Source organism: Cyprinodon tularosa, unplaced genomic scaffold (assembly GCF_016077235.1).
Source record: "Cyprinodon tularosa strain WSP-4 unplaced genomic scaffold, ASM1607723v1 ctg357, whole genome shotgun sequence".
Classification (NCBI taxonomy): Eukaryota; Metazoa; Chordata; class Actinopteri; order Cyprinodontiformes; family Cyprinodontidae; genus Cyprinodon; species Cyprinodon tularosa.
The window spans coordinates 634,566-706,654 of record NW_024039071.1 but is presented as its reverse complement, the minus strand read 5'-3'; the positions used below and the strand labels follow the sequence as shown (position 1 = coordinate 706,654).

At 39.0% G+C, this 72,089-nt stretch overlaps 2 protein-coding genes across 2 annotated transcripts; both read right to left on the bottom strand.

Moving 5' to 3' along the window:
- Window positions 1-26,598: 26,598 nt before the first annotated feature.
- sucla2 (succinate-CoA ligase ADP-forming subunit beta) lies at window positions 26,599-54,038 on the bottom strand. The gene is made up of 11 exons (XM_038295608.1): window positions 53,927-54,038; window positions 50,493-50,688; window positions 48,208-48,307; window positions 42,807-42,969; window positions 41,433-41,561; window positions 38,995-39,133; window positions 36,461-36,622; window positions 35,065-35,207; window positions 34,830-34,950; window positions 29,336-29,424; window positions 26,599-28,886 (listed from the first exon to the last, which is right to left on the bottom strand). Exons 1-11 carry the CDS (start codon window positions 54,008-54,010, stop codon window positions 28,812-28,814), a joined length of 1,401 nt encoding a protein of 466 aa, XP_038151536.1. The 5' UTR covers window positions 54,011-54,038; the 3' UTR covers window positions 26,599-28,811.
- A 4,076-nt stretch (window positions 54,039-58,114) lies between these two features.
- On the bottom strand, window positions 58,115-68,652 carry med4 (mediator complex subunit 4). Its single transcript, XM_038295607.1, has 7 exons — window positions 68,514-68,652; window positions 68,105-68,171; window positions 63,155-63,325; window positions 61,750-61,807; window positions 61,584-61,670; window positions 61,381-61,512; window positions 58,115-60,436 (listed from the first exon to the last, which is right to left on the bottom strand). Exons 1-7 carry the CDS (start codon window positions 68,585-68,587, stop codon window positions 60,264-60,266), a joined length of 762 nt encoding a protein of 253 aa, XP_038151535.1. The 5' UTR covers window positions 68,588-68,652; the 3' UTR covers window positions 58,115-60,263.
- Between the last annotated feature and the right edge of the window lie 3,437 nt (window positions 68,653-72,089).

Sequence of the window (72,089 nt, the reverse complement as noted above, 5' to 3'; positions counted from 1 at the left end):
GTTACGCCTTTGAGGGTTTTCCCGAGGGGGGGGAAAAGGGGGGGCCTAGGCCCAAGGGGCAAAAAAGAGCTTGGTTTGCCACTTGTGCTGAAAATCGGGGAAAAAATAGAGGGTGCCAGCAATTTTGATGCAAAAAGGGGTTTAATATTGGTTTTCCCATATTGAACCGCAGGGGGGTAAAAGGGCGGGTTGACGGGCTTTTGGCCCCGGGGCCACTGCTAAGACCCCAATTGCAGTAAATGAAATCCCCATTGGCGGGCTTCCCCCCCTTTTTTAAAGACCCCAAATTTAGGTGTTTGAAAATTAAACCTTTTGGGCGGGTTTCGCCCCCTGCTAAAAGCCATTGCAGTGTTTAAATCCCCCATTGGCGGGTTTTCGCCCCCCCTTCTAAGAGGCCTTTGCAGTTTTAAACCCACCTTGGGGGGGTTTCCCCCCCCGCTTGCTCAGAGCCATTGCGGGTGATGAAATTTACAAATGGTTTATGAGCAATTTTCCCCAAAAATGAAATGAGGGGTTTTTATAAGGAAGAGGGCTTTTATTCTGTAGATTTTCCCTTTTGTGTTATTTTGAAAGTCTATCATGGTGGGGGAAAAATTAAAAAGATGGGCACCCCAAAGCAGGGGGGTTATAAAATCCCCAATTTCCAAAATTTTAAAACCCACTGGTTTTTCCTTTTGTTATTAGGTAAATTTTAGGGTTTTGATTTAAAAAGGGGGAGGACTTTTATTGGGGAAATTTGCTTTTTGGGGTGTGTTTTGAAAAGGTCACTAGATTTCAATAAAAAAAACCGGGAAGGGTTTTGGGGTCATAAGGGTTGGGGCCCCCATTTGCATAAATTTTAATGAAATTGTATAATTAGAGGCTTTTTATTTTGTGGGGTCCCGGGGTTCTTTTTTTTTGGGAAAAATCCCAAACCAAGTTTGGTTTTTAGGAGGAAAATTTGTTAAAAGTTTCCCGGGAATTTATAGTTGATGATTTAAAAATCGTTAAATCACTTTTTCCCATTTATTAGGGCAGTAGATGAAGAAAGAAATGGGAGGCTTTTTTTTTAAAAATTTCCCATAGGGTGTTTTTTTAAACGGTCTCCTAGAGTTTTATTCCCCCAAAAAGGGGGGTTAAAGTTTGGGTCATAATGTTGAGCCTTTTATGGGGAAATAAATATATGTAAAAAATATAGGGTTTTTATTTTGTAGGGCCCCCTGGAGTCTTTTTTTTAAAAAGTCTATCAGGGGGTTGAGTGGAAAGGGGAAAAAAGTTTTCATGGCCCGCTGTCATATATGCCCCATTTTCCAATGTTAAATCAGGGCTTTCTTTCACCCCCCCATTTTATTAATATGTGCGGGTTTAAAAAAAGCAGATTTTAAAAACCCCTTTGAAGCAGGGGTTTACCTTGACAACGCCTTAAACGAGCCTGTCGTGACAGAGAAAAAAAGCCCCGCACTACGCCCTTCGTTTGTCAGGCTTTTTTGAAGGGGAGGAACAGCCCCCGAAAAAAACCGCCTGTTTGACAAAAACCGTAAAAAGGTTTAAAAAAAATTTCTACAGTGAAAGCAACATTATCCTTTTGTTTTCGGGACGGGGGAAACCTTCATGTTTTGTAGGTCTTTCACAAACCCAAAACGAAGCACAAAAAAAAATGGCTGATCCCCCCCTGCTCCCCCCCCTTTGTTTAAACTGCAGCACCACATTTCTGTCACCTTTAAGCTGAAAAGCACCCCCCCGAACAAAACGACAGCTGAGGTGAAAAACCGTGAAAATATTGAAAAAATTTTTTTTTATCTAAGCTAAAGCAATTTTTTTGTTTAAATTTTGGAGTAACTTTCTGGCGGTAGGTCACTAAAAACCCCTGAAGGGGAAAAGGGAAAGAATAAAAAAAAAAACGGGCCCCAAAGTCCTTACTTCAAAAATGAGCTAGCTCCCAAGCAACCCTTTTCATCACCTTTAAGCTGATAAAGCCCCCCCCCCCGAAAAAAGGGACTGCTGAGTAAAAAACCTAAATGATTATCTGAAAAATTATTTTTATCAAAAGCAAACAGCAATTTCTTTACTTCATTAGAGAAACCCCTTCTGTTGTAGGTTTTTTCACAACCCAAAAACGAAGCACAAAAAAAATGGCTGATCCCACCTGTCCCCCCCTTTTGTTTAAACGGCAGCACCACACTCTGTCACCTTTAAGTTTGCTTTTGAACCCCCCGAAAAAAACGACTGCTGAGCAAAAACCCTTTTTAAAAGGTATTGAAAAATTTTCTTTCGGGTGAAAAAACCATCTATCCTTTTTTCCAGACGGGGTAACCTTATGTCTTTAGTCTTCAAAACCCCCAAAACGAAGCACAAACAAAATGGCTGATCCCACCTCCCTCCCCCCTTTGTTTAAAAACCTGCACACCACACCTGTCACCTTTAAGCTGCTATACCCCCTGCCCCGAACAAAAGACTGCTGAGAAAAAAAACCTTTAAAAGGTTCTGAAAATTTTTTTTTATCTAAGCTAAAGTAATTTGTCTTAAATTTGGATTTAATTTTCATGGCGGGTAGGCCCCATCTAAACCTGAAGGGAAAAAGAGAAAAAATAAAAAAAACGGGGTCCCCCAGTCCTTAGCTTCTAACGGAGCTAGCGGGAGCAACACATTTTCCCACTCCCCTTTTTAAGCTGCTAAAGCCCCCCTTTCCGAACTCAAAATTGACTGCTGTAGTAAAAAAAAAAAATGTTATCTGAAAAAATTTTTTTTATTAAGACCCCGGCTATATCTTTATTAAATTTAAGTAAATTTCATGGCTGTGGGTCTCTACAACCTAAAGGGGGAAAGGGAGAAGGAAAAAAAAAACGTTTCCTCAACCTGGCTTCTAATTGAGCTAGTGCAGCAGGAAAATGTCACCCAGTTTTCTGGGGGTTTTAAAATGTCCTCCGAAAAAACCGATGCTGAGCAAAAACCCGTTTGAGTTTTTTCAAAAAATTCTTTCCCGGGGGAGCCCCCACCCATCCTTTCCCCCTTAAACTATCCCCAATTTTGGTGTATGTGTGCCCTTTTCCCAAAAAAATATTTATGGACGATTTTTAAAACACTTTACTGTCAATCGTTTTTCCCCCCCTTCTGTGCCCCCAAAAAAAAATGGAAAAATGCTTGATTTTCATCGACTTTGGGTGGGGTCTGGGGGGTTTTTTAAAGGGAAAAATTTTTTTAATCCTCCCGAAATTTCCCCAAAGACATTGTGTGGGTCCGAGATTTCATCTAAAAAACTGCCCAAAAAAAATGGTGGACTCAATTTTTAAAAAATATGTGGCCGTGAGGGCAAATTTTAAAAAAGGTTTTTTGGTTTTAAAAAAAAAAACGGCTCCTCCCCCCCCTCTACTTTTCAGTTTGCTCCACTCTAGGGGCAGGATTTTGCTAAAATTTGTGGCGTTTTTGGGGTTTTCTAAATTATACAAAAACCGTAGCAGTTATCAACTTCCCGTCTTCAGTTTTAAATAACGAAGGATTTATCTACAAACTAGTTTTTAAACGGTTTTTTAGGTGAATGGTTTTGGTGACACAGTGAAAGGCTGTTTTTATGTTTTTTTTTTTCCTTTTCCCCCATTTTTTTTCCCCTATGGGATTTTTTTGCGAGGGTTTTCGCTAATAATTCGCAAACCTTGGGGACTAATGAAAAAATTTTTTTATACAAGCACGCATCGCCCCATTGGCCCCCTACGCTTTGTCCCAAAACCTTGGGGCCTGATCCAAACAAAATTGGTGCTTTGATAGTTACGCCCCAAAATTTTTTGGGGGGAACGAGGAGAACAAATAAGCTATAACTAGAAAATTTCTAAGAAAAAAATTTTGAGGGGGGCCACCTACTGCCCGTCTGGGTAACTGGGAAAATACGGCCCTGGCAAGTGACATTGGGGGCTCCCCAGACCAATTTTCTTACGCCTTTGGGGGCTGCTGGGGGAAGGAAAGGGGGGAAAGGTCATGGGCAAAGAGGGCTTGTGCCATTTTGGTGCTGAAATCTGGGAAATGGGACGGGCACAGCGTTTTGGGCAAAAGGGGAATATGGTTTTTTCCATATTGAACCGCAGTGGGAAAAAGCGAAATTTTGGCGGGCCCGGGCCCGCCTGCTGGGGGCCCCCTTCCCGGGAATAAAAAAAAAAAAAATCACCAATGGGGGGTTTTGCCCGCCCTGCTAAGAGCCATTTCCCAGTGATGAAATCACCTTTTGGCGGGCTTCCCCGCCCCCGGCCTTTTTAGGGGCCATTGCAGTAAATTAAAAAACCCCCAAGGGGGCTCCGCCCCCGCATGTTTAAAGACCCATTGCAGGGGAAGAAATTACAAATGGCTATGAGCAAAAATGCCAGAATGAATGAGGTGTTATAAGGGAAAAAGGGGGGTTTTTTCTGTAGGTCCCGGGTAGTCTTTTTTTTTAAAAAGTCTATTGGATGTGCATCAAAAAAGGGGTTCAGGGCCCAGCAGAATTTTGGGATCCTTTTCCCAAATTTTAAATAAACGGGTTTTCCATGTTATTGGGGGCAGTAGTTTGAAGAGGGGAAATGGGGGGGTTTTTAAATTTTAAAATTTTGGGCCTTAGGGTGTGTTTTAAAAAAGTCCCCTGGGAGTCTATTCTCTAAAAGGGGGTTGTGTTTGGGTCAAAATTTTTGAGCCATATAGGGCAATAAATATATGAAAAAAATTTAGAGGTTTTATTTTGTAGGGTCCCTGGAGTCTTATTTTAAAGCCCTATCGTTTTTGAGGGGCCCAAGGGGGAAGTGTCATGGACATCAGTCATATAGTAATCCTTTTCCCCCAAGTTAAACCCGTGTTTTAAAAAACCCTCCATTAGATTAATTTGGGCTTTTTTTAAAAACGGGCAGAGGTAAAATCTGTTTAAAACCCAGGGTTTTACCTTGACAACGTTTTAAAAACCCGGCCTGTCGGGGACAGAGAAAAAAAGGCAGCACTATGTTCCTTACTCTCAGGCTTTTTAAAGGGGGAAGGGGGAACCGCTCCAAAAACAAACGATTTGCTGAGCAAAAACCTTAATGAGTTTTTCAAAAGAATTTCTTCACCGTGACATCAGCAATCCTTCGACCCCAAACCCTAGGGCCAACTTTGGTTTTTGGGTGTGTCATTCAAAAAAAATATTTATGACGGTTGAAAACACATAGTGGTGTTCGTTTTTTCCCCCCTTTTCTTCTGCCCCAAAAACCCAATAAAAAAAATGGCTCTGTTTTTTCATCGACTTTGGGGTCGGCCCGGGAGCTTTTTTAAAGGGAAAAAAGTTTTTAACCCAAAACCCGGAAATTTCCCTGAAAAACACTGTGTGATCCAAGATTTCAGTCAAACAAACTGCCAAAATGGTGCCCTGTGCCCCAAAAATATGGGGGGCCGTAAAAAAAGGGAACAAAATCTTTTTTTTCTTAAAAAAAACGGCCTCCTAAACTTTTAAGATGTCAGCAGTTTCCCTCAGGAAAGGCTGATGCGAAGAATTTTTTTTAGTACTTCCGGGGTTTCCCCCCCCAAAAAAACCCGACTGCTGAGCAAAAACCTTTAAAAGGTATTAAAAAAATTTCTTTCAGTGAAAGAAAAAATCTATCCTTTGCTCGGACGGGGGTTTTAACCTTAAATGTTTTGTAGGTCTTTAACAACCCAAAAACAAAAAGCACAAAAAAAAATGGCTATCCCACCGGGCTCCTCCCTTTTTTTAAACTGCGCAGCACCACACTCTGTCCCCTTTTAAAAGCTCCCTATAGACCCCCCCTTTCCCAAACAAACACTCCTGAGTAAAAAACCGAAAAAGGGTTATCTAAAAAATTTCTTTTTATTAAGCAAAGCATATTTTTGGTCTTAAAATTTGAGTAACTTTAAGGGGTATAGGTCCATCAAAAACCCTGAAGGGGAAAGAGAAAGAATAAAAAAACGGGTCCTCAGTCCTTAGCTTCTAACGAGCAAGCTGCACCCAACCCCAACTTCACTCCCCTTTTAAAAGCTGCTAAAGCCCCCCTCCGAACAAAGGACTGCTGATTTAAAAAACCCAATAAAATATCTGAAAAAAAAAATTTTTTTTATCTAAGAAAAACAGCTATATTTTGGGTTTCAATTGGAGAAACTTTCAGGGGCTGTAGGTCATCTAAAACCTGAAGGGGAAAGAAAGAAAAAGAAAAAAACTTTTTTTCTCCCCCTTTGATCTTTTAATTGGGCTAGTTTTAGCAGGCCCCTCCCCCCCCACTTTCTGGTGCTTTAAAATGTCCCGAAAAAAGGGCCCCCTGCTGACCCAAAAACCGAAATATTTTATTAAAAAAATGTCTTCCCCGTGGCGTCAGCCTTCCTTCGACCCCAAAACTTTTGCCCAATTTGGTTTTTATGTGTGTCTTTTCAGAAAAAATATTTAGACGAGTTTAAAAAAAATTACTGTCAATCGTTTTTCTCCCCACTTTTTGCTGCCCCAAAAACCAATGAAAAAGGCTCGGGTTTTTTCTTCGACTTTTAGGTCGGTCTGGGGGGTTTTTTAAGGAAAAGTTTTAATCCAAACCGAATTAAAAAAGAAAAATTGTTTTGGGTCCAAGATTTCGGGGGGTCTAAAAACGACCAAAAATGGGGGGCCCTTTTTCTAGCTATAAATATTGTGGCCTTGGGGGCAATTTTAAAAATTTGTTTTTTGGTCTTAAAAAAAGGGTCCCTCACACTCTTTAAATTTTCCGTTGCTCCACCCCTAAAGGGCGGATTTTCCCTAAAACTTTGGGGCCCCTTGGGGTTTGATTATAAAAAAACCTGAAGCAGTTATCAACATACCGTCTTCATTTTTAAAATTAGACAAAGGGGATTTATCTACAAACTGGCTTTAAACTTTTTTTCTACATGAATTATGCACCCCAGTAAAGTGTTTGTTCTTTTTTTTTTTTTTTCCCCCTCCCCATTTTTTCCCTTTGGGGTTTTTTGTTCCCGACGTTTTCGCTAAAAATTTTCCAAACCTTTCGGACTAATGAGAAAGTTTTTATAAAAGCACAATTCCCCCCCTTTGGGTTTCCCCGGACGCGGGGGGCCAATTTTTGGCCCGATCCGGACGAATGGTGCGTGCTATTTACCCCGAAGTTTTTGGTGGCGAGGAGAACTAAAAACCCTATAAAAAAAATTTAATTACGCGGAAAAAAATATGTAAAAGATAGAGTAGGTGGGCCATCCCTTTTGGGGGAAATGGGGCCCCCCCTAATAATAATACGAAAAATAAATTGTGAAATGGGTTAATAGGGGGGCCAGGGCCTTGGGCATGGGGCCCCCCCAATAAAATATGGGGAATAGTAATAAGGGGGGCCATGCCTTGGCATGGGGCCCCCCCCAAAATAATAATAATAGGGCGGAATAAAATGTGCAATAGTAATGGGGGGGGCCCATGTTTTTTGGCATGTGGCCCCCCAAAATTAAATATGTGCAAAAAGTAATAGGTGGGCCATGCCTTGGGATGTGGCCCCCCAATAATACGGGGAAAAAAAATATTTTCAATATTTTAATAGGGGGGGGGCCATCCCTTGGGCATGGGGCCCCCCTAAAAAAATACGCGGAAAAAATTATGTAAAGTTTAGTAAGGGGGGGCCATGCCTTCGGCTTTGTGGCCCCCTAAAAATACGGGGGAACTAGAAAAATTTCAAAAAAATTTTTTGGGGGGCCCCCTACTGCCCGTCTGGGAAACTGGGCCAAACCCGGCCCGGCAAGGTGCCATTGGGGTCCCCGGCCCAACTGCTTACGCCTTTGAGGGCTGTTTGGGGGAAGGGAAAGGGGGGTTTAGGGTAAAGGGGCCAAAGAAGCTGTGTCCCATTTGTGCTGAAATCTGGGAAATGGGAGTTGGCACGCTTTTGTTTTGCCCAAGGGGAAATAGGGGGTTGCCCTTTTAAACCCCGCAGGGGGTTTTAAAGCGCGGGTTGGCGGGTCCGCCCCTGTTTAGGGGCCCCTTGCAGGATGAAAAAAAAAATCACCAATGGGGGGGCTCCGCCCGGGCCTGCTAAAACCCCATTTGCAGTGATGAAAATTTTCCCTTTGGGGCGGGTTTTCGCCCCCTTTAAAAAGGGGCCCCATTTCCCAGTGAGAAAATCACCAATGGCGGGCCCCCGCCCCGCATGGCTCAGAGCCATTCCCAATGGAATAAATTCCCAAATTTTGGCCCCTAGGGGGCCAATATCCCCAAAAATTATGATTTTTTGTAAAAGGGGAAAGGGCTTTTTATCTGGTAGGTCCCTTAGTTTTTATTTTGGAAAAGTCTTCTTTTGGATGTGTTTAAAAAAGGGGGGATGGTCATGCCCAGAAATTGATGTAGAATTTTCCATTTCCAAATTTTTAAATCAATTTTTTTTTCCCCCATGTTTTTAGGTAAATTTAGCTGTTTGTTTTTTACGATAAAATGGAGACTTTTATGGTAAATTTGCTCTGGGGGTGTTTTAAAAAGGGAAAAACAAGTCTAATTTAAAAAAAAAAACCGGGGAAAGTTTTTTGGGCTAATTTTGGGCCCCAAAATTTGCTTTTAATTTGGGGAATTGTAAAAACCTAGGGGCTTTTTTTTTTGTGGGGCCCTGGGTTTTTATTTTTGAAATTCCAACAGGGGTTGTTTTTAGAAAAAATTTGTTCAGGACCCAGCTTTTGGATGGGTTGATGATTTCCCAAATTTGTTTAATAAACCCCCCGGTTTTTCCCAGGGTTTTGGGCGTAATGAAGGGGAAATGGGAGGTTTTAAATTTTAAAATTTTTGGGCCGGGGGGGGGGTTTTTTTTAAAATGTCCCAGGTCATTCTCAAAATGGGGTTGGGGTTTTGGGTTTCATAATGTTGACCCTTTATGGGGCCCAAAAAAATTAGTAAAAAAATTTAAGGGGCCTTTTATTTTTGTGGGGTCCCGGGGAGTCTTATTTTGAAAGTCAAATTCAGTTTTGGGATGGCAAGGAAAGGGGTTTTTGGACACAGTCATATAGTTTTCAATTTCCCAATGTTAAATCAGTGTTTCACCCCCCAAATTTAGTTTTTTTTATGTCTTTTTTAAAAACCAGAGGAAAAAACCCTCTTTGAAGCAGGGTTTCCCCTTGCCCAAACCCCTTAACGAGCCTGACAGTGACAAGGAGAAAAAGCCCCGGGAAAACTATCGCCCCTTCGCTTTTCAGGCTTTTTTTGAAGGGGAGGGGGAACAAACCTCCGAAAAAACGACTGTTTTATAAAAAAACCGTAATGGTTATTCAAAAAATTTTCCCTTAACCAGGGGAGATCAGAAAACCCTTCGACCCAACTATCCCCCAATTTTTGGGGTGTATGTGTGTCTTTCAAAAACAATTTTATGCCCGGATTTTGAAAACCATGGGTGATGTTCTTTTTTTTCTCCCCCACTTCTGTCCCAAAAAAATTGAAAAAACGGCCAAAATTTTTAAACCAACAATGGGTTCGGTTTTGGAAAGGCGGTTTTTTTAAGGGGAAAAAGGGGAATTAACCCTACCTTTTAATTTCCCAAGGCCCCTTGTGTGATTCCAGGGGTTTTCCAAGTTTACAAAGGGCCCAAAAAAAAGGGTTTGACTTAGCCCCAAATTATGGGGCCCCTGGGGGCGAGTTAAAAAAGGTTTTTAAATCTTTAAAAAAAATGGCTGCCCTCACACAAAGGGAGTTCAGAAAGCTGCACTGTAGAGGTTTGCGAGAAGCAAAAACTTAAAGCTAGCCCCAAAGGTGTTTAAACCCCCCAAAACAAAAAAATGCTGAGCAAAAACCTTTTAACAGGTTTTGAAAAAAATTCTTTCGGGTGAAAGCAACATCTATCCTTTTTCTAAACGGGGTTTAACCTTCATGTTGTAGGTCTTTCAAAAACCCAAAAACAAAAGCACAAGAAAAATTGGCTGATCCCACCTGCTCCCCCCTTTGGGTTTTAACTGCAGAAAGCTCCTTCACTCATCTTTTTGCTGCTAAAAGCACCCCCCCGGGAACAAACGACTGCTGATTTAAAAAACCATAAATGTTATTGAAAAATTCTTTTTCAAAGGGGACGCTATATCTTGTTTTTAAATTTGGGAAGTAATTTTCCCTTGGCTGGGGTCATTAAAACCCTGAATGGGAAGAGAAAGAAAAAAAAAAAAAAACCTTTTTTATCCACTGACCCTTTTAAATTTGGGAGCTAGCTGCAGAAAATTTTCACTCCCCCCGGCTTTAAAGGTTTAAAAAACACCCTTCCAAACCCCAAAAACGACTGTGAGCAAAAAAACCGTAGATTTATTCAAAAAAAATTTTCACCAGACCCGCACCCAATCCTTCAAACCTCCAACTACCCCCAAACTTTGGTTTTTATGTGTGTTTTTCAGAAAAAAATATTTTGACATTTGGGAAAAAACACATGTTTTTTGTTCTTTTTTGCTCCCCTCTTCTGCCCCAAAAAAAAAGAAAAAGGGTTTTGGGTTTTTGATCGATTTTTAGGTCGGTCTGGGGGGTTTTTTAAAAGGGAAAAAAGTTTTAAATCCTACCGAAATTTTCCGAAGACTTTTGGTGGGGCCCAGGGGTTTTTCAGTCTAAAAACTGACCAAAAATGGGGGACTCTAGCTAAAAAAATTGTCCCCCTGGAGGGAAAGGGTTTAAAAATTTTTTTGGGTCTTAAAAAAACGGCTCCCTCCCCATCTACTTTTCAGTTGCTCCACTCTAGAAGGGGGGTTTTTGCAAAAACCCTTTGGGTGGGGGTTTTGGGGCCCCGATTATAAAAAAAAACCCGTAGCATTTAAATAACTTTTGCCCCCTTCAGTTTTAAAACGGAAGGTTTTAAATCTACAACGATTTTTTAAACAGTTTTCTATAAAGGGGTTAAGGGCGACACTTTTTAAAGCCGTTGTTTTTATTGCTTTTTTTTCCCCTCTCCCCATTCTTTTCCTAGGGGATTTATTTGCGACTTTTTCCCCGCTAATAATTGCAAACCGTCAACTAATGAGAAAGTTTTATAAAAACCCCGCATGCCCCTTTGGCCCCCGGACGCGGGGTCCCCAATTTTGGGGGCCCGACCGCCAAAACCGTGCGGGACTATTTTACGTGCCGAACTTTGGGGGCGAGGGGGAAATATAAGCTTTTAAAAATTTAAAAACGCGGAAAAAAATATTCCAATAGTAGTAGGGGGGCCATCCCTTTGGCATGGGGCCCCCCCCTAATAAATATGTGCAATAAAAATAGGTGGGCCATGCCTTGGGCATGGGGCCCCCCCCTAATTTTTTGGGTGCAAATGTAAAAGGGGGGGCCAGTCCTTTTCGGCATGGGGCCCCCCCAAATTTAACATTTTGGTATCGGTTTTTTAAATTGTAAATAATGATATTGAAAAATTTTTTTCCCACTGAGTTTTTATGGTAGTCAAAATTTTGGACCAGTCTTCAATAAAGTAATAGTGCCGGGTTTTTATTTATTTAAAAAAAAAAACATTGCCCCCTACGGGGAAAAACATGAAGGGGGTTCTGTTATGCCTGGGCCCTCCCTTTGTTTCTTTCTTGAAACAGGGGCATCTTTGAATCTCTGCGGGGTCCAATGAAATCCCCAAAATATCAAGGGGTTCTGAGAAAAATTTGGCTCCCCAGTGTTTATAAAAGGCTTGGTTCGGGCCCCAAAAGGGGCTAAATTGGGTTCTTTAAACCAGAAAAAAGAAAATGACACCCAAAAAATTTGGCCCTAAGAGGAAAAAAAATTTGGATTTGGGGTTTTTCTATGAGCTGGGACCTAAACCCCTGTTAAAAATCCTTGAAAAGGGATCTAAAAAAAACATGCCGCGGGGAAAAGGAAACCCTACAACCCTGAGACAAGAAAAAGGGGGGGTTTTGCCCCATGATTGGAACCAAAAACCCTGATCATTCACTTTAAACCGGAATAAAATTTGATTGTGGGGGATTTTGCTTTTTTTTTTTTTACATTTTTCCCCCAACTGAAGTATTTTTCTGAAAAAAAAATGTCTGTTACCCTGACTCATCTGTCCTGAGGGCAAATTTTATCATAATTTGTTTTGTTTGAGAAAAATTCAGTGTTTAAATTTGAAATAAAACAATGGAAAAACAGGGCTGACCCGGGCCTTTGGCGGTTTAAAAAGGTGTGAACACACGGGGGGCGGGGTTTTTCCCATCTTTTTATTAATGTAAAGGGACTGCTTGAAAAGTTCACTAAAGAAAGCTGTTTGTTTCTTTGGCACATAAAAGGGGGGAAAGCATCGGGCCCTCTACAGCTGCTTTTCTTTGCTTTTTTTCCCTTTGTCCCCCCCCCTTTTTGCTAAATGGGTAAAAACCTTTGCTCCCTTTTTGGGGTTTCCATGCAAGTTTTTAACTTTTTCCCCCAAAAACCCCGGGCAAGCCAAAAAAAAATTTTTAAAGCTGAAATTATGATTTTAAATATTGACAAGCACCTCTCTAAAGGCTTAAACCTGAAATCATCAGTTAGTGTTCTCAAAGTGAAACCCTTCCCTTTTTCCCTTTGGGTTTCAGCAGCCCGGGGAAATCATATAAAGGGTTTTAAAGGGGGCCGGCTGCGGATTAAATGAAAATACAAAGGAGGTAAATTTAAATTTCATATTTTTTTTCATATTTCTGCCTTATTCTCCATCTGAAATGGCTATTTCTAATTCAGTTGTTCACGATACAGACCTTTGCATCCGAGGCCAGGTTTAAATGTATTAAAGCAACAGGTGACTCTGTTCTACCTGCCTTCAGATAATTACTAAGCTCTTCATGTGGTTTTTGTCTGATTCCTTTAACTGTATCTATAGAAGCCAAGACCTTACATGGAGCCTCAGCGTGAGGGGGACTGATGCTCATTTTATCATTATTTCATTTCCTATCAATCTTTACAATTCCTCATATTTTTTTGTTCTTGTTCTTGAAGCCTTATCTTGTTTCGTGCAAAGCTATTATCTTGTCTTATGATTGCCTTTTCCCTTGGGCTGTTCAAAGTTGGTGGAGAAGTTGCAGTGCAATGTTTTGTAATTGAAGAAAGTGATTTTAAGGACCGATAACTGGTAAAAATACATTGACTGGGCACACAACTTACCTCGGAACCAGAATTCTTGTTTTGATTTTAGAGGATATCTTACACACAAGATGTTTTCATTTCAACGGACTTATGCTTTCATATTTAAATGAACCTGTTTGTGTATGTAATTTAATTTATTCTCACAGAGCTTCAGTTCAATTCAGTTTATTTATATAGCACTTCACAAGACTTCATCTCAAGGCACTTTACAGTTCACCAGATCATAAAGTCAACCTGATTCAAAGTTTTCTACCTAAGGAAAACCAGTTAATTGCATCGACTCATTGACTCAAATGCAATCCCTCACACTAAGCATGCTTGTAGCGACAGGGGAGAGGAAAAACTCCCTTTTAACAGGAAGAGACCTCCAACAGAACCAGGCTCAGTGTGAGCGGCCATCTGCTGAGGCCGACTGGGGTTCAAGGAGACAGAAGCAGATACACAAAAAGCAGATGTAAAAGGCACACAGCACACAGCCAGGCAGACGAGCTCCGAGCTAGCTCCCATGCCAGAGAACGAAGAGAGCACATCCAGCCAGTCACAGTCAGAGAAACAGGACTACACTGGAAAAACAGGCCGATCTCCAACATCTTTAAAAAAAAAGGTATTGATGGCAGCAGCACAGCTGATATTTCTTTCCAGGATGGAGTAACAGCCAAACAGTAACAAGCGAGGCGAAGCTACTATGAGAAAGAGAAGAGAGAGCATAACCTTAGAGATTGAACTAACAGATTCTGCAGAGTGGGAGAATAGAGAAAGAATAAAGCAGAATTATGAAATAGTCCTCCCTAAGTCTAAGCCTATAGCAGCATAACTATAGAGATAGCTCAGGATAACCTGAGCCACTCTAACTATAAGCTTTATCAAAAAAGGAAAGTTTTAAGCCTACCCTTAAAAGTAGACAGGGTGTCTGCCTCACGGACTAAAACTGGTAGTTGGTTCCACAGGAGAGGAGCCTGATAACTAAAAGATCTGCCTCCCATTCTATTTTTAGAAATTCTAGGAACCACTAGTAAACCTGCAGATTGAGAGCGAAGTGTTCTGTTAGGAACAAAAGGAACAATCAGATCTCTGATATAAGATGGAGCTCGGCCATTTAAGGCTTTATATGTGAGAAGGAGGATTTTTAATTCTATTCATGTGATGATTACTTGAAATTAGTTCTCATTCTCTTTGTCTTCATGTTTTGCTTTTATACATTCATACAACGGTCTGATTTCAAAAGACACAGTCTGATTATCAGCTCTAAGACAGATGGCCCCATGATCCCATCAGCCAGGAAACATTTGCTGCTGTCTCTGCATTCCCCTCTTCCACTCATCACTGTCTGAACACTGGCATGGAGATGCTATGAGGATGAAACAGGACTGAGCTCCTTCTGGCAGCCAAGCAAAAAACTTCCATCTGAGTTGCCATTTATCATAGACTCATCATGGCATCTGTTTAACATGCACACAGTGAGGCGGAACTGAAAGGGGGGCGGGGGGGGGCGTCATTAATAATATTCAGAAAAGTTAATAATGGTTAATGTCTTGGTATGTCTGGTAAAAGTATATTGAGTTTACAAAACAAATGTGTTTTGCTTGATTTTCTTTGATGATGTAGATGAGGTGGAATCTGCTGAAGAAATCCCCCTAAAGCACAAATAGGGAAGAAAGTCTAAATGAGAGCCAGCGTTCAGTCTCCATAGAAACCACTTTCTAAAATTTTTTGATGGACCATAGCAGCAGTTTCTACTAATTTAGTCACAGAATTTTTAGATGACCCATTTACAAAATAGTAAGTTTGCTTGCAGACTCAGCTCTGCCTGGATTAAAGTCTGTAGACTCAAATAACAATTATGTCTCAAACTTGAATCAAAGATGTGGCTACAAGGACAGCAAAAACAAAAAAGCAACAATCTCTTTTCTCTTTCTCAAAGCATTGGTTAGGTTTATCTTTATCTTTAGTGCAATAGGAAAATAAACATATATTAAAACACATGAAGGCAAAGAGTTTATGTTTTCCTACAATGAGAAAGGGGGGCTTGTCTTCTAGCAAAGACACCAGAGACAGAGCTGATCTTTGGTCTTTGGAGGGGAAAAAAACTTGAAAAGAAAGTTACTAATGAGTTTATATTATACCAGAGATGAATATTTTAGCGTATGGATACCATTATAAGCCCAAGGAATGCACCAAACAGACACAAAAACACATTACTTATATTAGTCTTTATTTTAATAGTGATTCTGCAGCAGCCAATCAGACAACTTCCCTTACTTGCCAAAAATGAAAACACATTTTTTAATATCATTTAACCTTTATTTTACCAGGAAGAGTCCCACTGAGAATAAAACATCCTTTTCAAGGAAGTATGGATACAAATCTATCCATGCCCAATCCTGCAGTTCATAATGATGTTAGGGCTCCACAATTAGTAATACATTTCAGTATGCATTCGTTTGACCTGCAGACTTCAAACATACTTTACATATTCATAGAGTAATGACCTAAATACAAACTAAAATGTTGTTTTTATTTATACTTTCATGTCTTTATGCAGTGCAGAACATCATAATGATAATCATGTATGTTTTTCTCATAATTACTTTAGTTATTAACATAGTCCTTGCTGAGAGGAATTATCTTATGCACATTTTGGGCTGAAATTCTGCTCAGTGATTGTTGTTTATGTGTCTGATCTAGAATTGTATCCAGACTTCACATATGTACAACTTTTTACCCTGCAAAATGAAGCAGCCTGCCTATGCAGGCTAGAGGCTAGAAGACAGAAAGCTGAGACATGTAAGAAAGTTGTTTCAAAATGTTCACTTTCACTTTAATATTTAGCTTTTATAAGGTTGCAGCCTCTTGTGCTTAAAGTAGATGCCATTGTTTTTTATATATAAGTAAAAAAAAAAACTTCAAGGGGATCCTAGTGCAAAAACAAACAAACAACAAAAAGCAGTTTGTTTTCCTAAATGGACTAAATTGACCTACAGCCACCCTCACCTACTTCATCCAGTAAGGCTGACCCACCCTATCATGACTGAGGTCAAATGAACCAGCACAAGCAGCTGCAACAGCACACCTTCCCTCTACCCTGAAGCTTATCATAGTGAGCCAGCTGAGCCACCTGTAATTGATGCTACGGGACCTCCACTCCTATGTGCAAACAAAGAGAGATTCTAGCATAACTGGGGAAGAGTGAATGTGCACAACAGAAACAATAGGCCTCTGATGCCATCACAGGCAGCTGGATCCATTCTGATGGGCTGTTTTCAATTAGGGGACTTCTGATTGTATCTAAATTTAGTGGATTTTGTTGTAGGGTAACAGATGAATATAGCCTGAGGACAAATACATTTTACAGTATTTACCTTTTTTCATAAGATATTTTGAAGATCCCTATTTTCTTTCATCTTCATAATTATATACTTGTTTGTCTTGGTATATATTGTAACCACCCTGTCAAAGGTATTGAAGTCTGTTGATGAAATATTACAGGGTGTAATTAAATTAAATAGGTGTGAAAACTTAAAGATAATCTCACTGTGTGTCTTTTTTTGACGTTCTGAACAATTTTAGGTATTTTTGAGTCCAAAACAGGTTTGCCCCACTCCAATGCTGAGATCTACAGAATTCAGGATATACTGTTCTACAGAACACATTTGGAGTCTTTCATGGTATTTTTCCAAAATTCTATGTCCCTGTGCCTGGGACATATGACCAATATGGGAAGAGCTTTAACTGGCCCTCACACTCGGGGGTTCAAAGTGTCCGCTGTTTTATATATATATATATATATATATATATATATATATATATATATATATATATATATATATATATAGGTGTAACCCTCTGGGGTTCCCAGAAATGTGTGTTATTGTTGTTTTAAAAATGACAAGGCTAACAAATTTAATGTCGGTATATTAATATCTTAAAGTAAGATATAATAATATCCAAGACTTATGGTGGGAGAAAAATAACTTAAAAAGTCAAAGTAAAAGACTGGTTAATATGGGGTGTTCTGTTCCTTTAAGAGAGAACAAGTATGGTATAGTTTATATGGAAAGCACACCTCAACACGAGGTGTGACAGACAAGGATGCTGTGTGGACCTTTGCTATTGGGCAACGGCATTTCTCCTAAAATCTGATTGGCCGGGAGGCGGGACAAGAGGGGAGCGAAAAGAAAAAGAGAGAAAAAAGAGAGGAATATAGCGCGTGCGGAAAGGACGTCGGAGAGGAGACTTGGCAGAGTGCCGCTGGAACTTTGAGTGAGCCGTGGTGTGAGAAAAGTTTGCTCACCCGTGCAACTACTGAGTGGTTGGGGGACAGAGTAAGGACGGCTGACGGACTGAGAGTGACGCGTTCGGTGAGCTGAAACGGAGGGTTGCTATGGAGACGGTGGAGTGAGCTGGAACGGAGAGTTGCCAGGGAGACGGTGGATCCGGAGCGACCTGCTGCACCTGGGTTGAGGTGTGGATTTTACTCGCCTTCCCGGATAAAGGAGTGCTGGGTTCGACTGCTGTCAGGAGACAGGAGTCGTCGGGAGCTTACCTTCATCAGTTGGGTCGAGGTTTGGATTTTCTTCACCTTCGTGGATAAAGGAGTGCGGGGTTTTACTGCTGTCAGGAGATAGGAGTCGTTGGGAACCTACCTTCATCATCGGGTGGAGGACCCGGGGTGAGTGGAGTCAATAACAGGCCTGCAACGTGGGGTTTGAATGACTATTTTGCCGGCATTTATTTGTTTTCTTTTGTTGGGTGGGCCCACCATTTAAACAGTACCAGTTAGTGTGTACAATTTGTGGTTATAAATAAGAAATGTTATGTGTTCCGGAAAGTTATAAATAAGTTACTTTTGAGCTAACAAGGTGTTTAATACTGAGGGAGAGTCCCTATTTATCAACCAGTAGTAGGTTGATAAGGTCTGGTTTACTTTTATTTGTTATTGGTGTTAATTTTTGTAAGGGTAACAAAAAGACATTTGGGTTTGAATGTGGTTCCCACAGTGATAACCGTGGCATAGTTAATTGTTATTTCTTGAGTTAAAGAATAAATTCTTTATTCTTATAAAGTGTCCTTATTTCTGGGTCAGACATACTCGGTCTCACTGGCAGGACCATGGGGTGTTACAGATAGCTTTACGAACCCGAAGCGTTAAATCTAGCCTAGATGACAGAATACGGTATATATATATATATATATATATATATATATATTTGGGGGATCAAAGATGGACAAGAAGCTGAGTGCAGGGAGCTGGTGAAGCGTTTTGTGGCATGGTGGGGAAACAGTCATCTCATCATGGATGTCAACAAAACAAGGGAGATTATTGTACATTTCAGAAGAAACAGGAACAAGAAACCTATCAATATCGTGGAGGTGGCTGAACAGTACAAATACACTGGTGTTCACTTGGACTCAAACTATGCTGCAGACACAAATGGGAAGCCTTCTATAAGAAGGGACAGGGCAGCTTGCACTCCCTAAGGAAGCTTGGGTCCTTCAGTGTTTGCAGCAAAATTCTACATATCTTCTATCAGCCAGTTGTGGAGAGTGTGATCTCTTCTGCCGCCATCTGCTGGGGCAACAGCAGGGGTAATGACTTAAAAAAGCTCAACAAGCTAATAAAAAACTGTTCAAGGAACTCCTCTAGAACCTCTGGAGGTTATTTTACAAAGAAGAATTCTTCATAAATTGAAGAACATTATGCACAACAGTGAGCATCCTCTTCACAAGATTTTTAAGAACAACTGAGTGTCTTCAATAAGGCAGATTCGGTGCAAGACAGACCAATACAGAAGATCCTTCCTGCCCACAGCTATCAATATCGAATTGTCACTGTAAAGTGTATTGAGGTGTAACTTTACTGTTGAATTGAATTGAACACACAAAAATAACAAATAATACTTGATAAAGTTGATGAAACCTGAAAAATGTTAATTTTATTAACATTTTATGTTTTCCTGGACTAAAACTTGTTAGTGAAAGTCAAGGTCTAGACCCTAAAGCTGATTATGAATCTTTAGCAAATTTCAAAACATTCTAGATTAGAGGTTCTTCCTCTAATCTACATTCACGCCAATTTACAACAATAAACACCCAAGATTTATTACACTACTCCGTGTCAATCTAACATATAAAAATCAAACCATTAAACACATGTTACTACATGCTTGTGTCAGGATACAATTAGGAATAAAAATAGGGATTGGCAGCAATTCAAACATCTTCAGGAGGGAAAGTCATTGCTGGTCCTGTAAATCCCAGATTAAAGATGCACCTGCAAAGCCGAGCTCCAGTGTTTTATAAGCACAGCTTGATTTCGGTGAGGCTTTGTTCCCAGCAGGACTACCTTTGATGATTGAATCTTGCTTTTCATCTATTCTGTTGTCACATAACCAATTAGTGTTCATGCGAATATTGCTGAAGTGAGGTTTTTGTCCCAAACTAATGGATCCTGGCAGGTAAAAAGCCATTATCCCCCCAAAAATGTCTTTTAAAGTAGCGTAGATCATTTTGCGTTGAATTGATGGGTTATTTTTGCTGTTTCTTTGAATTAAAGTTTAACAAATACTTGTTAATCCATGTGATAGACAAGCCTCCTGGACCAGAGTGCATCTCACTTTCTGCCAACTGACAGCTGAAGATTAGCACCATGTCTAAATGCTTTATGTCTCTTTTAAGCAGCAGAGGAAAACATTTGGGAGTGACAACACCGTATTTTGGGGAAAGATTAAATTATTTTACTCTTTTAAAGGAGTTTTACTTTTTCAGACATATGTTTTTCTCAACAGTCCAACCCTTTCTGATGTTACTGAAGCTTGAGGTGATCACAATTGCACTTTTGGATTCTTCTCTATAAAAATGTAGTTTTCTCTGTCAAGTTTGTTGCTGATTCCTGTGCCTGTTCTTTTGAAAGGAAAGTGGAGGACTGGATAAACTTTTAAACCCACTTCTTTTTTCTGCAGCTAAGCTGCTGCCAGTGGAGTGGAAGCTCTGCACTGGTGGCTAAATTATTCAGTAGGTATTTTTAAAGGAGGAGATTGTCCTTACTCTAAGATTGTTCTCTTTGCGGATCTGAGGTTTTTATGTTGATGATCACAGAATTTTTTTTCAATGATATTATTCACATTAACAGCAGTTTTCAGACATATGTAGCCCTCAGGGATCACAACATGAAAATTATGGTACAGTACCTTGGAGGTAGAAATTACAAACAGAATACAATAAATCCACATTTATGCTCGTTTTAACAGAGGTGAGTCACAACTCTACCTTTGTTCATTTTGACAGCATAACAGTAAAATATTTATGGTTGATTTTCAGCAGGGCAAAAATAAAGCAAATTTTTACTTATTCATCAAGGATTCGCTTTAGGATCAAAACTCCTAAAACAAATATCTTTCCAATGATTTAAAAGTCTCATTGCATCTCAATCGGACTTCAGTTCAGACTTTGACTAGGCCACTTGTCTCCCTTTTGATTTTTGAGCCATATCACTATTAACCTGCTGTTGTTCTTCAGATAACTGTCCTTTTGTATAAACCAAGTTTAGTTTCAATTTCATTTATTTATTATCACCTATTCACAACACGTCATCATGAGGCACTTTACAGAGACAACTCAAGTCATAAAATCAGATTGGTTAAAACCTTTCTGTCAAAGTAAACATGCACTTGCGTTGATTAGTCTATTTATGGACATTAACTCTCAGAACCTTTAGGTAGAGAGCAAAATCCATGGTTCCATCAGTTACAGCTGTTTGTATATGTTAAAGACAGTTATTTCATAATGGAATAAAGGACCAAGAATACATAGTCAGTTAATTTTGCACAACTTTCTTATCCAGTTGAATAAATAAAATTGTCATTCGAAAGCAGTGGTTGCTGTTTCAGCTACAGCATCTTGCCAGGTATTGATATTGAAATATTACGATCAACTTGCACATGTGACATAAAAGGGGAAAAATAAACAACCCAAGGAAAACTGTGGAAAAGACTTTTTCACAGAACTGCAGAAGGAAAAAAATATTTTAGTGTCACAGTTTAACTCCTATTGATTGTTATGTTTCTTGGCTATATCTTAGAAGAGCTTGAATTATAAGCTGATTTTCCACAAGCAGAGTTTAACCTGCAGCAACCAAACTCCCACTCACGTCATCAACCTGTCATTACATTCAGCCTGCTTGACTCCCAAAGAAGAACGTGTAATCAAAGCAAGCTGCTTTTAGTTCCCTGGAAAGCCTGACATATGAAAAATAAGCTCCCTAGAGCATTATCATACTGAGTGTGTGCAGTTTATTCTGTGCAGCAGAACAGGCAGGTCTATGTTCAAAGTGAAAGAGTCTCATTCATGTATATTAGACGGAAATTATTCATCCCTGTGGTAACTGTTAGTAAAATACAGTGTAATTGAAGGGAGGTTTGAGTTTATAACATTACAGGCTAAAACACAAAAAACAGGAGAACATAAATCACCATCCAGAGATGTGCTTCAGCCACCAGAAAGTTCCAGCGGACAAAGAGTTCCGGATTACTACAGTAGCTTGATGATAAAATGTGCTAAATGATGTGCTGAAGCATTACTTCAATTTAACTCAATTCAAGAATACTTTGTTGATCTCAAAGGCAAAATAAAATGTTACAGTTCATGCATTTTTTTTTCAGTGAATTGTTAAATATATGTTATATTTACTAGCTATAGGAATAATGGATCTTCTGTGGAAGTCTGTCTTGCTCCGGATCTGAAGATACTCTGTTGAGGTTTACCAGTCTTTTGAGGAAGATGCTCACAGTCCATACTGCTTTTTATTGTATGAAGAATTATTCTTTGTGAAATCCTCTCCAGATATTCTAGGTATTTTTAATCTGCTTGTTGGGGCATCTTTATGTAATTTGCTCTGATGCTTTTACCTCAGCACTTGATTGCAGAAGTGATCATTCTCTACAAAACTTATAGAGGATATGCAGCATCTTCCTGCAAACAATGAAGGATCTAAACTTCCTTAAGAAGTAGTCTGCTCTGTTCCTTTTATTGATTATATTTATATTTACTGTTACACACTTGTTGGTATCCCTGGTTCAATTAAAGAAAACCTACAATGGTCACAGAAATCAGTTGTATCTGACAAAAGGAAGTGGTGGCCTAGTGGTTAGGGCATAGAGCTTGGAATCCTGAGGTTGTGAATTTGAAACCCACTCCCACAGACTGCCACTCTGTCCCCCAGCGAAGACCCTCAATCCCTACAAAAAGCAATAAATAAAAATAGCTAAATAATAAAAACATTGCTATTCAGTCCTGCTTCAACAGAATCTTTTCAAAAAAATAAACTTCAAAAAACAAGTCAGGACAAAAATATGATACCCTAAACTTCATAGATACTTTGAGGAAAATGCGGCAATAAAACAATTCCTGTAATTCCAATTCCTGATGAGCCCAGAAAAACATAAGAAATGAAAGGTTAACGTCAAGCTGTACATCTCCAGTCTGTTCTGTCAGTGAAAGCTAATGTATTTCCACTCCACCTCCAATATGTTTATAGGTTTTGAGTTGTTCCCATTTCTTCTGAATTCTACAACCATCACACCTGTTTTGTTCACATTAAGGATAAGATTACTGGTCCAACAGCTCGCTGTACTCAGCTTCTTGTTCTTCTTTATTGCACCCAAATGCATTAAATAGAAAGTTTTATAGAGTAAAAAAGAATGGTAAGAGTACTGCCCCCTGTGGTGCTCCTCTGATGCTAACTACTAAATTAAACAGTTGATCCAGACAGTTGGCTGAGTTTTCTTTGATAGCAGAATTAGACACATCACATAAACCGTCTCCTGGGTCAGGCTAAGGTTGAAGAGGTGTGGTAAAATCCTACAGAGTTGCCTTGCCCAGGCCTTCGGGGATCTGGTCTGACACCATCTGGGCCTAGTGACTTATTGCCAGTTAGTCTCTTTGGGATCTTGTCACTTGACTTGTAGAGACACACAGGTGAAAGGAGCAGCTCCTCTCATTTAGTTGAGAAAAAACAGAAGTAGGAGGGTCCATTACAGAGATGGAAGATGCAATATTTGAGGCATGAGAGGGAAGCTTTGGGGCAAAGGAGGATGGGATGTCGGTTTGACTGTTGGCAGGAGAGGAGGGTGCTGAGCTTGTTCCTGAACTGAACTCATAAAAAGAAAAATTGACTCTGCCAGACTTTCATCTGTCTGAACCTCCATCTCCTTTAATTCTATGATCTTTTTCAGTGCCGAGCACACATCTCTGATATTTTTCTGCTAGAGCTTGACCTGGCCAACACCATCTGTATTTAACAACCACTGGCAACCAAGCTCTGTTGCATTTTCAAGTGTTCTATAAATATCCCCTCTCTCTCTCTCTGCTCCTGCTCTGCATCCTTGGCAGATCCTTTCCAACTCGTCAGGGTCTGAATAAAATGTTTGTACTATTTCAGCTTTTGAGATGTTTATGAACTATAAAAAGATTAATATTAAAATAAATAAATAAAAATTTTACCAATCCGAAAGGGAAATTAAATAATTCATGTATAATTGATGATGATAGCAAAAAGCCTTCCAGCAGCACAGCATCCAAAATCAGAGGTCAAAAATAGAAATAAAAATATATAGTTAAAAAAGTGTTGATCCACAAATAGAGGAAAATTTTACATCCCTTTTCAAAGTAAGGTGTCACAGTATAATGAAAAAAACTGCCATTTGCCACTGGGAAAAAAAACAAATCTAGGTAAGTGATTTTTTCTTAAGATAAGTGCATTTGTTCTTGGATTGAGGAAGTAAGAGACACTTTGCCAATGGAACAAGACAATTTACACTTAAAATAAGAAAACACCGTAGCATTGTCTTATTTCAACTGCACTTTATCTAATCATCTTATTTTAAGAGTAAAAATACTCATTCCATTGGCAAATTATCTCATTTACCTACTCAAATTAAGGTTAAATACACTTAATTTAGGAAATTTGTACTTATTTCTAGATCATTTTTCCAGTAATGCTGCTTAAAAATGTTTTATTTTTTCTCTCTGGGTTCCCATGTGACAGACCAAGATAAGCTAATTTAGGGGTTTCTGTAGGATATATATATTCTGTGGGAAAAAAACCCAAGAAAAACAGGAAAAATATTTTCTACGGTAAACTATATGTAATATATGATGTAGACGTATACCTTTTTAACTATATTGATATGATTAACGTAAACAAAAGTGTAACGCTTATTTGGTTTCAATGCAGTTGAAACATTTTCAAAACCAGAACAAACCCAAGTGACCTCTTGTAGCTTAAATAAAACACTAGTCTGATTGGAAAGCAGCATGGGGGGAGCAGCTCAATCAGGCACATTGTTGTGAGTTAATATAGCGTCTGCCTCTTTCTGATAAAGATGATTCAGTTATATTTCGGGTTATATTCTAAAACTTTTTTTTTTTTATGTTACAATTGATCATATAGGGACATCTACTGATGTAAAGTTAAAACTACAAGGTCGGCTCCAAGCTTTATTGATGACCAGATCTGCAGTAGAAAACTGCTTTCCTTTACCTGCTCGTGTTCAGTCTTTCAGACACCAGGATGGCTTATTGACACTGCAAACACTCCGTTTAAACTCAAAACAAAGAGGCTGCTGCTGACTCTTTAAACATGTCTGTAGCAGAGACTGTAAATGCCATTGAACATACCAGCAGTGGTAAATTGTATCTTTATTGTTGCAGTGATGGAGCTATTGCCGTCTATGGCCCAAGATGGCCTTGAATTTTTTTGAATCTCAAAGGGACTTTCCTGATCAAATACAAGTTAAATATGAGCATAGTTTGAACTGCTACCATCCTATGTATTAATAAAGCAGTGGATCTAGGACATGAACCGTCTGTTCTGGGACTGTGGGAAAATGTTCAGCCACTGCAGCAGGTAATTATCAAAGTTTTAACATACATGTAAAATAAATCTAAAGAACAGAGTAGCAGAATTCAGTTGTTTTTATTTTTGTTGATATTTTAGCTAGTAAAACAAATTCCACAGACTGAGATGGAGAACAGGCACAAGGGGAAAAGTGCAATGACATTTATGTGCAAACATCACTTGATGCCAGAGTTGTCTACGTACATTGTCTCAAGCAGGGTTCCTACAGCATAAAGAAAGTTAAATTCAAGACTTAAGACTTTTTAATGCCACTTGAAATAAAAATTTAAGACCAAATTTACAAGAAAGACAAGAAAAACCCACTTGTGACAACTTTACCCAAAGGTTTATTTTAACATAAACCACTGCACTAACATTTCAAATTTTGAAAAAATGTCCATACAGGAAAGCTAAAAACACACAAATGACAGATAAATGAATAATTATTTAACTGAATTCACAAACTTTGTTTTAGCAGGACAAAACAAATCAGTTTTAAAGCCGCAACATAACCAGTGCTAAGTCTTTTTTGCAGCTATTTTTCTTTGTATCATTTTCTTAGTATGTTTGATTTGGTGATTAGTGGAGGCGTTGCAGAGACAAGAAATACCGGCTGTTTCTCGGTAACGCGATTTTAACGATCTGTGTTTTGCGCTTCGCATGTGCAAATCCACAGCCTTAATTCCCATGGTTCCGAGCTTGAATCGCTTCTTGCACAAAATACACTGTGCCTCATGCATGTCCCCTGGTACTGGTTTTAGCCATGGAGAAAACTCTTGGCTGGATAGACAATTTTCATTACATTTACACTTGCTCATATTTTCCAGACAAAAAGTTAATGGTGCATCTGGTCAACAACACTTTTATTGGTTCCGCTATCGGGACGGAAGCAATAACGGAGAGCCGTTATTTTTTTCAAATAAAAAAGAATTGTCAATTTTAACGTTTTATTTAGATTACAAAAATAAATCGTAATAAAATGATCCTATTTATGATGTTTTCAAAATTAAGACCTACGAAAGACTGATTTAAGACATTTTAATACCAATTAAGGCCTTAGTTTTATTTTGAAGAATTCAATGCCTTTTAAGACTTTTTAAGGACCCGCGGGAACCCTGTCATGTGACTTTTTGGAATTGGAAGACGACAATGGGACATGCTTCATTTAAGGACTCAAAATGAGGCAGCGGGGAATTTCTTTTTCTGATAAAAAGTGTAAGGTAATATTTCCCAGAAAAAAAAAAAAACTCACTCCAGCCTGGGATAAAACAAAGTGTAAGAAAGGAATAAGATATAGAAAATGTCACATATCAATAGATAGCCCAGACATGTCATGTCCCCAGTGTTAATTATTTTGTTTCAGGATTTATGCTCACTACAATGGAGACTTTCCGTAAAAATTAAAAAAAAATAATATCCACTGGACTTGGTTTCCAAGATTTGAAGATGTTTCGCCACCTCTCCAGGAAGCTTTCTCAATTAAAATGTCTGGATCCGCAGTGAGTTTGAGTCTTATATAGACAAAGCCTTGTATGATTTCTCAGCCAGGTCCTCCTGATGCAACACAATTATGGTTTTGATATGTATTTTGACAATAGAGTGTTTATAGAACATTCTGCTTATAGGTAATTTAGTTCTCATTGGTTAAGCTTAAAATAAAATGCTTTTTACTACTTCTGTTTTTAAACAACTTAAAACAAAAGCTCTGCTGATAGAAAAAAAAAGAAACACAGGAAGATTCTGTTGTTCTCTGCATTTATTCTTTTCATTGCCGAACTCTTTGTGAATCCTCATAAATATGTTACAGAGTGAGAACATCAGTCTAGTTATTTACAAGATAAAATAACGTACAACTCACAATGTCTGCTTGTTGAGGCGTGGAGGCAGAGAGAGAGAAAGGAAGGAGAGAAAACAACTAGAGCTGCTTTTACAGTTCATCTGATGGGATGCAGACTAGCAAGACTGGAGCTTTGCCTACAGAAAGGAAAGGACCTTGGAGGAAGCAGCTGCTGTTGGGTGGTGTGATGGCAGAATGAACAGGAGTCTCTCTTACAGGTTTCAGTTCACATAAAATACGTTGCAGTAATCTAATAAATAATCTGAGTTGTCCAGCAGCAAAGTGTTCAAAATAATTGGGTTACTTAGCTGTTTTTAGACTCAGCAAACTGATATGAACCTGCACTTAAAAGGACAACAAAAGTATGAAATTAAATAGGAAAACATGGATGTGGTTCAATTTGTTAAGACTCTGGATCATCAGCTTTTACTTCCCTCTTCTTGAACACAACTTCAGCTGCTATGGAACCCCAAAAAAAACAACAACGACGATTCAAACACTTAAAGAGTTTAAAAATACTGGATTTTTACTGTTAGAAACAAAAAAGAAATGCTGAAAGGTTATGTCTTACAAGGAACACGCAAGTTTAAAAACTCATTGAGGACCATAACTGTTTTTTTATTAATGCTGCCTAAAAAATTATTTAAACTTAATGTATAGGAGTAGTACATATTATAGCATTGACTTTAAGTAGGGTTTAAGTAGGGACTCGGTCTCCTGATTTATTTTTTTGGAACCTGGTATTGTTGAGTCACTTCGGGAAAACAAACCAGCATCTGTCCTCAACCATCAATAAATTACCTGCTGTTTATACCATAACGAACGGTTATTTCTAAAGTTTGGCTGCACAATGTATTATTTTTCAGATATTGATCTAACAGGTCCAGATTTTTCCTCCCAATCTGATTTTACTCTCTCTGACATTCAGTGAGAGAAATCAGGGGAGCTTTTTCCTTGTTAGTCTGCCTCCATCATATCTGCTTTGCCTGTTATCCCCGGCTGTAGGGAAGTGCCGTTTAGAAAGCAGCTGAAACTTCAGTCATAAAGTATCTTTTCTATAATAGTGTAACGCGCTGTAATAATCATACCATTAAAGAAAGAATATAGTGGGGCTTGTTTAATGAATTTCAGTGTTTGTTTCCAACAAACACTGAAAGGTAAGTTAGAAAAGACAAAAACAGACACGTCTTCATCCAGCAGCTATTTAACTACCAGCTCTAAACAGCCTAGAGGATATTGTTTCACCTTGTCCTAAACGGAGTAAAACTAAGTGAACACAGGCATTGTGGCATTTCAGCCTCACTCCAAAGGAAGCCGCTAACAATAACAAACTCTTGATGTAATGGATCAGCTATCTTTATGGGGACTAAACATTGAGCTGCAGCAGACTTCCAACCCGCCGACCTGATGCCTGTGACGGTTGGTGATCCCGAATCTCGAGGCTCAAAGGTTAATATGAAATCCATTCGGACGTGTGCAGCTGAAGCTAAAGTATGAAAAACCTTCTAATAGCTACTTTTAAAGATAGCGCCCAGGCTCTCATGGTTTGGATGTGGTCAGCAGTGAACCAGATGATGAATTCCTCTGCCTGCAGCCTGGACCAGAGCATGTTGACGGATCAAAACTAGATCAAAGCAGTAGAGCTTGATACTCCTACAGGGACAAGTTCAATAAACAAACACTCTTCACTGCAGCCATTTTAGCTCCTGACTGACGGAAACGAGGCGACTTAAATCTGAGGATTCTGTAACAAACTGAAAAAAGCTGCTGTGTTTTTTAACGAGGTGATCCCAGCAAGTAAGGAAGTAAAATGATCACGAGTCACGCTCTCAGAGTAGAAATGGTGTTATAGGCTGAGGGGGTTGGGAGGGTTGTGCGTTTCGTCTTAAGTGCAAAAGATTGAGTCTCAGAGGGAGCTCTGGAAAAAAGGAAGAGCATGTGGAGAAAAGAAGGCATTTTTAATTGCTAGAGGTGAGAGCTGTTCAGTCTCACCATCACACCACACACACCATTGAAATGAAGCTAATGAATCTTCTGGAGGCGTCGGTCCTACTGTCAGTGAGTGGGGTGGGGGTGGAGGTCGCTGAGGGGCAACATGGGGATGTGAGGCTTTCTTAGATGGGCAGCTGGAAGGTGATGTCCACTTGAGCTTCTTTTGCCAAGGAAACTATTTCTGAAAGCTTTACAACCTGCAAACAGACGACAAAAACCTTTTTAGCTGCTTCACATTTTACCACTTAGTCATTTGGTAATTACGGTGTTTTGATTAGTTTGTATTCGACTTTTTCAAGTCACTAAGTAAACTGATTTTCTCAAACTCTTTACTAGAATAAACAATACACACAATTCTAAAACTATAATTATTATAAATAAACTGATCAGTCTCTGGTTTCAGAGGTTACTATGACTCATGTTCAAACCTGTGAGTCATTCCTGCTTTCAGCTGAATAAAAAGCAACACTGCTTTCAGCAACGCTTTCATTCATCAGGTGTTTGGTTGTAAAGCTAAAGCGACCTTTCTGCTCACACCTCACCTCATCTCTCCCCTCTTTCTCCAGCAGCTATATTCTCCTCTGTTTTTCTCTGGTGCCGTCAGAATCAAAACAAAGACCCTAAAATAAAATGTTGTTTTTTTTACCATTTTTGCAGCTTCGTCGAGGTCGTCACATGCCAGGATTTTGAGAGGACTGGCAGCGATCAGAGCTTTGGCATCATCCACTCTCGTCCCTAAAGACACACAGAAAGCTTTTTGTCAAGAATGAGTCTTTTTCTAAACCAGAGAAGCTCGATGCCGTATGTCAAAATGACATCATGGAGCAAAGAAGCAATAAGAGATCGACTGATATGGATGATCGCTTGCAGCTGATCAAAGACTATGGTTACTCTAGCAACTGTCAAGAAGAATAAGGTTTTAGTATTTTCACTCCAAAACATTTTGAAGCCACCTTATTGTATTTATCAGATGCGTCTACAGGGCCAGACATCTACAGTAGCAGCCATTTAAAATCACCCTCCCCAGTCAAACGCCAGCCGAATCTCAGACTACTCCCCTCCAACTTCCAGCCAATGGCCTTCTCCTGGGCATGCATTTTTTTTTTATTTTTTTTTTTACTCAAACTCCACTCTTTCACTGAATTACAGGGGCTGACAAGGAGATGTTGCTTCTCTTTAGATCTTAATGTCTACAAATCATGACAGAATATTTTAGTACAAAGATCGATGTTTAAAAAGCAATTGTAGGTGACCAGCCAAGGATCCATCAAGGAAAGTGGGGAAATTTTGAACGGCTACCACTGTATGCATCCTTGTCTTTGCCTTATTTTAATCAGAGTTTATTATGGGTACACCTAACCACAACAGGAAGGATTAGGGTTTAAAGTTGTCTTTCTCCAATAAAGGGTATATTCAATCATTTCTTTAAGACAGAGTGAAAAAAGAAAGAGAAGCAATGTGCTAAAGGGGACTAGAGACAGTCCTGCAGTTTATAGCAGCTACTGAATGCAGAGTTTTAAATAATAATGACTCCAAGGTCGAAGTTAAGCAAACAGAATAAATAAACAGCTTTTCTGACCAAAAAGTGAAAAATGTAATTTAAAATGTAATTTAAAGTTTATGAAAAGATGCAGTGACTAAAAGGAGGATGTCTGCTTGTGGAACCATTGTGATGCCAAAATAGGAAGCAGGAGCAGAATAGGCCATCCTCAGGGAAACAGCTCCAAACAAATATCTCTTTGCATATTTCATTGTTCTGCCACCAGCAAGGGATTCAAGCAAGCAGACAAACACCGCAGCCTCCGCTGCTCTCCCCTGATTATTGAGACTGTACAATATAATGCATAAACCACCACAATAAGCCACAGCTAAGATTAGCTTGACTTGGTGCATTTTTCCCCAAGTGAGAGTTTGAACTAAGAGACACACAGAGACAAGGCGTCCTGCAGAGCTGCCAGCTTCTGTTAGACAAAGATGAAGGTAAATACATGACAAGCTTTCTGTTTAGGGACTGTTCTCCATTCGACTGGACTGTCTGTTTGATTTGGGTCGAGATATCAGAGTTAAGCCTCCATGAAAGCAAAGAAGAGGTAGCCTCAGGGAAGTTTAAACAAAGCTACTGTTTTATATGCTTTCCTCTTACTGTACTGAAATGAAAGTATCTGCGTGTTTTTTTTTCCTTTTACCTCTTTTTTGTGCTTTTAATCATTTAATCCATCCCTCTGTTGAATAAGAAGAATTCTTGTTTATATGGAGGGATTTTAAGGATAGTTCTGGATCAGAACAGATCAGTGTGGTGGGTAGAATCTAAAAATATTCAGCTTTGTCTTATCAGTAAATGCACCATATTGGTGCAAAGTCATGATAACAATACTCAACCTGAGTGAAGTTGGCCCCCAACCTTCCTTAACCCATTTAGGCCGGGAAAGCATTACCGCATTTCTACCATTCAAGCCGGGGGTGCTGTTGCGTCATTCTACCATTGACGCCGGGAGAGCATATAAGTCAAGCAAGAAGAAAGAAGTTTTTTTCAAGCAAACATGGAGGAGTTTGACAGAGAAGAGTTGTCGGAAGGCAGTGATTTTGAGGAGTGTGTCGGCTTTGATGACGGTATAGATGAAAATGATGACTTTGAACGCGCTGAACCAATCGAACTACCACCGCAATGCACTGAGTGTTTTCAACCGCACACCTGGAGTGAAAGTTGATTTGCCTGCAGACGTCACACCGCTGCAGGCATTTGAGCATATTTTTAATGAAGAACTTTGGATGCATCTTGTTACCGAGACGAATAGGTACAGTGACCAAACAAACCAAACTCCAACAAGAGCAAAGATGGCAAAGTGGTCACCCGTGACTGTGACGGAGATGAAGACATTTATTGGGCTGTGTATGTAAACCTCTCTTCAGGACGCAGTTCCCCCAAAATATGTCCCGGGACAGATTTGTGGCCATCTGGAGGTAAGTTGTATGCAATTTATAACACAGACATATGCATTATTATGCATAATAATACTGTTAATAAGTAATCATCAGATAGTTATTTATGTAATGTTTGTTCTTTATTTTGAAAACGTTTTATATTGCACATTCTCAATGAAGACATGATCACATATGGAAAAAATAAAAGGTTGAATTTTTTTTTTGATTACTGCTTTTCACATTTTTTTTTTGGAAGAATTTCAAAGATAAAATATATTTTGAGTTCTATCTGCTACAGAAGCTGAGATATCAATAATTTAGGCGTTGACACAGTTGCTGAATTTACAGAAAAACTTCAGGTTTTAGGGGTATTTTTTAAAATCGGCCATAGGTTTTTAAGGTGTTTTTTCCAGGCGTTTTAGGCCTAAATGGGTTAAATCAGACAAAATTTGTGTCAAACGCTTGTGCTACGATTGTGCTGGTTTGTGCAGCAAAAATTGTCGTTTGTGTTGCTTTGGCTTTGAAGATATTAATGAAAATGTAAAGGTCAACCAGCCCCCCCACTTTCTTCAAATTAGACAAAATTGGTGTCAAACGTTTGTGCTACGTTTGTGCTGGTTTGTGCAGCAAGAATTTTCATTTGTGCCGCTACCATTTTAAAGATATATAGAAAGGTTTCTAGAAGTCGTTAAAGGTCAACCAGCCCCCCACCTTCTTCAAATCAGACAAAATGGGTGTCAATTAACTCGGCTCCGTTTGTGCTGGTTTGTGCAGCAAAAACAGATGTTAACTGACCTTTGATGATCTCTACAAAATATTATTAATATCATTGAAATGATAGCAGTACAAATGACAATTGCCATACAAAAATATAAAATTTTAGAATTAATTTTAATTATAATATATTTAAAATAAATATATTAAAAATTTAAAAATGCATATTTTAAAATATTTAAATTTTTTGTACTGCTAACATTTTAATTATATTAATAACTGTTTGTGGAAGCCATCAAAGGTCACTGAACATTTGTTCATTCTGAAACTTTGAATTTCATATAAATTATAAGTTGCTAACCTATGATTATATAATTTTAAACTGTAAAAAAATGATAGCGGCACATACGAAAATTTTGGCTGCACAAACCAGCACAAACTTTTGACACCAATTTTGTCAAATTGAAAGAAGGTGGGGGGGGGGGGGCTGGTTGACCTTTTGACCTTTACATTTTCATTAATGTCTTCAAAGCCAAAGCAACACAAAAAAAAATTTTTTTGCTGCACAAACCAGCTCAAACGTTTGACAACAATTTTGTCTAATTTGAAGAAAGTGGGGTGGCTGGTTGACCTTTAATGACTTCTAGAAACATCTCTTTATATCTTTAAAATGGTAGCAGCACAAAAGAAAAATTTTGCTGCACAAACGTAGCACAAACGTTTGACACCAATTTTGTCTAATTTGAAGAAGGTGGGGGGGCTGGTTGACCTGTTGACCTTTACGTTTTCATGAATATCTTCAAAGCTAAAGCAGCAGAAACGAAAATTTTTGCTGCACAAACCAGCACAAACCGAGCTAAGTTATTGACACCCATTTCGTCTGATTTGAAGAAGGTGGGGGGGCTGGTTGACCTTTTGATGACCTCTAGAAATATTTCTTTATATCTTTAAAACGATAGCGGCACAAACAAACATTTTTGCTGCACAAATGTAGCACAAACGTTTGACACTAATTTTGTCTGATTTGAAGGAGGTGGGAAGGCCAACTTCACTCAGGTCAATACTCATCTGTGATGTTGCAGAATGAAAAGACTCATTAGCCATTTGTCATTGTCAGTGATCAAGTATCTAAAATGAATCCAAAGGAAGCAAAGAAGTGGGGTGTAGCTATTTAAAAATGCTTTTAAAACATGATAGGAAGAGACATGAGGCTCATTTTTAATGAAACATGAGAGCAATTTACAGTTTTAGGCATCAAATAAGGTTAATTAATAAGAAGCGGCTGTCAATGGGAAAAATTAAGGTTAAAGGACTTTTTCTTAGCTATTTAATGCAGTGACCAAGTCTACTTATCACTAAATGTTCCAACTCGGACATAGGATCACCTCCTGCAATCAGAGCATCCAATCAGAGGTCTCCACTTCTCTGGCTCTTATTCCTCCTGCTTGATAAATAACTTTCAAGTCCAGCCTTTAAGTTAGAATATTCAAACTTCTTATTCTAAGAAGTTTGATAAATTTACTGCTGAACTCAAATCATTTTCTTTTTAAAAGAAAAAACTCCACTCTAAAACACACAAGGTAACCATGCCTGTTTCTATAAAACATGAATACAAAGAGGGATCAAAAGCTGATAATAAAAAAAAAGACAAAGTTTTTAAAATTCTCTAACTTCTGATCAGTTCATCTAAATATTTATTCTACTAACTGAGGGAAATCAAAGTTTATGTAAACAGTTTTTTGTGAGTTATGCTCTCTAGAAAGCAAAGACCTGAACGATGCATCTAAACTCATGTGAACCAATGAGTTTCTATCACTCCTTTCATCACTACTTCCAAATTAGGCTCAGATTGATCATCTCACACAATCATTTCCAATTCCAGCCCTATGATGTATTATTAGAGATAACATCATTTAATTTCTGTTATAAGTGCTCAGTTTTAGGAAACCAAAGCCCATAAATGTGTGCAGGATGAGTTTTACCCTAAAGCAGACAATAAATTCAGGTGAAGCCCTTTTAAGCTTGGTGTTTGGTCCTCCATCCTAATATTAAAGAAAGGATCATGAAGATTTTCACTGTAGAAATCTGGTTTATTTTATTCATTTTTTTTTGTTACCATCAAATATTCAGAGGAAGTCAGTCAAGAGGATCCTGATCAAACACTTGAACCGTGAAGGAATTCCTCACCTCGTCTCCAAGGGTAAGACACACTTCAAAGGAGACTAAATTAGGAAGTTCCTGTTTGCTTATTTATCTCAAACTTTGGGACAACAGATGAGGATTATAATGAGATTAGCAAATAAAAGTCTTTACTCCCTTTTCCCCACAGCAATAAAACAAAGACCCCAGTCACTGCTGAGGATGCTGCACAGCATCTGTCAAGCACTCTTCAGGGATATACGATAAATAGCAAAATTATATGTTGCAGGAAATCTAATCTACAACAATCTCCTCTTGTTTGCTTTTTATGAGTTTTTACCAAGTGTGTGTTCTGCTCTGTGTACCTTGTAACCGTACTACGATGGGGATTTTGAGATCTAGGTCTCTGACAGCCATAATGATGCCCTGGGCGATGACATCACACCTCATGATGCCTCCAAAGATGTTGACCAGGATGGCCTGCACCTAGATCACATGGAACAAAGAGACAGAAACAAACATCAGATACAAATATGGAACTTGGCGACCTGAAACATCCATTTAAGTAGAGCGTTTGCTGTGGAGCTGTTGAGTTTTTACCTTCTTGTCTGAAGTGATGAGTTTAAACGCCTCTGTCACCTGATGAGCAGTGGCTCCGCCTCCTACATCCAAGAAGTTGGCCGGTGTGCCTCCGTGGAGCTTGATGATGTCCATGGTGGCCATTGCCAGACCAGCACCATTTACTAAAGACAAGGAAGGCCCGATGGTCTAATTAAAACAATATTATACTACATTTATTAAAGAGAACTTTGATAAATGTAGTATGTAGCAGAAAGAAAAATAGCAGAAAGGACAGGTAAGAGAAACTATTTTCAAGGCATAGTGGAGGATGTTCTTTTTCCGAGTGGATCATCTAAATAAGTGGTCCTTCTAATTGTCAATCATTGGGGTGATATGTTTACGTAAGGCTCTCCTACGTGCTCGTCACCATTTTCACTTACCGGTGGAGAGTCTAACATAGTGAAAAAACTGCCAATCTCCTTTTGGAAAGTAAGCTTGTATGAGTGATGCAAACAGCAACTTTTAAACAGAGCGTGCACCAGGAGAAATGGGCCCCTGCATGCTCTCGAGAGCGCGTACAGGGTTGTGCATGTACATGATTTAATCAAAGTGGAGAGGGTGGAGCTTTTCAAAAATGAGCAAAAATCCTCCCCTATGCCTTTAAATTATATTATGTTCTCCAAGTTATGCCGGCAGTTAATACTGGCTGCAAGAAAATTAAAGGTTAAAACTAAAAAGAATTTTTAAAACTTGATCTTTAGGAATTAAGATAGGAATTGATCCAGATTTGGAATATTTTTCGTGTTTTTTTTTTAGTTTTGATTTTTTTTTAGAAAGGCCTAATAAAGACTTTAACATCCGTCAGTCATAAAAACTGCAGCCAACCATCAAAACAACCTCAGTAATCAGGTCAGATTGAACTATAGAAATGTTAGCAACACAAACTGTACTTATAGTAGCAGTAGATGCTAAAGGCTATTCACATCAACTACATATTTTTGTTGTTGCTTCATTTGTATTAGGAGACGCTGCTCCACAGCACATGCCCTCCCTCATATTCCCAACATGAGGATCATTCTTTCTGCTGCTACTATAAATATTCACTGAAAGCTCGTCACCAGAGGGCGTCCTAAACTAGTTAGCTTTTAAAAAGAATCAGAATGAGCAAAATTGAGTGTCAGCAGCTCAGGCTGAACTAAAACCAGATCAAAAGCTGACCGCAAACTTTACAAACAAAAAGACTTTCATATTTTAAATCTAAACTTTTGAAGAGATAAGAAAAAGACTCTTCCTGAAAACTTTTTTGGTTCTTTTTTTTTATATGCAAAAATTACTTCTCTTAACTCAACTGGGAAAACTAACAACCTACATGAAGATTGAAATATTAAAATAAAGATATTAAAAAAAATAAAAAAAATCCCTTAAAATCACAAACCCAGGCAGCCGATAGTCCCGTCCAGGCCTATGTAGTTGAGGTCAGCCTTGGCGGCCTGCTGGTCGCGGGGGTCCTCCTGACTCCAGTCGCGCATTGCGAACACTTTCTCCTGGCGGTACGCTGCGTTGGAGTCAAAGTTGATTTTGGCATCCATGCACATCACTGTTGACATATTGGGACAAAGAAAATTTTAGCTCTCATTGAATGATTACAGTTTCTGAAAAACTGTTGAATTTATACATTAATCTCCTATTAGTTGGTTATAACCTGTGCTTGGCAGGTCAAATATTGAAAGATCAGATTTTTTTCCTAGTGTTAAAATGCATTTGAAATTAATATTCTCCATTTTGCTTTCCTTTGATGCAATTTGCAGGCTAGCATTAGCATGATATTTCTCTGTTATTTCTCTGTTTGATGGGAAGTTTTTGAAGAGTGTTTTCAAGACAGTCCAAGTAAAACCAGCTCAGGCAAACTTTTGTTCAGGATTTGTAATTTTTTTTGTAGAAAAAAAATATCCTGTTTATGTTTTATGGAAAATAAAATCCACTTTTTATGCTTAATTTTAAAGCTCAGCATGACTGCTGGAGAGAAATCATTAGTCATCGAGATATTTGATTTATACCACATAAAAAAAAAAAAAATTATATTGGCTTTAGCTGGAATGTTCTAAGAAAAAAAAAACACAAGTTGGGAAATCCTGATTTGCACAAATATACTTCACTTTTGAAACATAATAAATAAAAAAAATAAAAAAATGCTATAATTTGTAAACTGGCTGCAAGAATAAAAATGCTCCAGAGGGCTAACCTTAGGTTTAGTGGACATATAATCCCAACAGGCCGCTTTGGTCAGGGATCTAATATCTACAATACATTTTGGCTTTTACCTGAATTAGTTTATGCTAGTTAATGATAGCTAATGCTAATTTTTTTTTCCCCAAAGCGATCTTCGGTTTTATAAACAATCTATATCAGGGGTCGGGAACCCGTGGCACGGGATCTGCATGCGGCTCTTTAATGCCCCCGTTGCTGCTGCCTGGAACTTTTTCAAAAATGAAGAAAATGGAAAAAGATGGGTTTTTTGTTTGTTTGTTTTAATATGGTGTGCAGGAGGTCAAACAAACATTCATTATGTTGATTTATTCCAGTCTGTGACCCAAATCAGACTTTTTTGCCCACATGCGACCTGTATCGGATCTTTTCATGACAGTCTGAACAACTCAGCTCTGTTTTTTTTCCAATGCGACACAGATCGCTTGACTATGTGATCCTGAATCTGATACAAAGCTGATCTTTTCAAATGCGGCCTGTGTCTAAACGGCCAGGACGCATTAATTCGACCAGTATGCCATTAATAGAAGAAAAAGGTCCCTATTCTGTGTCTTGCACAGGAGATCACATATACAGGTCACATATATTTGGAAATGTGAACGGCAACCCCCAAAAAAATCAAATTTCACAAAAAAAAATCGTAATTGAACATTAAGGCCTGCAGTGTGAACGTAGCCTTATATTGTAGTGAGTTACTAACATTTCAACATTAGCATCATCCCAGTCATCATAAGCTATGCAGCTCTTTCAAAAAACAATCATAGAAATTCTGGAAGAAAAAAAAAGATTCATCAGTAAAAATTATGAAATTAGGAATGAATTAAGATAAAACTGTCTCTGCTACTGGAGTCGAGCAAAATCTGGAACAGCAGCAACAAGGCCCCATTAAGGCATGAACACATTTATTGGCATGGCTGGTAAATATGTATGAAAAGCCTTAAAACAGAAACGTATATGACCAAACGAAACAATGCAAAAAAAAAAAAAAAGTTTTAGTTTAAGTACATTTACTCAGTGGGGATCTCCTGATCATACTTTGTATGACATACATGTTGCCAATAAAGCAGCTTTAGGTTCTCTGTAACCTTCAACCCAAGCCAGAGAACAGGAACAACCATCTTTGAGCTTCCCTCAGTGCACATCCTGTCCACAGCTCTGGCTACTGCTCTACAGAACAGCGTTTAGGTCTGAGATGGCTGTGAAAGGAGATTGCTTTTTGTGGATTCATCATTTCTGGAATTATTTTAGCATTTTTTTTTTTCTTACTAAAAAAAAACAAATATACCCAATTTACACTTACTGGGTGACGCCACAGGATTTCTCTTTAAAAAGTCACAGTTGCTCAAAGAGTTCATGATTCTTAGCATTCTGACAAGCTTCCCGACCCCACCTAAAGTGTAACCATAATATTCACTCCTTCAATGTGGCAGAAGCTCTTTGTTCCCGACTCCATATGTTTACATTTGCATTTCTAGATGTTTTCCCACGTCTTAGAGTGAAAAATACCAAACTAACACTAGGAAACTCATCTGTATGAAATAAGTGAGAAACTGGGTATGTAGTGATGAGAACATCCTCATTAAGAAACCTTGTTTCTACCCAAACAGGAATTGGTTGGATAGAAACTAAAAGACTAAAAAAAACAAACAAAAAACGCCATCATACTTTCAACAACATTCCCAATAATCACAGCTTTGTTCATACCGACGCCAGAGGAGTCCTCCACCATGGGATTGATCTCCACCATGGAGGCGTCATACTTGATGAAGAGGTTGTAAAGCTTGATCATGTTCTCCGCTGCCTCATCAACCAGAGCTGCTGGGAAGCCCATCTTCTGAGCGACCTGTGGCGACACACGGAGCACATCACAGACCGATTGTCACACCTCATGAAGACATTAGCTGCACTCCATGCTAACATTTACAGAGGATAATAGTAATGCTTTGGATCGATGTTTTGAATCGCTATCTTTAGCAACAGCTGGAAGATGCTGACCTTAGGAGGATCACTCTAGAATAGACTCAATAACAAACCTGATAACTGCAATAGTCTAAATGTTATCTATATGCTAACAGTGATGCAGAATCTAAAGCTCCGCCTCTAAACTATTATCAGGCTCAAAAGAAACCAAGCTAAATAGAAATGACTGAGACACAGACAGTTTGCCATTACAGCTGCATTGAACTGAGAAAGCAATTATTTGTTTGTGTGACACTTTAGGTCTTGTTGAGCTTCGGTAAATGTAATAATACATTTCAATAATAATGTAATCTTAATACCAGGGATGGGTGATAAATAGTTATACTGAATTTCATATTACAAAGTACCGCTAATTTTACTTGAGTAAACATTTGGGCTAGCTGCTCTTCCCTAGGGTAACTTTTCTGGAGAACAAGGAAGTTTTCACAAAAAAAAAGCTTCAGACACTAGGGTTGTCAAAAGTATAAATACTTTTCAGTTTCAGACTTTTTTTGTAACAGGTGCAGCTGCTGAGAATTATTTTTGTTTAACTGGTTTGGCCAATGTCATTTATATGTGTGCAAAGCATAGCCAAGGAAGGAACACTTAATTTTAATTTTATAAGTTTTTTATCAAGCTTGCTTAATATTGTGCACATTATACAACCTCAAAATATTGTTCTTATTGTTTATTGTATTTATTTATTGTATTTTATTTATAAATGAAAATATTTCTGTAGAATTTTGGAGTCTTTGTTTTTATCCTTGTGGTATCGAAAATGATATCGAGTATCAAATATTTTCCTTAGTATCGGTATCGAGTTGAAAAATTTAGTATCGTGAAAACCCTATCAGACACAGAACAGTTTATGGTAAAGTGATGATTCTTGTTTGCTCATAAGTTTTTCTTTTAGTGTAGCTTACTATCTGCTGAGTTATTAAGTTAATAGGGATTAACCAGTACATGCTGTCACTGAAAGGACTAAAAGTAATTGTCTGTTTATTTGTACTTAAACTTTGATGAAATCATAATCTGAAATTATCCCAAAGGTTGGTGAAGATTCCCAGTCATCTAGGTTATAGTCATTCTAAAAAAAAAACCACTGGACTTTGTTTCGAAGTCTGAAGACGTTTCTCTTCCCATCCAGGAAGCTTTTTCGGATGAACAGGAATGGGATTTGACCCCCATTCCTAAGGGGTGGAGCCGTTCGTCCGGTTTAATTTGCATGTTTTCTAAGCCAAAACAAGGCTTTGTTTTTTTTCCACTTTATAAAGCTTGGAACTCAAAGCTAACTGTGACATTTTGAATTGAAAAAGCTTCCTGGATGGGAAGCGAAATGTCTTCAAACTTGGAAACAAAGTCTAGTGGATTATTTTGTAACTTTTTTGGAATATCCCAAAAGTTTTCTTAAGTCCATTTTTTTCCCAGCTGTACCTGAATGCAGCATTTTGCAGCAGTTAGGCAAATTCCCTCTGCATCTCCTACTCTGTATATGTTCATGTATGAGTTTGGAGGAACCATGGACCTTAATGCAGACATGAGGTTTTGGTTTAGTTCACCTTCCTTTCTGCACAGTAGCTCTAGTTTGATGCAATCTGGGAGTGCACTCCATTTTGCTCTGGTGTATTTTTTAAATGCAGACCTAGTGAAGATTGGCCACTTAGATCAGCAGTGAATCACTCTGCATGTGTTCAGGTATAAATCAGTTTTTTTTAAAACATGTAATGAACAATCAAGGCTGATATTTACGAAGATACCTTTACCGCCCCCAACATTCAGAATGATCTACTGAGTTTTTAAGTTCCATAGGTCAGAACACAGAAATATTATCTTTAATCTGAAATGAAAAAATATTTTCTGCTCAACAGGAATGTAAAAAAATAGCTGCTTTTATTCAGCTAATAATTATTCTTTAACTTTACTTCTGAGTTTGTCAGGCATCAAAACATGAAACTTTAATAAGAAGCAGCTATCAATGGCAAGAATGAAGATTAAAGGACTGTTTTTAGTTATTTAATGAAGTTACTAAGTCTGTTTCGCAGCAAACAAAATGTTCTAACTTTGATGTAGGATCAGCAATAAGAGCATCCAGTCAGAGATCACCACTTCTCTGGCTCTTCGATTTCTCCTGCAGCTAAAGTCAAACAGTTGAAGCAGACAGCTTTGTCCAATATTGATTATACCTTGACAGCTTGGTCCTTTTTAATACCCTCCACAATGTCGATGGGCTCTTTCACAATGGCGTCTGGATTTTCTGCGGCCACATCTTCGATGTTCACGCCCCCCTGTGAGCTGCCAATCAACACAGGACCCTGAAAGAAACAGGAGATGGGGCATGAAGGCAGTTGTAGTCTCAATATAGATTAAACAAGTTTGGAAAAGATTCACTTTTTGAAGGTGTTGTAAAACAGCTTCTCACTGGTTTATAACTTATTTTCTGCAAAGTACCGGTAGTCGTATCACTTCAATTGTGCCACAGCAGAAAATAACGCTGCACCTTGTTTGAGTCATTCTGACAATTTCTTCTAATGCAAATAAAACACCTGCGAAGCAGAATTCATCTAGACTATTGGCTTAGTTTAACCAGCATTCCAAAGAGCTTTAGATTTTTTATTGGGTTTGTAAGAATAAAAAACAAACAAAAACAGGGATGAAAAATCAGTCACGCATTCTTATCACTGAATAAAATAATTAACAGAGTGTCTAAGCAAAGGATCCATATTCATTTTAAGGCATTCAGCTGTATCACAATACATTAATCACTTCAGCTCTCAGACGGATTGATTGTGAATGCTAACTATTAGCTGCAATGACGAGCTGCGTTCGACTGAAGATTGCAGCTGCATAAATAAAAACTTTTTCAGTCTAAAGATCATGAAGAGAAGCTGTGCAAGATCCAAACCCCCGTTCTCTGGTTTCTCCAACATATGATGCATAAAACCCTGAGGAGTTTCATCACCTCCCTTTATTCCACTTTCCTTCTGCTGTAGGTGGATCAATCACACCAGGAAGACACCTGGTGAGATTAATTGAGATTGGCTACAGAATATTAATACTAAACTATTTTTTCCTCAGGAAGATATCAGGATTCCAGTATATGTTAACTATATAAAGTGTCCCCCACTTCAATAACTGGGGTCTTCCTTGCAGAGTGATTAACAAGCAGGCAAATTGATTTAATTACAGGCTGAGGTCAGAAACTCAAGACTGGTTAATTATAGTGTGATTAAATATTCTGTGTGTTTACACTCCTCTACTGTGTCTAACTGATCTAAATCTGGGACGCAGCTTCTTCAGGGACTCCTCCTGTCATGCATAAGTAATGTCAACAAATAATTAACACTTACTTTTGATACAACACTGCCCCCAAGTGGTATCATTCTGCATTAGTTAGAACAACTCTGTGCAAAAAGTGGACGCTGCAAACCTTAATGATGGTCTGATAAGTCTGACTTCATGTAACTGATGTGTTATTTTCAGATGGCATCTTAAACCCATGATCAAACACATTTAGAGATATAAAAACGCAGCCCCAGTCTGATAGAGGGCTCCCTCACCTGAAAAGACCTCTCCATAGTGATGGCGAAGTAGTACTCTCTGCGTGGGTATCTGCGCTCACAGATGAACACCTGGTTGCAGATCCGACCCGCCTCTCCGGTCTGTTTGGTGTAAAGTTTTCGACCAATCATCTGAGAGGAAATTTCTCGGGCCTCCTCTGGGCTACAGATAAACAGATAAAGTTTAATAATTCCTTGACATACGTAATTTATTTCAGGAGTAAAAAAGGAGCAAAAAGCAAGTTTACAGTTCAACCGAAGCTAAAAATCATTGGATTTCAGATCATAGATTCAAAGCAGGTCAGGGTGTTTTATGAAACTTCGCAGCATAATAAACATCAACTTTTATTATTTTCACAGTTGTATGGAATGTAACTATATAAGTCAGTTTAATCCATGTGCAGGTAAAAACCTTGTGTTAGTAGCCTTGGGAAGGGTAGAGTGTCAAGGCCTGGTCAGCCTTGGGACAGCAGCCAATAATGATAAAAAAGCCCCAAGTTAGTGGGAGAAATCAGCAGCGGCATTCAGTCTGCTGTGCAGGATGATACCTGTGATTCAAGTGGAAGAGCAGCCACAGGAATAACTCTGCTTGTAGAAACATGTCAAATAAATTTCTCTTTATGTGAGAGAAACTCCTTCAGAGAGAGCAAACAACTTCGACATAAAACTCTCTATAGTTGTATATTGATTATTGAATCCTTCTAGAAGTACAGTATTTATACTGTAAAAACACTGTACATTTTTTTATTGGTTGTTAACTCTGTCACTTATTCTGTTATTTTTAAACACTTTCTTTTAAGGTCCTTATTTGTGTGAACACCTTTGCTATAATCTTTTGCTGCTGTAACACCAAAATTTCCCCATTGTGGGACAATAAAGGGATTTTCTATTCTATTCTCCACAGAGTTTAGGACGCCATAGAAAAGCCATGACACACTTTATCTACTCAATGAGAACCAGGAGGATAGAGCGAGAACTCACTGAGTTTTAACTTCTAGACCTCAGAGAGTTTAACTTTAGGCTTATTGAGCCTAAGTTTCAATGAGAAGAAATGCAAAGTATTATGTCAAAATGTATTATTTTATTTTCCAACTAAGCAATTTAGTTCAACTGTGTTTATTTTTTTACATACATTTAAATCATCAAAATCAATCAATGCATTTTAATAAATATCCAAATATGTAGTAGTTGTATGGTAGGAAACTAAGACTGAGCAATAAGATATCTGCAATTTAATCACAAAAATGCACTTTCAAAAACAATTAGATTTTACTCTGTTTGCACAAAAGAAAAACCCTAACATTCCAACTGCAGCCCTCTTAGACGGTATTAATACACATATAGTGGTTTGTTGCTACACAGAAAAGAAGAGAGTTTCAGGTAGCATACAGACCGGTGCGGCGAGGAACTTTTCTAAGCAACTGTAAATCCAAAGACAGTGGACTCTGGACAACAGAGCATTTAAGGTGGGGATGCAAGTTATTAATTAATGAATTAATCTAAAAATGATTGATTTTATCGATCGACTAACAATGATAAGCAGCCATTTTCTTAAATGTATCAAGACAATCTTTCAACAATATGAAGTACCTTCATATATATATATATATATATATATTTATATATATAAATAGGAGCTTCAGATGCGTGAAGCTGAAACCCCACCAACTTAGCGAAAGGACTGAACGATAATTATTAAAAAATGAAAGAAAAAACAAAAAAGATCACGTTTTTTAAGGATTTATTTTTAAGCCAACTAGAGGTCAACTATGCCCCCATTAAGCTCTGAATGGAATCAAAATGATCTACCTTTTCAGTGCTACTTTATATTTGCAGGTAAAATATCTTTTGTGTTGATTTGGTTTCAAAGAATTATTAAGAATTATTTTGAACAACAGCCGATGGTGTCGCCATCCCAGCAGATGTTAGTGCTGCGCTCGTTTCTTGATACAAAGTTATTGCATAACATCACATGTAATTCCTGTGCTGTTACTGAATATAACAATGGGCAAGTCTTTCGGCATTTCAAAGTAAAAGCACAGGTGAAGCTTAACGTCACAGACTGCCGCTAAATTTTTGTTTATCAACAACTTTGTAATCGCCTTGGGGAGATCTTTTTTTTAAAGCCCCATAAGCTCTGAAAAAAAAAAAAAAGAGTCCACTTTGGTTCATCCAGAGGCAGCTCTGATTCGGTCCGATTCGCCAGGTAATCTACCCCTGCAGAATCCACCAATGCTGGGCAGTGACAGACCAAGCTCTGTGCTGGAGGTGTGTGAGGACGAGCAGTGTTTCTAGGACTAAATTAACTTCTTAAGATCAACCTGACCACAGGCGCTCCATTCTTGTGTATTTACGGAAGCTCTAAATGTGTTGATACACCAAACGTCATAGATACCGTATTTTCACGACCATAAGGCGCACCGGACTAAAAGGCGCACTCTCAGTTATGTGTCCCATTTCTGTATTTAACACACACATAAGGCGCACCGGACTATAGGGCGCGTTTTTTATATACAGGTACAAGTCCTCTACTACCTTGAAATACCTCTACTGCGTATTTAAAAATACAGCGGGGGCAAAACTGAGTATGACTGTGCTTTATTCATGTATTTATTACAAAGTATTAATCAAACCTGGCAGCTGGCCGTGAGACAGACACATCGCAGATGACACAGCGCTGTGATCACTCCTAAATTAACTTAAAATCCTGAAACCTGCCGACGGAATATGTTCGCTTTTATTACCAGTATCCTGGTGCCTGCAGCTAAAATTATTTAGATGAAAAACACCTGCCAGCAGCCGCGGTGAACGAAAGGATTTCTCCTGTCGGTGCACCGCTGGTATGTGGGGGTCTGAGCGCCTCCGACAGAAATAGATAATCTGGATGAACTGACTGCAATTATTAAGTTTTCAGGTGGCCTTTCTCACTTAAAAACATATTAAAACTACTTTATTCCCACTGATCACAGCAAATATAGCTGCAAGATTTAGATTATTTAGATGAAAAACACCTGCCAGCCACCGCGCTGAAGAGGAGGAGACGCGCTCAGAGGCAGCTGTTGAATTAAGTTTTCAGGTAGAAAAATAGAGCGGGAGCAAAACTGAGTATGTTTGTGCTTTATTCATGTATTTATTACAAAGTATTAATCAAACCCATCAAAGTCATCATCCTCTGTTATCCTCAGCATTCCTCTGAATAAAACAGCTGCGCTAAATCAGACATGCCAGTTTCCCCTTCTTCGCTGTCAGAGTCAATTTCCGTGCAGCGCAGCTCCTCAGAAATAATGCCGGCTTTTGCGAAAGCTTGAACAACAGAGCCAGCAGACACGTTAGTCCATCTGCAATCCATCCTCAAACGGTGGCGTAACTTGCACGGCGCTGCCTTCCACTTATCCTGAAACTGTGGTCTCCGTCTGTCATCCATCGCTCCCACGCCGCTCGCAGCCTTACTGTGAACGGCCGCTCCACACCGATGTCGAGCGGTGGAAGTTCCTTTGTCAGACCCCCCGGGATAACGGCGAGCACAGCGTTCATTTGATTCATCTTTTTTTCACATCGGCTGTGAGATGGGCACGCAGCGATGGTGATGCGTGGAAAAAACCACCTAGTCTTCTCACATACACCTGCCTCAGCCACGCATCCACCCAGCCTTTTCATTTGCGTTAATATCATATGTCATCAGAGCGATGTGTCTGTGTCGCTGTCAGCTCCCAGATCAGCTTCTCTGATTGGTTGATGCGGCGCGTCCAGCAGCAAAACTTCAATTTTTCCATCTGAGCAGCAGCAGCGCGTTGGCGGTGCGTCAGATGCTTAAACGCTCCCGACGTGCTGCACCAAAACGCGCTGCGGGACCTTTTGCTGCACCTATATGCGCGTCAACCATTGACTTTGCATGTAAACTCGCTGCTTCTGCTGCACCTGCTGGGTCCGGTTCACACCGATGTCGAGCGGTTGAACAGCGAGCACAGGGTTAATTTGTTTCCCCATGTTTTTCACATCAGCTGTGAGATGGGCACGCATGGAGTTACATATTAACAGCGATGGTGAGGGGTGGAAAAAAAAAACACCTGGTCTCCTTACATTCAGCCACTCTTTCATCATCTCCTCAATGAGGTGGTCTCAAAAGTCGCAGTTACAACACACATAGGGCGCACCGCACCATAGGGCGCACCGCACATTTTGAGGAAAAAAAAAGACGTTTAAGTGCGCCTTATAGTCGTGAAAATACGGTAATGATATCTAAACTGCTAAGATTACTATAAAACTTGTCCAGAAGTTGTTATGTCATCAAATGTCAGTTTGGCAGAACTGAAGACTTGAAGTTGTTATTCTGAAGGTAAGAAACAATAGGAGGATGTTGCGTGACCCTACGCTCCTTTAGTTCTCTCCAAAACATAGTATAGAAAACGTGTTACTTAAGTTTGTTTGTAAAGTTTTCTAGTAGGGTGTTACCACCTCTTTAGTTTAAAAATGACACTACGCAAAATTTGAAGTATAAATAAGTCATTTTGTCTTGAAATAGGTATATTTCCTTTGAAGTGAGGAGCTGAGTAAGGCTACATGTCAACAGAATAAGATGATTTAGGTCAAAATAAGGAAATAAGCAACTCCATTATCTTATCTTAAGTGCATAATATCTAACTATTATATCTTAAGGTCAAAAATATGAGCTTCATTGACAGATCATCTTATTTTCCAGCTCAAACTAAGGGAAAAATACACCAATTTTAAGAGAATTTTTCAAGTTTTACTTATTTTTAGATCAGCATTTTTTGTGCAAAGGAGACAGAAAAGCTTCAAGCTCTCATCAGTCACAACAGGGTGACAGAGCTGAAAATAAGAGCTAAGAATGAACATAGCATTTCATTACCTCACATTTTCTGTGAGATTTAACACATTATAACTCATATTCACAATTCAATGCATGAACTGTGTATACTGGCGATGTCTTTATTATCAACGTTGGTGGCAGAGAAAAGCTCTGTTAGTGTTTAAGGATCTGCTGATCAGAACCAGTAGCAGCCCTTTTTTTTTACCAGGCTGCTGTTTGCAGACTTACTTCCTGAATGCATTTAATTAAACCTTTAGTGCGTAATACCACCTTAGTTTATCATCAAACAACCTCCGGATGTTTGTTGAATCCTGAGGCAACAGAACATCAGGAAATGCTGTAAATGTAGTGATAACTTCTGTTGCTTTATTTCATCAAACACAATTTTTACTCCCATTTTAATTCAATAAACATCCACAGTCTCTTATTTCACCAGTATTTTAATGGAGCAAGACTTTTTTTCTGAAGAAACACGGTCGAATGATGTGTAAGAAACTATGAAAATCCTCAAAAATATAAAACGTTTGATTTTAAGAAGACATACTTTCTATTAATCATGCCTGTACTTACGAGTAGACGATCCTCACTCCACCTTTCAGCCCGCCCTCAAACGTGCCCTTCCCTCTGCCTCCAGCCAGAACCTGAGCTTTCACCACCAGATCTTTGGAACCTGAAAACACACAGGATGTCAGAACGCCATCATTCTTACTGTGGCAGCAAACTAATAGGGGAAGCTTACATAAAGAAAACATTAGAAAAACTCAGATTAAAAAACGCTAATGTTTTGTAAAAGAAACTTGAAATTCAACCTATCTCATCACAATGGATACCTTTGTCTGGATCCAAAAAAAAAAGCTGAAAACCATGATGTCACAAAACAGTCACGGTGCGGTATCGGCTGTTGATCAAGTCCCAGAGCTGTATCTGTCACAATGCGCTATTATCCAAGTCATCTTGAAAATGTTGGCTACATATTGCGTGTTTTTTCTCTGGCCAGAAGTTCGATGGCAAATCCTCCCTCTTCAAGTTGGCAATCCAATGACAATCCGTCCATGGAGGATCATGAATCAGAAAGGTGAAATAACTGTTTTTCTGTCACTTTTAACCGCATCCAACTGCCATGCATGTAGCCATTGTCAGTTTAACTATAGTTCTCATGAATTTCAATGGTGAAAACCTCTCAAAATCTTAAATAATTGTTGTTGATTGCAGATGCGTCTCGTAGTTCCCATTTATTTTGCTTGTAAAGCGGGGAGAATGACGTCAAGCTCACCGCACCGTGACGTCACTGCCGGAAGATGTCAGGAGTGAGGTGTTACTGTATTTGGGCAAAAATGGCCGCCACCAGAATCAGTGATTGTAACGAAAATTATTTTTTTGCTGATTAATGCTAAATTCATTAAATGACTGCAAACGTACTAGCTTTAGGTATAAATAATGATCCATTGATTATTCCTTGCTGACTGGACTTTTCCATCAAACATTTCTTTCAATATCACCTTTCTTAATAAAGGACCTGTTCTGGTTTTTCATCTTTATTTGCAGAACACTGAACTCGGGCGTTTTAGATCTTAAAAAGTTAAAAAGTAAAAACTTATTTTTCATTGGAGAATTTATCTGATAGAGTTTTGTACAAAATGATGAACTTTGATTTATCCTGGCATGGAGATATAGGGTGTGGTGTACCACAAAAAACAGAAGGATTCACTCCTAAAGCCCTGCCTTTTTCTGTGAAACCAGCTTAGAAAATGTTGAAGAAGAGGAAATAAAAATGGAAAAGATATTGGAACTAAAGATTTAGTAATTTGAGGCCAATGCAGATTAAATTGACATCAACCATCATTAAAATAATAGGGGCTGCTGATTTTGGGGGGATTCTTGAAGCAGAAATTGTTTTCTCTTCCCACAGTTACATAATGAAACTCCCACAATGATAAGTTTAAAACAAATGTCAATTTAAACAACAAGAAAAATTGGTAAAATAATTAATTAACGAATCTAACAAAGCATAAAAATAGAAAGCAAATGAAGGCAGCAGTGATGTTTCTGCACCAAGTGATTTCAAGGCATGCTGCTGAACGCACCAATTAATCAGCCTTTGCATGCATTAGCTAATACTGATACATAAAAAAAAAACACTCTGCTGGATGATATATTTAACAAAAACAACAAACGAATAGTTTTATTAGAGATGCATCAATCACAATTTAGAAGAATTTAATCATTTGTAAACAATGAAGACTTTCCTGCTACTAAGCAAGAAAAAGGGATTACAGGGTTTGTATCATGGTAATTAGCATAGTTGGCATCACAAAAAACACAGTGTGTGCAGGCTGCAGAGAAAAGTACAGTAAATCTTTGCCCTCTTCCTGCCCCCCAAAATAAAAACCTGAATGTTTCCAAATCCTGTCTGTTCCATTGCAGACAGAGGTTAACACTCAAAAAGATAAAAACAGACCAACGTTCCTGTAGATTAGGCAGCCTTACTGTCCCCTTCGAAAGTCTTGCTCTTTTCTCACTTTCTTGCAAGCAAAAGGAACTATAAACTTGTCAAATAGATTAATTTCTAAACTTAAAACATCTCAAAAATTCTTGGAGTTGGTATTTCCTGCTCATAATGTTCCCACAGTACAGCGGTTTTGTTGAAGGAGCGTAGCGGCTCTTAACATGGTGCATTCACAAACCAGATTTTTTATTTTTGTCGCTTAGTGAAAGGTCAGCAGTCAGGGCTGATTCAGCTAAAAGTTCATTTCAAGATGTTATTTAACCCATTTGCAGGCTCAGAGTGACAAAGCACTATATTTAGTTTTTACTTTAAGCCCACATGTGAAACTGCATGGACTTTGTGTTCTTACCGATCTGCTTAGCCACATTGTACGCCTCGTCGGAGGAGCTGGCCACCATTCCCACCGGTACAGAGATGCCGGCCTCTTTCAGCAGGCCTATGCTCATATACTCATGTAAGGAGAGGTTCCTCTGCTGCTGCTGCAGGTGGGGGGGATGCAGCTGGGACACATGGCCGCCAAACAGACCTGTGGAGCCACCAAGAACCTGAGAGACGAAGCAGAGGACACAAAAACCCAACCAGTAAGTACTGATGATGTCTGAACAGTCTGGATTTCATTAATGCCAAGCAGGTGGAACCTGAGGACTGTCTTTTTTATCGTTTATGTCTCAACAAGCTCAGTCAATCGTACAAAATTAACCAGAAACTGGGTCAATTTTGTCATTGATGGGATTTATACAGTTGGATACTTTAGAAAGAAATTATCTAAAACATTTCTATACATCCAGCAAACCAAATAATGTGACCTGGAAGAAAATATCGCTTTACGGACGGCCACAGGCTCTTATATGGTCCTGGAGCGAAGGCTTTTGCTGTACTATTTTTCCGCCTGCTCGACCCATCGGACCCAGTGGCTGTTCACTCAGCAGCTGGTCCAGCTCGCCCTAACGGTGCTCTCAAATGAACAGCAGCATTTCTCACACTCCGAGCTGAACTTAGACGCCTAGCGTGTTCCCAATCAAAAGACACGGGAGGGTAGCCAGCTGACTGTTTGTTGACTTTTGCGACAGATCTGCAGCGCTTGTGGCCACAAGATGATGGCGCTGGTCGGACTCATCAATCTGGAGGAAGAACAAGAACTCCCTTATTTGTACATGCGCAGTCCTCGAGGTTCTTGTAAAACGGGTCATAGCTCTGCTTCAACAGCAGGATATTTCGACGAACACCTCACGGCGGCGGGCCTGAATTTCAAACATGTTTGATTTTCCCCCGACCTCACAATTCCTAATTTGGAGGCTGAGACTCGGCCCGATCGAAAAATTCTCGGACCACTGGAGAATTGGCCCGGAAAGGGCAAAAAAAATAATCATATATAGTGTATGGCCGGCTTCAGTAAATTCCCTAACAAGACATTCTGACAGATGAACCAGGTTAGTTTAGAAAGAGTAGCGCTCCAAAGGGTTTAACAGAGGTCCATCCTGAACACAAAGCAGCAGATCTGCTGTTAATCCTTAGAATGTGGAGAAGATATGAGTTAAAACCCAAAGTATTTCACCATTTAGCCAGATGCAGGCTGGTGGACAGTCACCAGACACCTTGGCTTCTTAGGTAGCCCCCCCACAGCTCACAATCCTGCTGTCTGCAAGAACAGCTCAACCACTTTAATGTGCTGAAAGGAAACAAAATCAAAACGATCGCCTTAAACCACAACACTAAAGAGTAACTTGGTTGCAACATAAAAGAAGCGTTTGCTGCCTGCTACGTTCCTGAAACTTTGGAAAACCCGGCTGAGGATGTGAAACAATCCGTTTCTCACACTGAGTCAGCAGGACATCTAAGTTTGATCCTTAGCAGAAAGATGTGTAACTCAATCTGACAAGATCCACAGCAAGCAATGTTACTGGGAAATACAGTATGTTCCAGCCTACATAGTACTTAAAATAATAATCATTTAGGTCGTGCCACAACCCATGTATGGAGGCCTTAGTCCTCGACATAGGTGACCCAGGTTCGAATCCTACCTGTGGTCCTTTCCTGCATGTTTCGCCCACCCCTCTCATACCCCCTTTCCTGTCAGCTTTCTGTCCATAAAACGCACCACTAGTGTCGTAAAAACTCAAAAAAATATATCATAATAATTTTTAAAATTAGTTTAGAACCATGGTAAACGCTAATCACTTCATCTGATTTGGTTCAAATATGTTTAAGAATATGTTTTATTCTTTTGAAATAAACTGTGTGTAAATTGAAGAAATTTTAAAGTGAATCATAAGACTCCTCAAACCTCAGCTTCCTCTATAATGGAGCTGCACTGCAGGTCCTATTCACTTAGTTATACAATATTTACAACATTTATTTCTTTAAATATTAAATCTAAGCCCCCCACCCCAATGTATGTGATGTAGTGTGGTGAACGGTTTGTACTGAAACTGAAATCTGCAATGTAAATTGTAGTTGACAATAAAGTTGATTGATTTAAACCCTGTCTTACAAAAACTGAAATGCAAACAAATTGAACAAAACGTACTTAAGTTTCAGCATCATGCACATTAACCGCTAATTTTACATTGAAGGTTGTGTTTGATCCACTATGAAGCTCAAAGTAAATTTCTGTTTTTAGCAATCTGTAAAAAAATCTAAAAAGAATTCAGATTTCCATCCCCTTCACATTGTTTACATTAATAGACAAACATTCTCATGGAAATGAAGTGTGATCGCTGTTAGGGTGGCAGCATCAGAGCAAATTACATAAAGAAGCTCAACCAGATAAGAAAGATCAACGGTTCTGTTCAAGGAAGCCATCTGAAACACCTGGAGATGGTTTCACAAAGAACAAATCTTAATTAATAAATAACTTTATGAACAACTTACAGCATCCTCTTTAGAAGACTGGAAAACAACAACAGTGTCTTCAGCCAGAGGCTTCTAAGGACCATGGTTAGAGTTGCAAGATAACCTTTATATGACTGAATGTGATCTTGGCGCAAACACAACAGGTGTCCTAAGTTTTGATGAATTTCTGGTTTTTCACATCGATCAGGAGGGGGAAAAATGCTGATTTTTAACTCTGGATGATTGATTAGCTCCTCTCTAATGAATGACGGGGAAAAAGCCTGTGACTGTAAAATAACAAATTTAAAAGAGGGTGGTGGATCCCTTTTTCAATACTATACAGAGTATCCTGAGCCGTTAATTAAGGCCTGGTCTAAAGAAAATCACACATTTATAACCAATAACGACTCAAACTTAGTCCATGTGACTGCACGAAACATCACGAATGAGGTTTTATTGTTTCTTTTAAGAGTTAAACACCAGAAACAACAACATTTCCATTTCAGGATCCATCTTTAAGCATTCCCAGCTGTGAAGGCAGCCTGGTTGTCTATGAATGGAAACTGCCGTCCTTTTATCCGAGAACTTCCCCAAATGCTGGGGTCCATCCGGGGACAACAGCTGCCCGTGGAGGTCACTGAGCTTCAAACCGCCCTTCAGCTTCACAATCCTAAATTACACCTCAAACGACCAGTAAACTGAGACCAAGGCAACCGTCTGTAAGCGGTCACTCATGTTGCTTCAACACTGACAGCTAGCCATGCTAACAGCAGATTCCCGCTAGTTAGCCTGTTAGCAAAAACAACGGAAACTCAATGGAGTTGTGCTAATGTCAGATTTGACCCCTTCGGCTATTTAGGAAGCTGTATTTGTAAGGAGGATGTGCACCGATGGATGGGACATATGTTCCTGAAGCAAAGCGGATTTCCTTTCACTTCGGGACGTTTTTACCTTTGAAGCGGAGCTGATAGAGCTCCTGGCCCCAGAGGATCTCAGGCTAGCCGTCAAACAGCCGCAAATCAGGGACGTCGCCATGTCTCCCGATACAAGACAGAAGTGAAAAACGCGCATGCGCGGCAAGCTTCAAACTTCGGCAACAGCGTGTGACGTTTAAGTACTATCGGAAATAAGGGCACGTTACTTTTTTGAAGACAAATAAACTCCAAAGAGGTTTTAAAAATCGAGGATGTTAGAAATGAATAATTTTGTTAAGAAAATGCTGAGATATTTACTAATTAATGAGTTTGTTAAGAAGGACCTTCAGACATTTCTCTAGTAAATGCAAGATTTTTAAGCGTTTCAATGATAGGTCTAAATAATTTCCAATTTCTTCCGTCCTCCAACAACGTTTAGGAATTTGGAAAATTCAAGAGGTTCAAGAAATCCAAAGTAAGTTTTTGAGGAATTATAAGAGTTTCCCGAATAAAATTGGGACACAAATAAAAAGGAATCTTCCCTTTACGTAGAGCCTTTAAAGGGAGCATAGTCAAGGTCTTCAGCGCCTTATAAATATAGCCATACTTTCACCTTTAACCTACATTATGATATTGTCTTTGATATATAAAAGTATATTTAAAATTTACTTTTCAGTTCTGGTTTTTGCTGGTATAGTATTCAATTCATTGAGCTATTTAAGTTTTTCTGTATAACTGCCTGTATTAGTATCACACTTCTGCTTTCATCCAATCAGCCAGATAACCTCTAGCATTTAACATGTTCAGTTAAAGATGGGGGCACTGAGATTGACAAATTTACATCAAACTACCAACTTTTATGTCTTTTTTCAGTTTTAACTGAGATACAAGGTTAAATTGACAAAAGTTAGATAAAGCTGGCTATACAAATTTCTGCATTATGAAGTGTTATATTTACTTCACCCCTAATTCCAATAAAATTTAGATTATCTTGTAACAAAGAAATTAAAACCGATTACAATAATTTATAAATCCTGTCCAACTTCTGCAAATAAATAAATTGCAAAGACAAAATCTGTATTATATTAAAATGAATAACCTTTTTCTTTTAAATATCACTCTTGAATTTGTGGCTTCCAAAACAAAAGTGAACGTGTTAATTGGTAGCAGGTAAGTCTCATGTTTGGGTAAATAAGGAACATCCCTGACAGGCTCATTTAAAAGCAAGGAGGAGTGAATTTGGTAAACAACTGAGTAAGCAAATAGTCATTAGTTTAAAATGACTATTATTGCGTATAAAGGAATTAAGATTCCTTTATACGTAATAATAATGAATTTCAGGATTTCATCGTCTACAATCTTAGCAGAGGTAGGAGATGTTGGGTCAACAAGTCATCTCCATGGGCCAGCGACTGAACCATACAGAAGGGACTCACCTGATTCAGTGGCTGGGCAGAAAGAATGCACGTCATGGAGAAGACTTGTTGACTCGTTGACTCTCATCCTTTGGTCTATAATATCAATAGAGGATACAAAAGAACCCATGCAAGCAGTGAATCAAGGAAACCTCAGAAGAAACTCACATCATTCTATATCTTATCACAAAGGCTCAGGAACATTTCAGAAGAAAAAAACACTGTCAGGTAACACAGCTTGTAGTTACAGCTACATATACAGGTGCTGGTCATAAAATTAGAATATCATGAAAAAGTAGATTGATTTCAGTAATTCCATTTAAAAAGTGAAACTTGTATATTATATTCATACATTACATACAAACTCATATATTTCAGATGTTTATTTTGTTTAATTTTGATGATTACAAATAACAAATGAAAATCTCAAATTCATCATATCAGAAAATTAGAATATTGTGAAAAGGTTCAAAATTGATGGCCCCTGGTGCCACACTCTAATCAGCTAATTAACTCAAACCACCTGCAAAAGCCTTTAAATGGTCTTTCAGTCTAGTTCTATAGGCTACACAATCATGGGGAAGACTGCTGACTTGACAGTTGTCCAAAAGACGACCATCGACACCTTGCACAAGGAGGGCAAGACACAAAAGGTCATCGCTAAAGAGGCTGGCTGTTCACAGAGCTCAGTGTCCAAGCACATTAATAGAGGCGAAGGGAAGGAAAAGATGTGGTCGAAAAAAGTGTACAAGCAAGAGAGATAACCGCACCCTGGAGAGGATTGTGAAACAAAACCCATTCAAAAATGTGGGGGAGATTCACAAAGAGTGGACTGCAGCTGGAGTGAGTGCTTCAAGAACCACCACACACAGACGTATGAAAGACATGGGTTTCTGCTGTCGCATTCCTTGTGTCAAGCCACTCTTGAACCACAGACAGCGTCAGAAGCGTCTTGCCTGGGCTAAAGAGAAACAGGACTGGACTGCTGGTGAGTGGTCCAAAGTCATGTTCTCTGATGAAAGTAAATTTTGCATTTCCTTTGGAAATCAAGGTCCCAGAGTCTGGAGGAAAAGAAGAGAGGCACTTCATCCACGTTGCTTGAAGTCCAGTGTAAAGTTTCCACAGTCAGTGATGGTTTGGGGTGCCATGTCATCTGCTGGTGTTGGTCCATTGTGTTTTCTGAGGTCCAGGGTCAACGCAGCCACATAACAGGAAGTTTTAGAGCACTTCATGCTTCCTGCAGCTGACCAACTTTTTGGAGATGCAGATTTCATTTTCCAACAGGACTTGGCACCTGCACACAGTGCCAAAGCTACCAGTACCTGGTTGAAGGACCATGGTATCCCTGTTCTTAATTGGCCAGCAAACTCTCCTGACCTTAACCCCATAGAAAATCTATGGGGTATTGTGAAGAAGAAGATGCAATACACCAGACCCAACAATTCAGAAGAGCTAAAAGCCACTATTAGAGCAACCTGGGCTATCATAACACCTGAGCAGTGCCACAGACTGATCGACTCCATGCCACGCCGCATTGCTGCAGTAATACAGGCCAACTAAATACTGAGTGCTGTACATGCTCATACTTTTCATGTTCATACTTTTCAGTTGGCCAACATTTCTATAAATCCTTTGTTTTTATTGGTCTTCAGTAATATTCTAATTTTCTGATATGATGAATTTGAGATTTTCATTTGTTGTCATTTGTAATCATCAAAATTAAACAAAATAAACATCTGAAATATATGAGTTTGTATGTAATGTATGAATATAATATACAAGTTTCACTTTTTAAATGGAATTACTGAAATCAATCTACTTTTTCATGATATTCTAATTTTATGACCAGCACCTGTAAGTTAAAACTTTACCATACAAAGGACAAGGAATAAAAAGGACAATCCACATTTTTAACTGTATAAAATAAAAACCCAGCATCAGTGGAAAAGTGTGAGTAGTCTGATGGTTTCTTTCGTCCACCCAACATGATCATTAATGCTGGAAGGTAAAAACAGATTTTGAAGCAACATATATTTTATCTAAGAAACTTTCTTCCCAGGAATGTCCATGATTATTTCAGCAAGACATTACCAATCCGCATTCTCATTAAAAGCCTGTAGCGCACTATGAAGAAAAAAAAAATTGTCTTCACCTGATCCCAAATGCTGCAGCCACAGTTCTAATGAAAATAAAAAAGCGAGAGATCTCTTATCCTAGCTTCTTGTTAAATTCAGAATAGAATTTTAAATCTATGCGAGAAGAAAACTTTAAACTTCTTCTCACATTTAAAGCCTTAAATGGCCAAGCTCCATCTTATATCAGAGATATGATTGTTCCTTATGTCCATAACAGAGCACTTCACTCTCAATCCGCAGGTTTACTAGTGGTTCCTAGAATTTCTAACAGTAGAATGGGAGGCAGATCTTTTAGTTATCAGGCTCCTCTCCTGTGGAACCAACTACCAGTTTTAGTCCATGAGGCAGACACCCTGTCTGCTTTAAGGCTAGGCTTAAAACTTCTCTTTTTGATAAAGCTTATAGTAGCTCTTCCTGAGCTAAAAAAAAAATTAAAAAGGACAAAATGCATCAATTTAAAGCTAAAGGAGGTCACTGATTAATAATACATAGTTCAGTTCTCATCCATGTCGTTTAGTATTGTTCTTTGAGTAAAATTCTTGATCAAACCTTTTCCAACATATAACCCAGAAACCTTAAGTTATAACTTATGCATGATTCACGCTTACATCGTATCATTAATGAAAAAGTATCAGAACACCCCTATTGCAAACATAAAAACTAGATGCAGAAAAGTTTATTCAAAAATGATTTATTTACAAGGAAACTATTGACAAAGTTATTTACACATTGTATGGCCATAGGTTATCACCCACACACACACACACCATGACAACAATCAGTCATGCAACAAACTCAGCGAAACACAATCAGGAGACGAGCAAATAAATAGTTTGAGTTTGGTTTTCTTCAGGATCAGAGTTGCCTGCAGAGACACATTTTAAACAGTAACAGATGCTGTTTTGGAAAATGAAAGACTAACAAAATGATCAAACTGACTGGTGAATGTTGGCTTAATTTAACCAGAGGGCTGGTTAACTCTACTGTAACAAACCCGAGGAACACAGGGTTTAACAGGGTTTTAGGTTTCTGCCTATGAAGGAAGATGGTCCTCCTAACAAAGTTCACAAAAACATCAATCCTCAGTTTGATTGAATCCAAATGAAACTGCACCAACTTCACAGCCAAAGTAAACATGAGATGATTTTACAGAAACATCATTCCTAAAACAAAAATGCTATTGATCAGTTTAAAAGCTCCTGCAATAAAGTTTGTGTCACTTCCAAAGGGGCGATGCAAAAGCCATCAAACGCGTTAAATGAAGTAACTTCTTTGTGTCTTTCTGAATAAGTTGCCCTGTTTAGGCTGACGAATGCTCAGTTTGTGGAAACTAACTTCCTCTATTAAGTATTTGTTTCAGAAGCTGAACTCCTGTTTAATATTTTAGTCCTTTAGTACAAGGATAATTAATTCCTTCTTAAGAAGTCTTATTTAGATATTTAGGAATAAATCTTCAATTTTGATCATCTTTCTAATAAAGAATTAATCTCATATGATCAATTAGTATATTTGTATTTACTATTACCTATTATCATGTTCAGTAAAAAGAAATTTAACCAAACATGTGAAGGTAAACAACTGTAAAACAAAACAAAAAAAATCCAACTTTACCTTCCATTGTTTTAGTCTTTGTATACATCACTTTAAATTTCTTTTTTTTTTTTTTTACCAGAACGATATAAATATGATTACATTTTCTGTTATTCAAATCTAACCAAATTGAAAACTACTAAATAAAGACAAGTTTGAAAATCCAAGCATCAAACTCTTCATTCTCAGCTTTGAGCACATTGAGATGCAACATTTCAAAGACCTTTTCCAGAATGCAAATATTTGAACCCAAAGAGTGAGGAGCAGAAACGAAGGTCTGCAAACCTCAACACACCAGAGCATAAAGGAAAGAGGAGTCTGTCAGAATGAATCCATTTGAGACTTAAAAAAAAATGTCACTTGCTATGCTGTAAAAAAAATTTCTACAAGTTAGAAATCAATATTTTAGTTAGCTTCTTAACCAGACTTTACCTTTTTATGCAAATTCAAAAACAGAGCACAATCTGTTGTAATTTTCTTAATAAATTAAGAGATGTACTTCTTTTCTTGAATGTAAATAAAGAGAACCTGAGATAGGTACTCATTGACCACTAGAGGGCAGTGCCTACTTTAATCTATCCATTTCACTATAGAGGAAACAACTTAGCCTTTAAGTGGCATGATAATATAAAATATCAGGGATATGAATAAAATTTAGTAAATTTGTATGAATATGCAGTCAGATTATCTGAGCTGAAACAAGAGCAGAGATGATTTTTATGTTTGGAAACAAACAAAACCATCACATTTCATTACAAAGAATGAAAACATAAGCACTAATCATCTTTTAAAGTCTTTAGTCAAGTACCTCTCACAATTTATTCAGCCTCAGACCTCACCCATTGTAGTTATTGATGCATAAATGGTTGGTTATAACTTCACAGCAGAGGCAACCTGCCTGCTCAGACACATCCTGTTCAGACACATAAGGCGTGTAGATGTGCAGTAAAAGATGTTTGTGTCGCTTGTGCTGCGTTTTATGAAGGGCAAACCAAACCCATGACCTAAAAACCTGCGTCTCGGTTCCACGTAAACAAGGAGGATTAAGGGTTTCAACAAAACAGCTTTTTGCTTTGCAAATTATTAACAGCATATTTATGAAACTAGCTTTACCTCCATATGAACGATTCTCATATTAGGTCAGATTTAAATAAACCTCATGAGAAAAAGGGTGTTCAAATGCTGCCTAACAAAAAAAAAACACACACACACACACAAACAGAAAGCCTGATTTTCAGTCTGAGTCACTGCTGCTGCTGGATGAGTCTGTGGACATTGCTTCCACATCATCCTCGTTCTCCTTGTTGTGACCTGGGGGCTCGAGGCCGAAGTCGTTTCCATGGTGAGGAGGGAGCATCCCTACAGAGACATCTGAGGACTGCCAGGGGTAGTGAGGCGTCAGAACATCTGGGGACCAAAATAAGACCACTTTTAATAGGATAATGTGTCCGTTATGAACCAGGGGCTCATTTGATTCTCCTCTCTAGTGTTGCTGTAAAATCTACTGTAGAAAATTAGTCTGGAAAAATATAAAAAAATATATTCCTAATTGTCTCCTTGTTATTCCCACAATAAAAGAGAAAGAATTAAAAAAAAATCAGAAATACGTATAAAGCCCAGCATATGCTGTAAACCTTTTACTGTTCTTGGGATGATTTTCCAGTTGTGTGACAAGTTTGGAGATCGAAGCGACTCTTGGCCGAACAGTCTGTCGTGCATTATACAAGTGGTTAACTAGAGGAAATTGCCTCCTCACGACAAGCTCTCGATCAGAAATTGTGGGTCACAAGAAAATCAAACTTGATATTTTGGTGACAAAAATTTTCACATTACGCATGCACGAAACAAAAACAGAAGTAAACCAGAGGCAGCGTTTCTTCCTCAGTGACTAGCTACATTTATTTATTTCACTGCATGTCAGAATGGTTCAAAACCCTGAAGTGTCTTGTTTGAGTTGAAGTTTTAGTAGCCAGATCGGATCAGAGCGTCGGTTCGTACAGTAAGGATAAACATCGCAAGCCGTGAAGTTTTGAACTGTGTAATTGATTTGCACAGCAATAATTACATGCCAGGCTTAGGTCTAATGCCAATAACATGGTCAAAGCTCCAGACACTACAAAAACAACCACACCATGTTCAGAAGATTATGAGCCTATAGTATCCAGTGTTACTGGATAATATATGTATACTGGATTGAGCTTCCGTCCATCAGTCAGTCAGGAAAAGAAAGAAATCAAAACACTGAATAGTAATTTGTTAATATTTAACTTTTCTTCTCTGATTCTAATAGAGGAATCACCAAGTTCCTCCTGTTTAAGGAGAACCTCTGGGTTCTTCCATCTTAAACTGACCTGGTAACCTTCCAGCAGCCAGAGCGTCACCGGGCAGATGTCCATTCATCCCATTGGTTGGCAGGTTGGCCATGTGTCCCAGCATCCCGCTGCGCATTTCCAGGTCAGTGGGATAAGGTCGGCGGGGATCACCTGAGAGCAACATTCCTGTTATCATCTAGAGAAGCAGACTAAATATCATAGCAGACACTGAAGGGACTCACCTGGCACCCAGTTGAGCGGGGCGCACACAGCATTACTGGCACTGATTCTGTGAGCATACTTGATGATTTCTTCTGAAGATATGCTTCCTGCAGAGAACAAAGATACATTTGGTGTTCATTCATAAGCAAACAGAAAATCAAGGTCAAGCTAAATGCTGCAGTTCACCTTTTCTGGCCTTTTCAATAGATTTCAGCTTCTCCTTTGCCTGGTAAACAGCTGTGGCCTTGGAGAAAAAAGACAAGAGAACCAGTTTCCATTAACATAGCAGAAATCATGAGGGACACAATCAGACAACTATAATAATCTTAAAGTGATGTTCTTAAACTGAACACCGAAAGCTAAAAACATCTGTGGATGTGATCAGTTTTTATTCCTTAGTAACAAGTCCAAATGGGTAATGATCATTAAAGCTAGGAAATTCAGCTGCATCATAGTCTTGATAACGTCTAGCTGTACAACTGCAGGAGAAGCATGATTTGGATCTACAAATGTTCTAATGCTACCTTCAGACCTCATCAGCAGAAGGAGCAAAAACGCGCGTGCTGCTTCATTTTTAATGCTTGTACATGTTTAGTTCTGACGCACGGCTGAAGCATCTTTGATGCTCTAGGCTGCGTGTTGGAAAAAGTGGGTCCGATGCATGGTGGGCGGAGCTAACCTATCCTTTCTAAACAATGGCGGATGAAATCGAGAGAGTCGCTTGGCTTATTTGAATTAATAATGCTACGTTTTGACAGCAAGTGCTTCTGCTGCTTCATTTTTGATGCTTGGTCACATTAAGGACATATTTCCAGTAGTGTGTCCAGAAGCGTCTGATGTTTCTGCTGCTCCTGTGTTCAATGGCAGAGTGGCTTTGCTATCTTTGCTGTTATAAGTGGGTAAAACATAGTTATATGTTTTTAAGAGAGAAAGTCATTCTTAAAACTTAATCTGTCCAGTCAGTTCAACATTACGATCCTGCCTTCCAATATTATTTAACTGTCAGTGCTGCTCAGATCCCCACACACCGACGGTGCGCTGCCACTGGGAATCCCGTTCAACAGAAGCCCCTGGCCCAGTCGCCTCTTCACAGTTTTACGCTACTGTTTAAGGCGGCTGGAAGGTGTTTTTCACGTATGTAATCCAAACTGCAGGCACCAGAATAATGAAAGCGAACATGTTTTGCCAGCAGGTTTCGACATTTTAAGTTAATTTAGGCGTTAAACTGTTTCAGAGGAGTGATCCTAGTATCTTCATCAGCAGTCTGTCTCCCTGCCAGCCTCAGATTAGCTTTTCTGATTGGTTGATGTGGCGAGTCGAGCAGCAAAAGTTCAATTTCTCCAACTCCAGCAGCTGCTGCTTGTGAAGCGCGTCAGATGCTCAGAAGCTCATGATGGGCTGCTTCAGCTGCTCAGACGCGCTGCTCAAAAGACGCTGCAGGACCTTTTGCTGCGCCTTGATACACGTCAACCGTTGATTTTGCATATAAACTAACTGCTTCTGCAGCGTCCGGTCTGAACGTAGCATAAGAGCTGTGGTGCATCAAGGATCAGTAGACATTGTCAGCAGAAACAACAAATCTGCTTCATACCAGGATGTGTTCAGCTTCCTTCAGCTGCTTCTGCAGCTGCTGGATGTCGCTGTCTCTCTTCTCCACCTCCTTCTCCAATAGCTGCATCTCCTGGTGAACCTTCCCCTGCTGCTGGGCCACCTCCATCAGCTCCTGGAACTCCTTGTCCCTCTGCACAAGCATCTCTAAGATCTGAGGAAGGATAAAACCCTCTTTAAATGTCTACAGAGGAAATGCTAACAGGGTGGAGGACAACTTCTCTAAAACCAGACACTAATTGGAGCTTAAATATATATATATATATATATATATATATATATATATATATATATATTTTATTTTTTTTTTTAAAGTGAAACCAAATCAGCAACAATAGAGGGACATATGGGAAAAATGGCTGACATTCTGTTCAAAAGTTGAAAAACTAAATACAGCAACGATATTTAAAAGTGAACGCCGTTTTTTTTTTTTTACATTGGGCCCTTGATTTTATGTTATTACATCATGTTCTACTCACCCATATGAGTTTTGTGTCATTTGGAGCTGTTCTGAAGATATTCCGTTAAGTTATATCCAGGTAAAGTCTTCCTTTGGGCAACGACTTGAAGGCACAAACTAAACTGTTCATAATTTATTCTTTATGGTACGCCAGCGTTCATAACATGTAGGCAAATCACTGTCACCCAGAAATCTGCGGTTATATTTTTTATATTTCTATTTTTTTTTAAACAAAGCAGCTTGTGTATGACGTCATCCGAGCACGCCGGCTACCATTCATTCATTCTGTCCGCTGAACTACTGCTAGTTTTACTCACATGCTAGGAAGATGTCTAGTGCTACTACCACAGATGATCTCTCTCTTGAAATGGAATGGAACGATTCAGATTAGCTAGCAGAATAAATAGAAGGGTTTAAAATAAAAAATAAAAAACAGGCGCAGCTTTGTTTTTAAAACATATAAATATAAAAAATATAAACGCAGATGTCTGGGGGACAGTGATTCGCCTACATGTTATGAATGCTGGCGTACCATAAATGATAAACTATGAACAGTTTAGTTTGTGGCTTCAAGTCGTTGCCCATAGGAAGATGTTACTTGGATATAACCTAACCGAATATCTTCAGAACAGCTCCAAATGACACAAAATTCATATGGGTGAGTAGAGCATGATGTAATAACGTAAAATCAAGGGCCCAATGAAAAAAAAACGAAATTCCCCTTTAAAGCTGTAATGATGTCTAAACCTCGAAAGACATCATTACAGAAGCTCTAAGAAAAGCTTCTATTAGAAACAAACCACCTACCGTATTTTCACGACTATAAGGCGCACTTAAAGGTCTTTTTTTTTTTCCTCAAAATGCGCGGTGCGCCCTATGGTGCAGTGCGCCTTATGTGTGTTGTAACTGCGACTTTTGAGACCACCTCATTGAGGAGATGATGAAAGAGTGGCTGAATGTAAGGAGACCAGGTGTTTTTTTTTTCCACCCCTCACCATCGCTGTTAATATGTAACTCCATGCGTTCCCATCTCACAGCTGATGTGAAAAACATGGGGAAACAAAGGTGCAGCAGAAGCAGCGAGTTTACATGCAAAGTCAATGGTTGACGCGCATATAGGTGCAGCAAAAGGTCCTGCAGCGCGTTTTGGTGCAGCACGTCGGGAGCGTTTAAGCATCTGACGCACCGCCAACGCGCTGCTGCTGCTCGACATGGAAAAATTTAAGTTTTGCTGCTGGACGCGCCGCATCAACCAATCAGAGAAGCTGATCTGGGAGCTGACAGCGAGACAGTACAGCGCTCTGATGACATATGATATTAACGCAAATGAAAAGGCTGGATCGATGAGGAGATGATGAAAGGCAGGTGTATCTGAGAAGACTAGGTGGTTTTTTCCACGCATCACCATCGCTGCGTGCCCATCTCACAGCCGATGTGAAAAAAAGATGAATCAAATGAACGCTGTGCTCGCCGTTATCCCGGGGGGTCTGACAAAGGAGCTTCCACCGCTCGACATCGGTTTGAAGCGGCCGTTCACAGTAAGGCTGCGAGCGGCGTGGGAGCGATGGATGACCGACGGAGACCACAGTTTCAGGATAAGAAGGCAGCGCCGGGCAGATTACGCCACCGTTTGCGGATGGATTGTAGATGCTTGGACTAAAGTGTCTGCTGGCTCTGTTGTTCAAGCTTTCGCAAAAGCCGGCATTATTTCTGAGGAGCTGCGCTGCACGGAAAGTGACTCTGACAGCGAAGAAGGGGAAACTGGCATGTCTGATTTAGCGCAGCTGTTTTATTCAGAAACAGAGGATGATGACTTTGATGGGTTTGATTAATACTCTGTAATAAATACTTGAATAAAGCACAATCATACTCAGTTTTGCTCCCGCTCTATTTTTCTACCTAAAAAACTTAATTCAACAGCCGCCTCTGGGCCGCAGCGCATCGGGCTCACCTCAGCAGGTGTTTTTTCATCTAAATAATCTAAATCTTTTTAAGTGAGAAAGCCCACCGGAAAATTTAATCATTGCAGTCAGTTCATCCAGATTATTATCCTGCCTATGTTTTAAGTTAATTTATGCGTCAATAAACGAAGAAGGGGGAACTGGCATGTCGAATTTAGCGCAGCTGTTTAATTCAGAAACAAAGGATGATGACTTTGATGGGTTTGATTAATACTTTGTAATAAATACATGAATAAAACACAATCATACTCAGTTTTGCTCCAGCTCTATTTTTCTACCTAAAAAACTTAATTCAACAGCAGGCTCTGGGCCGCAGCGCATCCGGACTCACCTCGGCAGGTGTTTTTTCATCTAAATAATCTAAATCTTTTTAAGTGAGAAAGTCCACCTGAAAATTTAATCATTACAGTCAGTTCATTCAGATTATTATCCTGCCTATGTTTTAAGTTAATTTATGCGTGAATAAACGAAGAAGAAGGGGAAACTGGCATGTCGGATTTAGCGCAGCTGTTTAATTCAGAAACAGAGGATGAGGACTTTGAGGGGTTTGATTAATACTCTGTAATAAATACTTGAATAAAGCACAATCATACTCAGTTTTGCTCCAGCTCTATTTTTCTACCTGAAAACTTAATTCAACAGCCGCCTCTGGGCCGCGGGGCATCGGACTCACCTCAGCAGGTGTTTTTTCATCTAAATAATTTAAATCTTTTTAAGTGAGAAAGTCCACCTGAAAATTTAATCATTGCAGTCAGTTCATCCAGATTATTTATCCTGCCTATGTTTTAAGTTAATTTATGCGTCAATAAACTGTATCAGAGGAGTAATCACAGCCCTGTGTCATCAGCGATGTGTCTCTCATGGCCAGCTCCCAGGTTTGAATAACACTTTGTAATAAATACACCTTGCAGCTTTATTTGCTGTGATCAGTGGGAATAAAGTAGTTTTAATATGTTTTTAAGTGAGAAAATCCACCTGAGAGGACATGTACCTGTATATAAAAAACGCGCCCTATAGTCCGGTGCGCCTTATGTGTGTGTTAAATACAGAAATGGCACACATAACTGAGAGTGCGCCTTTTAGTCCGGTGCGCCTTATGGTCGTGAAAATACGGTACTATTGAATATGGTTACAGTGAAAACATTTCAGTTAATGACGCCTTTTGAAAAAAGATCTAACATCAAAACCTTAAATGATAGCCACCCTATTAGAAACTGCAAGTTTTCCAAGATCCTCAATTAAACTGATTTCTCCACCAGAGAGGAGCATCAAGTGTTAAAAGCAGCGATCAGTGGATCTTTCAATGGCTCCGGTAAAAGCTTTCTTCAGGGCACAACAATAAAAACAACATGAGCAGTTTACTGCATACAGTCGTCAGGAGCTCACTAATGACAAGGTCGGCAACTAATGATTATTTTGTGAATCTATTAATCTGTCTTTTAATTTTGTTTTTACATTAATTGATTATTAATCAAGCTTCTTAAAGACGATTCTTTACTAAATTAAACCAGTTGAAACAAATGTTTCCACTTGAGGAGTTCTTGAATGAACGTATTGATGAATGAAAACTTTTTTTTTATTTCAAATGTAAAATGTTTACATATTTTCTTACAATTTTGATATAATTACTGCTCTAAGCATTGCTCTGTAAGCTAAAGGCATGTTTATTAAAATAATAAAAATAAATAAAATTATTTCAATAATTGATTAATTTTTTCCACCCTACTAATGACCTATAAAACTAAGGTGTTTTTGTTTTTTTTATTGAAAGTTTGCAAACAAACAAAGATACACATATACATGGCTTATCATGAGTGTTGGCCTAGTACAGAGGTCACAGATTAGCAGATCCGGACCCACCTGCTGGCTAATCCGGACCCAACCTGATTTAAAACATTTATAAATAACCGCATGTTGTCTGACGACAGTGTCTAACTTCATTTGCACCGCTTCTCCTGTTAATATGGTAAAACTGTCCGGAGCGTCCGGCATCAGGCTGCAAGTGACAAAAATTAGCCAATGAGCTGTGTCAGTCTGGGTTGCTGCTGCTAGCTACTTTTAGATACAGCAGGCAAACCCGTGGCAAGCTGGGCGATGGGGAAGAAGGAGAAGATGAGAAAAAGAGAAGAGGGAAAGTGTGGACTGCTGGAAGAACTGCGTTGAACTGGTGAAAGAAAAGTGAAATGGTGTGCTCAAAGATGACCCTGCACATTTTCAGTATGTTTGGCTCAACCCACCATGAACATAATAAAAAATAAGTAGAAGACAATATAGAGAATTTGTCCTCCACCCAATAGGTTGCTGAGCAAAACCATTAACCCCACACTGCTCCTCTGGTGCCACACACTGGCAGCCCACTGCTCTCCAAGTGGATGGGTAAAATGCAGAGAGTGAATTTCCCCATTCTGGGACAATAAAGGGATTTATATTTACAACCAATGAGTGAACAAAGCTGCATGGAGTGTTCAGTCCATATAATCAGACCTCTGCAGGTGAGTGAGTTTTTTGGTACCTGAGTGTCTTCTCCTGGTTGGGGGAGTTTCTGACCTCTGGACAGAGCCAACATCTCTATCAGCTCCCTGAAATAAAAACACAAAAACAGTTGATAACAGCTGAATAATAGCTTCAGGCAAGAGCAAGTACAGCTCTGCATAAACCTGCTGCTGCTGCTTGTTCATCACAACTACGAAGCTATGGATAAAATACTCTAAAGTAGACTAAAGTGTTTCCAAGAGCAGTTATTATTCGGTTAATTCAATTATATTTGAACTTTGTGCACTTTAAGAATATACAACCGGACATAGCTGGTTCTGACCTAACCTGCAAACAACTCGTAAACTGTTTACGCCACTTTAAATGGGTTGGAAATGAAGAAAGAAAAGCATAAAACAACTTCGCAACAATAAGCAATAAACCTTTACCGAGATAAAACCTCTAAGTCATCCAACACAGACAGCAGACGCTCCTTCGTTGATTTTTCTGCTAGTGCCGCCATGTTTGCTTCCCTCTTTGCGACGACAGGATGTGACGTCTAAACTCTCATCCTTTGCGTTGTTCAATCGTTGCCCCCTACAGGTGATAGTAGACATTACAGAAAACTGTTCGTCATCCCAGGGACCATCTGTAAGCTCCTGGCGATTGCTGTTTTCTGTTAAACAAAGCATACATGATTAAAAGTTTGGCTAAATACCCAAATATTGTATTCTTAACACTTCACCATTTCAAATCATATCTGATATTTTCATGGTCTTGCAAGACTTTTACATAAACTATACCAAGAACTCTATGTGAACAAAAATGACAACAAAAGTTGTCTGAGTGTCTAAGTCAGCATGTTCACCTCCAAGATGATCTGAGACCAACAGTTGTTGATATAATCCATCTACAAAACCAAAGAACTTCTGCACAAACTGTCAGAAATCGTCACAGGGAACCTCATCTGCATGCTTGTCTTCTTCAACAGGGTCTCCAACTGACTCCAGTTCATCGTTGTAACTCACTTGAATGGGAAACTGCTCATATTTGCAGGCATCTGGCATGTTGGTGAGGTGCTCTCTTCACGGATGTATCCCATTTTACACTATTCAGGAAAGTTGTGGGTGAGCGGTTTTCTGATGTCAGTGTTGTGGATCGAGTGGCTCATGGTGGCGGTGGCTTTATGGTATGGACAGGCATCTTTTATGGATGAAGAACACAGCTGCATTTTGTTGACTGAATTTTGAATGCCAAGAAATACTGAGAGGAGATCCCGAGGCCCATTGTTGTGCCATACATCAAAGAACATCACCTCATGTTACGGCAGGATACAGAGGTTTACAGCTTCTTGGGCTATCTGAAGCCAGGCTTCGAGGCTTGTACCGAGTAATAAGGGGGCGTGTCAATGAAGCCCCGCTTCGAGGCCTGTGTTGTCTTGTTGAAAACCACATGACTGGCAACAAACGAGGCCTCCATTGCATTGATCACGTGACTGCTTCATTTTGCGTGTCGGTTTTCAAAATAAAAGCGCGATGAATCCTGTTGCTTCGTGGGTTGTAGTAGGTGGTTTGGTATCAGCAGAACAGTTTTCATCAGCAGTGGTTTAAATGGAGCCGTCAAAAAAGAGAAAAACCTCTCATATGTGGGAGTATTATGAGATGACAGATCACAAAAACAATTAAACCTAAAATCCAGAAATTTCTATATTCTCTTTTGTTTAATCAGGAGATGCATCAGAATCACACATCAAAACCAGACTAAAAGCCATTAGAAGAGGCAAACTCTATGTGTAACTTAATATTAAGAATCAGAACTAGAACTCCTAGGAAGAGATGATTTTAAACAAATTCTGTCTTTAAGGAAGCAAGTTTTAAGCTCAAAGTATACAGAGTCTGCAGCAGTCACTCAGTTCTCAATACATTAAAGTAACACATATCTTCATTGTCTAATAAGTCCATGACATAAAAGAAAACCTAACACCACCACTGATGGTCAAGGATTAGATTGGCTACAAATCATTTTAATCATTAAAACATGACAATTAAATAGGATTCTCCTCTTACTAAACGTGAGTTTGATGAAAACTTTGTGACAATATTGCATTTCCTAATATTTGGAGTTATGATCCAACTGAGTAACAAGGCTGTTACAGTTTCACCAGCAGACGTCACTAGTGAGTGATGAATGAAGCATCGAGTAATGAACTTTTTTCAACACTTTGCGTTAGAAAGCTTCATTGCTTCATGAGGCTTCACTTGCCCATCACTACTGTAAATGTCCCATTCCATGGCCGGCATACTCACCGGACATGTCACCCGTTGTGCATGTTTGGAACCCCCTTTCAGAGTGGCCTTTTATTGTGGGCAGTCTTGATATGGCACACCTGTGCACTAATCATGGTGTCTTATGAGCATCTTGATATGGCAGACCTGTGAGGTGGGATGGATTATCTCAGCAAAGGAGAAGAGTTTACTAACACAGATTTACGCTGGTTTGTGAACAATATTTGAGGGAAATGATTATATTGTGTATGTGGGAAAAGTTAAAGATCTTTGAGGTTATCTCATAATAAAGGGAGCAAAACCAAAAGTCTTGCGTTTATATATTTTTGTTGAGTGTTATTCTTCATAGAAGTGTTTATATTCAGAAATGTAGGAAAGCCTACCGCCTTAGGATTCATATTTATCTATTCTAAGGAATGAATCTGCTTATATCCCATACAAACAGAAGGACACATTAGAAGAACATAAGTTGTCACAAATCCTCCTGCTGTTTATACTAGTATTTACTAAAGAATTTCAGACTGTGAGGCTTCTTTGATGCCCGTCTTGTCCTGCAATTTGAAAACCTTTATATTGAGCTGTGCTCAAACCCTCCTCAGGTTCTCAGGGGAAGACAGTCCCGGTGTAGGTACCAGATTGACTCGGGCTGCCAGATTGACTCGGGGGCCTGCGCCTTTTGATGACGTCACAATACATAATTGTTTTAATGTTTGCACAATTGCGCAAAACATTTTGATTGGTCTGGACAGCTTACTAAAGTAATTATAGCGGGGTGTAGGTTTTATTCGAAAGCAGGATTGCGGTTTCTAAACAGACAATTTTACGAAGAAATTCTCCATTGTCCCTGCGCCTTCCGATGACGTCACCGAATTCGCCATGGGCCTTGCGCCTCCCGATGACGTGACATTATGGCAATGCCACTCAAACAAACTACATTGAGCCCGTGGTCTGCATTTGTAACGAGAATAAATTCAGGAGAATGAAGCTAAAGGGATACAAAAAATAAACTTGTAATATTACAAAACCAAAAATACTACGAATACAAAGTATATTCAGAGATTAAAGTCCCTCTGATACTTTTTAAGTGACTGAGAAACTGCAGATTTGCCACATGTAAGATGGCGGACGCTCTGACGCATCTCAAAAGGCGCAGGCCCCCGAGTCAATCTGGCAGCCCGAGTCAATCTGGTACCTACACCGGAACATGCTATTCATCGTGGATATCTTAAAGCCTCAGTAGCTGCATTTCTCCCCCCGATCAGGGGCGGATTTAGGAAATTTGGGGCCCTAGGCAAAGACAGATATGGCCTTAGCCTATTGCTCTTTTCTATATACCGAAAAAGGCGAAGGCAAAAGTAAATAACACATTTTATTGTAGACAAGCTATGATCTGTTTATCTGTTCTCCATTTTTCATTTGGATAAAATAATAGTTGCATGAATCATGACAGCAGACAAGATAGAGGAGAGCAGGAGGCGGGTTAGCTATCTGCTTGCACTGAAGAGCAGAGTTCAGTGCTTCTATATGTTGTCCTCAAAGTCTCCAGTAGCAGAAAAAAAGTTGCTAGGTTTGCCAGAGGGGTCTGAAAAGTCACTAAATATAGCGACAAAAGAGCTAAGTTGGCAACACTGCTCTTTGCACTATTTGTTTTTAAATGGTTTTTCTGCTGTCTATTTCCTGTTTGGTAACTTACCAGCTTGTTTTGTTTGTATGACTGCCATTTTGGAAAACGGCTCATTA

Coding starts and splice junctions, on each gene's coding strand:
- sucla2 (XM_038295608.1), bottom strand. CDS start 54,010: ATGGCGACGTCCCTGATTTGCGGCTGTTTGACGGCTAGCCTGAGATCC. Junction 48,308..50,492: donor CAATGTGGCTAAGCAGATCG/GTAAGAACACAA, acceptor GTGTGTTTTCAG/GTTCCAAAGATCTGGTGGTG. Junction 35,208..36,460: donor CGGGACTATCGGCTGCCTGG/GTTTGTGATTTT, acceptor CCTTGTCTTTAG/TAAATGGTGCTGGTCTGGCA.
- med4 (XM_038295607.1), bottom strand. CDS start 68,587: ATGGCGGCACTAGCAGAAAAATCAACGAAGGAGCGTCTGCTGTCTGTG. Junction 61,808..63,154: donor AGGAAGCTGAACACATCCTG/GTATGAAGCAGA, acceptor TTTTTCTCCAAG/GCCACAGCTGTTTACCAGGC. Junction 61,513..61,583: donor CCCGCTCAACTGGGTGCCAG/GTGAGTCCCTTC, acceptor TGTTGCTCTCAG/GTGATCCCCGCCGACCTTAT.